Here is a 72,089-nt window from a genome sequence, read left to right on the forward strand (position 1 = left end):
AGGAGAGGAATCATAATTCCAAATGCCCCCATGTTGCCAGCTTCTCCTAGTGTGACCATGCCTATGGCTAGTCAGATGGCTCCACCAACTATTGAAAGCCCAATGATAAATCCTACCATTGTTCCAGGGAACCAATAGCCAACCCCTATTCAAGTGGTTAGGCCAATGGAATGACAAGTAGACGTTTGGAGCTATGAGTCAAGTGCCTCGAATGTTCTTGGCGAAGTTAAGGATATGATTAAGCACTATACTGATATGATTAGTAAACAATATAGAAAAATAGTCGTTGATGTTAATTTCCTTAAGAAGCAGCAGAATAGGGAGTTGACACCCAAAGAGGGTGGCCCCTCAAGATTCAGCTGTAAGTGGCGTGGTGGTCAGCATTTCCCTAGGAATTATCCAAATGTTAAATGTGACGTATGTGGAAAGTCTTGCCATTTAGCTATAGTACCTATTGGAGTAAGATTAGCTCTCTCTAGTAAGGAAGTAAACAACCAAGTCCAGTTAATCATCGAGGGCAAGGGAATAATCTCCAAGAAGACGAAGGACCGAAATAGATATTACAAACAGGGAAAGCTATGGTAGAGGAGCTACCTACTGGCAATGGAGTTAACTTTATAGAATCTATTTGCATCAATGGCTCTGAAGCTTCTAATCTACAGGTTATTACAAGATGTCAAAAGGGTAAAGAGGTCGACAAAGCCAAGGAAAAACTTGTCGAGGGAAACCCCAAACAAGATGATTAGGGATGCAAGTCCTTAATCCCAATATGGAAGGCAGACCTCTCAAGGATGTAGATGGTAAAGCTGATCCCAAGAAGGAGGAGTCACCAAAGAAGAAGGAAAAAGCTAAGAAAGAAGCACCAAAGCCGGTTCAAAGACCAAAGGAGAGAATGGTCTGGTGAGAAAAGCAAGCTCTATAGTTGATTAAGTTGTCTCCAAGAGTGCGTTAGGAATTCAAGAAGATTCTACGCACTGGATGTGTATCGTTGAGCCCTTGGGAATAATGTGAGTAGGATATGATTGGTTTGAGCATGCTGAAAAGCATTGTCCTTCGAGGGTAGCAACATATGTTGATGGAATATTAGTGGACCATGCTATTGTGGACACGGGATCCTCTGTCAACATTATGGGTTCAGAATTGATAGAGAGAATTGAATTAGAAATTAAAAAAGATGCCTCCAGGATCCTCTAAATGACTGATAACAGTTTAAGGCAACCCAAAGGTTGCATTACTAAAGTCCATGTGACCGTTGCAAATGAAAAATGCATTCCGGACTTTACGGTCAATAGGTTTCTAGGGCAACCTAGTTATCAAGTATTGCTAGGTAGGCCATGGATCTGATAAGCAGACTGTTAGGTTGATATACCCGATGTTTGATTGATTGAGGTGCTAGATGTGTAGTAGTAGATATTTATCCTGAATCCCCTCAGAGTGAGAGAGTTCATTTATCTTCATCAGAGTTTGATACGCTAGATGATCCATTTGCTAGTGAGACCTCATCAAGTGACGCATCCAATGAGAGGTCCATTATAGAGGATATCTACCAAAGCGACTTTGAATTAGCCAATAGAGGCTTCGGAGAGGATAAGGGATGCGGATGTAATTGAGCTCAATCTTGGTACAATGAATGATTCACGGCCAATTACATTAGGGTCCATGCTCAGTTCGCAAGAAAGAAAGGACTATGTGTCCTTGATTCAAGAATTTCGTGATATTTTTGCTTGGAGTTATGATGAGCTGAGAGGCATTCCTCCTAGCCTAGTTGTCCATACAATTCCTTTGAAGCAAGGTAGCTTCCATGTGCAACAAAAAGTAAGGCGTATGCCTTTTGAATTAAGGGATAGGCTATTCAAATAATTGACAAAGTTACAAAATGTTGGCCTAATATTTTTAGTTTAACACATAGAATGGTGTTCACCAATTGTTATTAGGAAGAATAATAATAATTATATTCGTAGTTTTGCATAGATTTCAGAGAGCTTAATAAGTAGATGGTTAAGGACTACTTCCCCTTGCCATTCATTGATCAAATTTTGGATCAGTTAACGAGTAGGAAAATCTATTCGTTTATGGATTGCTTTGCTAGATATAACCAGATGGTTATTGCGAAGGAAGACAAATTGAAAACAACATTTATTATTGCCTTTGGTACCTTTGTGTATCATGTGATGGCCTTTGGTCTATGCAATGTGCCTAGGTCTTGGCAACGAATAGCTAATAATAAGACCTTGGTGACATCTCCTCAGAGGAGTTAAAAGTATTTATTAATGATCTAGGGGCAACCACTGCAAGGGAGTGACACAACTAATTATTTTTTAGGAAATGTTTTGAGCATTTAGATAGTTTTGCATTGCTCTTAACCCTAGAAAATGTGTATTTGGAGTGCCCTATGGGTTGTTACTTGGCCATGTGGTTAGTTCAGCTGATATTGCCACTGATCTTGAAAAGATAAAGGTTATAATCTCTATGAGCCCACCGCATACTCCAAAAGAGGTGCACAACTTTCTGTCATCAATGGGATATTATCGAAGATTTATCAATGCACTGGTGAAAAGAGCATTGCCATTGACAAACCTCCTATCTTTTAACTGTCTATTTGAGTGGAACGAAGCCTATCAAGTATCCTTTGAGGATGTGAAGTAGGAATTAGCAAAGGTGCCAATCTTAAAAGCACCTAGAAGGGGTGAAGTTTTCTACATATTTTTAGCAGACACAATGCACAGTATCAGCTCTGTTGTTTAGCTCAAAATTGGGAGGAGAAATGGTATCATCCAATTGCCTTTGCTAGTAGGAAATTGGGGATATTTGAAGTTAATTATATGTACATGGAGAAATTGTGCCTTGGAATGGTCTTTGTGAGATGAAGAAATTTAGGCACTATATTCTCTATGAGAAGGTAGTATTCTTTATAAAGGTAGAGAGACTCAAATTGTTGCTAAACAAGTTGCAATTGGCGCTTGACCATTTGGCAAAGTGGTTAATCACTTTGCAGGAGTTCAATTATGAGATTAGGAGCAAGCCACCAAAGTTGCAAGGTATTGTAGAATGTCGTGTGGATTGGGAGCCAAAGGAAATTTTGGCTGAGGAAAGTGATATTGAAGTTCTATTTAAAATCGATACAACTTCCATCCCTTCTCCTGGTATGCAGCTATAATGCATTATTCATCTACAAGAGGATTTGGGGTTGCTTTGTCGAAGTCTAAAAAGAGAAATATCAAGCAACAAGCATTAGGGATTTCGATTATAGTGGGTGTCTTGTATCAGAGAGGAGTGGATAATATCTATTGTCATTGTGTAGTACCTGATGAGGTACCACTTATTCTTCAGGAGTGCCATGATTCATCATGTGGGGGACATTTTGTTGGTCGGCACACCAATCAAAAGGCTCTTCGTGCTAGATATTGGTAGCCGTCAATTTTCCAAAATGCTTTTAGTTATCTTAAGCATTGTGATGTCTATCAAAGACACAATACGAGGGAAAATCGTAGCCTGCGACCTCTAAATCCCATTTTGGTTGCGTTACCCTTTGAGAAATGGGGTATTGATCTTACGGGACCAATATACCCTTCATCAACTATGCAAAAATGGTATATTATTGTAGCAACATACTACTTTACAAAGTGGTCTGAAGCTTGAGCAATGATGAAGGACAATGCTAAGGAGATGGCCCGTTTCATTATGGAGTGAATTGTTTGCCATTTTAATCCACCAAGGGAGATTGTTTCTAATCAAGGGACACACTTCTTAAACAAGGTTATAGTGGCCTTGAATGAAGCTTTGAAGATTAAGCACAACAAGACTGTCCCGTATAATTCTCAAAGCGAACGGTCAGGTTGAGAATACAAATAAACAACCAGTGGGAATCTTATCCAAGATAGTATTCGAAAAGCAAGCATGACTTGGATAAGAAATTATATTTGGTAGTGTGGGCTTACAACACGAAATTCAAGAGAGCCATAGGCCACACCCTATTCAAGCTAGTGTATGGGGAGGAGTGCGTTTTTCCATTAGAAATAGAGCTCCCCATTGTGCGTTTTACCCTCAATCATTCCTTGGGAGAGGCAGAAGTGTTACAAGAATGATATACTTCTCTGGCACATCTTGATGAGATTCAATTGCATGCTTTATTACATCAAGAACTAGGGAAGAGGAGAATAAAAGCCCTTCATGATCTTCGGGATAAAAAGTACAAATTTGTGAAAGGTCAATTAGTATTGTATTATGATGCTCGAAGGTAGCTCTTTCCAAGGAAATTAGAACCTAAATGGGATGGACCATATAAGATATTACATTTAGGAAATAATGGCTCTATGGCCCTGCTAGCAGATTTGCAGGGGGTAGAGTTTAAGACTAAAGTTAACTTTAATAAGTTGAAGCCTTATTATGTGTAAGGGCTAACATTAGGCTTGGTGCCTATGTAGGTCCTTTAGGATTCAGTTTTAATGTACAATACACCAAGACGAGTGGATAGGACACATCATTCCTTATTTGGAGCATCTGTACCTTGAGCAACATTACCACCAAGGTCGAGTGATGTGGTGGAGCAAAGGGTATTAGGTTATTGAGGGGCAAAACATATCCTTTACATGGGAAATTAAGGTCTATTACCACCATTGTCAATGACTTCTGACTAGCATTCCTATCAAGTTCAGAGAAGGGGGGATTGTGCATGCTATACATCCTCTCTCTTGGCTTGATTTTGATTATCGTAAGTATGAGTGAGCTGACTATTGTGGCATGGCCTATCAATGAAGCCTAAGTTTAGACTTTGTACTTTCACGGAGCTTCCAAAGGACTTGCTAAACATGCAAGCATTGGTGTGGTCATTAAAGATCCCGACGGACGGTTCTCATGAATATGGGAGTCTATTTAGGACCCTCTTTTACTAATAATATGGCAAAAATGTAAGGCCTTGATCATGGGGCTGAATGTAGCCCGATGTGATACTATCCATAGATTATTGGTTAAAGGTGACTCGCAGTTAGTAATCAATTAGCTAAATGGGACCTATAGTTTGTGGGATCCCATCTTACAGATGTACCATCGTGCAGCCTTGGATATGTTGCATATCTTTGTCAGTTAGTTCCTCGAAAATGGAATTGCTTTGCAGATTCCTTGGCTAACTATGCATTTGTGAAAGATGTCTTTTTCAATTGTGGTCTACGAGAGCCCTTACAATTACCTCCTAACATTAGTCCTAGACTAGTGTGGGGTCTTCTTGCTGACACATCATATTTTGGCCGCGTATGGTTAGTTTAGGTTATCGATGGGCTATATATCTCTACGAGTGTACTGAGCTTACCTCCATGCCCAATCGAGTTGCCTCCTCTCCCGAGCACTCCGGTAGCTCCACGATCCAAGTGCAAGCTTCAAGAGAGCTCCATGCTCAAGCTCTATGCTCCAAGCTCCATTTCCGCGAGCAAGATAAGAGAAGAGAAGAGAAGAGAAGAAGAAATGAGAAAAAGGAGAGCTTCTCCACCACGGTCCCTCACCCTCACACTCTCACACTCCCTCTCTCAAGCACAAGCTCAAGTAAGCAAGAAGAAGAAGAAGAAGAAGAAGAGAGCTAATTTTGGCCACACACAAAAATGAGCTTCTCATTCACTTTTCAACTTTATATACAAAACCCTAAAAGTTTTACATGGCCGGCCATGGCCTAAGCCCTTTTTTGACATGGTCGGCCATGGCTTAGGCTCTTTTTCCCATTGTCCTCCTATCTTCTTATCTTCCTTCTTACTGCCCATCTACCTTTACAATTTGCACGAGTGAGAGCCCAGTGCTCTTAAAATAAACCATGGTACGCCTTGCGCTCTTTTACAAAAGTATTGACTTGCGCTTTTTCTTATGCGCCTTTCTCCTTGATTTAGGACTTTTCTACACTTCTTGTGTTTCCATATTTTTCTTGGTGCCTTCATCCTCTGTTTCACTTTTGCCTTGGCCTTGTCTTCTACTTTAGATTTTATGGATTTTCCACCTTGTTCGTCTGAGGGTTAACAATAATGCAAGGACAAGGGAACTTTTCCAATGTGTGAAATCGGGTGGCATGAATCATCACCCATCTACACATAACTTGGATTTTGTAAATTCTATATCTCTCGAAATCATTCAGTATGGCTGGTCATATGATTAGATGCACCTGAATCAAAACACCATACATCATCATGTGCCCCCTTTCCTGTAACAGCATTCATCATATGATGCATAACAAACACACGTGCATTTTTCTCTTCATTCTATCACGAAGATTATGCATAGTTTCATGTTTGCAATTTATCACTATAGATATCATCATTCTTATTAGCATAACAATGGGCTACAATATGACTTCTTTTGCCACAATAATGACAAAAAATATCAAAATTGCTAAAACCTCTATTCTACCATCCGCCTCTTCATCTAGAGCCTCTCCTACCTCTAAAGTTGCCAAGGAGTCCTGAAACCTACATATCACCAAACTGCTAATTAAACCTATTTTGCTAGTTATTAGTAGCATATCCCATACCATGGCCTCTTGAGAAGAGGACCTACTACATCTCCTTCTATAGTGGAGTAGAATGCCTGGACCTGCTCACCACTTTTTTCTAATGATTCACCTTGCATGTTGATCTCTTCAATGATCATGAGAGAGACCAACTCATCAAAATCTAGAAATGGCTTCCATATACAAAAGTGACAAATAATTTTCAAGTCTTCTCATATTAAGGCAACCCAAAGTAGATAAAATCAAATCATCATCGGGTATTGCAACAATAGCTACTAAGGCATTTGCAATGCTTCTTACCTTCAAAACATACTCATTTATAGACATTTCAAGGCATTCAACTCTTTCGTGAGTTGAATCTTTTGTGCCTTTGTACTAACTAAAAACATATTCTCAAAGATTGTCCAAGCTATGTGTAAAGTTTTGGCAATTTTGATATGTCCCAATATAGTATTATCAATGGATGTAGATAGCCAATGCATTATCTTTTTGTCTTTTATATTCCATTATTTCCATACCTTTAATTCTTTTGCAATCACAATATTACTTAGCTCTGGTTTCTTTTCTTCACCTAAAACAAACTTGAATAGACCTTTTTCAATAAGGAAGTTTATTACATGAAACTTTCATGATGGGTAGTTTTTTTTTCTAGCTTCTTACTTATGGGTTTTCCACTATTCTTTGTCATTATCACAAAGTTAATACCATACAGTAAGCAAATCTTCTGCAATCTTTCGCAACGAGTGCAAAGCAATACACTAAATAGCATTTACACTAACTACTCAATAGCACATATAATCTGCAACCTGCTTGCATATAAACCTTTTGTTTTATTTTTGGCAAACAACTCAGAACTTACAGATTTGAAATCTATAACCTGTGCACCCACTTTCAGCCGACACAACTAAAATCATAGTATACCCTAAAACCATTCTCCATAACCTTATGGGTCTAAAATGGACCTTGCAACATCCTCAAATTGGCCAAATAAGCAGTAAATAAGCCCTAAATATAGATACACGATACTCTACTTGCACACCAAATCTCACAACAATTTGAGATTTTTGCTCCTACTTCCGATGCCTCCACAAGTACTAAGGAAAAGAGAGAGAGAATGGAAAAGCTTCTTACTAATTTCTTGCTTGCTTGAATCCTTGCTTGTTCTCCATCACTTCAGCCTCTAAAACTAGCCTCTATTAGAGGTGCAACTTTGATACCATGTCATGAATCGCATGGTGGGGGAATTTGCTTGAGCTTCTATGCCAAACACACACCATACACAAAAGAGAAGCTCACTCAAGAACATAGGAAGAGTGATGGAGGCCAAAACACTTTCTTATAGTTTCTTTTTCTTCTTTCACACATTTTTTAATGTACACAAAGTATAGATAAGATACAATATAAAGAAAAGTGGTCTACTAAGTCAAACAGTGCATAACATACTATACTAATTGACTGGCACTATAACTATGCTAGTTATAAATAGGTGTAACAAATCAAATATAATAAGTGATAAGTCAATGGCCATCTAAGAGTCATGATGGCCACACTAATGTGCTAAGTGTAGATGTGCTAGCCCATCTAACCAAGCAGTCCATCATCAATGTCCACACGTATTGAGCTTGTTATCTCAGTAGGCTTTCTAAGCAATGGGTGTCTTGTTGTGTAGGTTGTGGTTTTCCTACAATGATTGGGTATAATTGGTTGATAGCCTACCTAATTGGCAATTGGTTCAACTAGCTAGTTAGGTAGATAGTGGCTAGCTCATTTTAGTTGTTTGGGTATCTAGCACTTACATTAGGAAGCTTCCTATAGTTGGCTACTACCTTAGATGGTTAACTATGTATGTAGATCATGTAAATAGTATAGAGGAAATTGAAGCAGATCAAGATTGCACAATTGAAGCAATGGGTGGCTAGCATGAAGTTGAAAAGGAGAAAGAAAAGTGCTACTATTGGTGCAAGCAAAGGTCCTAGTCTCCATCCAAGAATGGAAAAAGGGAGTCCAAGAGCATGTAGAAGAGTTGCATCCACTATGTTGCCAATGCAACCACCTTAAACTTCTCAAGGATGATTGAAGCCCTTTTAAAGTTACCCCATTGTAAAGCCAGAATGATATCTAATCAATTTTGTACAATGTGAATTTGTTTGGCCCAATATAACACAATTTATATTCTCTTGTGCTTGCACCACTCCATATAGAGAGCAACAAGCTAATGGTTATAATGTTGTAATGGTAAAGTTCAAAATGGCATCTTGTTGGTAATTTGTTTATCTATGTATGTTTCTACTTGACTCGTGCTTGTTGATGCAAGGAGCTATTTATCGCAAGCTAGCTAGAGTAATTTTTGTTCGATGATACTTCAACTCCTACAAGGGCAAAGCCAAAAAAGAAAACACCTAGAAAAAGATGTGGAGCCAACAAATGCAAAGATGGAGAAGAACAATGCGAGCTCACCCATTGTAGTTGAGGAGGAACCTTTTACCAAGGAGATTTCATGTAATTGTTTATTTGGTAAAACAATAGTCATCGTGTTTGCTCAGGAGAATCATTGATAATATTTCTTCTTGAATTCTATAGGAGTTGTAAATAGTATAGAAGAAGTTGAAGAATATCAAGATTGCACACTTAAAGTGATTGGTTATTAGGAAGTTGAAAACGACAAAGAAAACTCCTACTATTGTTGCAAGCAAAGGCCCAAGTCTCCCCAACCAACATGGTTTTGTATTATTTTCAAACATCAAAAGAGCAAGATGTTGATGTCCAAGCACTTATCTTATTTTTCACTACTAGGGATAAGAAGAATACCATCGATATTTAAGACAAAAGATACATGAGATTTTCTTTTAAATGTGAGACCCTACCACTAGAATGGGCATCGATAAAGCTTTGGTCTCTTAGCACTTATTTGAGCATTACAATCAACATCAAAACAAGTGTTGAAAAAATATATCAACTAAAATTCTAATCTTTTCAAGAAAATTGTTATAATGAATACGATGTGCATTAAAAAGAAATTGATGAAATATTGATGCATGCAAAGAAGAAAAATAGCATACATCTATCCCATTGCAAGGCCAAATCATGGCTCATGTCCATGTCTATTATCCTATCTAGGGTTAGGGATTGGGAAGTTTCCTTTCAAGGTGGATTTACATTGGCCAAGTTTGAAACCTATCCACAAAAGGATTTTTAAATCATCTATTTTTTGGAAAACTATATTATGCTATATTTTTGGTTGTGTGTAGATTATTTTACCCACCTATACTTGCATAGCAAGGGATATCCATGGGTAGGTGTCACATGGAGAGACCTACGCATGTGGTATGGAGTCCCTCATATGCACACCCTATTAGAGAAGGCCATGAAGTTGTCCAATGTCAAAGAGAATCCCATAGAAGTTTTTTGTTTTCCGAATCTTCAATGTAGCTTCAAAGTCTAAATTGCTAGAGTAATGTGTATGTGGATTTGGGATAAATTGACTCTGTGTAACCAACAAGAGGGTCTATTGCAATTATGTTGAATGAATTTGATTCAAGGGAAAGAGAGAAGGATAATTTATGTGGGGGTTTTATAAGGTGATTTGATTCTCCAGCCATTATTTCCATATTGATGAGAGTTGTTCTTGTGAAAATAAAGTGTTATATTGGGAAGGAAAGGAATTGATTTTCAATAAAGTCTAGATTGATGAATTATTTTGGGTATATTTGAAAGATTCAATCTTTTTCACTATTGATAGTGTTAAGGAATATTGTTCAGTTCGGTATATTTAGTAATAGAATGTCATTATAGTATCCATAGCAATGTGAAAACCATCTTAGAATATCCATCTTTGGTGGCTAACAAGTTTTTGGCAAAACAAAAACTCAAAAAAGAATAGATAGAGGATACACCATATTTTGTCTATATGCCTCATGCCCTATTTGGATAAATGTATGATCTATGAGCTAGTGATTGATCATGATAGTCTCTTCGAGGTTCAAAGAGAATGGTCTTCTATTTTTGGACCAAGATCCATTGCAGCAATAGGATGGGAATCCCTTGAATGATATATATCTTTTGTATATTTTGGTCAAAGGGCCATTTTATAATGGTGGAAATGATAGTCTTTAGGTCATAATCTCCATTATGAGGAATTTGCTCATAGCATTTTTTTATATCAACCGAGCATGCACTAAAGATTCCTTTAAAAATTTTGAGGATGAATTCATGAGAGGATTCAATGATCGAAAAAGTTTGAATTTTCAATCCTAATATTAAAAATATATGCTGATTGAATGTCTTACATTTTTCTTGAATGGCCTCTTTGCATGAGAGTAATAGAGATGCACAAAGGGTAGATATTTTTGAGTATATGCAACTATAGGCATTGGTAAGCCATCTAAAATCCCTTTTATGTGCTTTGGATGAATCCATAAGGAAGGGGAGTGAAGGTCAAGAAGTGGTTCATATTTTTAGTTCTATGGTAAGGGAGAAGAGTAAGTTAGGTGTGCATCTTCTTTGTTAGTAGAATCATATTCAAAATCAAGCCCTTTGATTCTTTCAAATGCTTTTTAGAAAATGATTTTTTTGCAAATCAAGGTAGCATTGTTGGGAGCTTTATCTAATGTTCAGATAAAGAAATGATTACTTAAGTTCTTAAAATATAGGCCAATTCTTCATTGCTACATAGATCCCGGCACAAAATGTGTTCAAGTTTGTTGTAGATAAAGTTTTGGAATAGTGGGATCAAGTGATTTTTGTTTATATTACAAAACTTGAGGGAGCTAATGAATGCCTCCTTTAAATATTTTCCACAAGAAAATGATTATAAGGTCTTGAAGGGATGTAATAAAGCCCTTCTTTAGAAGAGATATTCCCATTGAGTTAGAAACGATATCCAAATCATAGGGCACCACATGTTTTTCAACATTGGAGAAATAGAATTTGGAATCGTATAAGTTGCAAAAACATTGGTTTTCATTAGCATTTAAGAAACATGCTTCCAAGAGGGGACAAAAGCCCATCCAAAAGAAACAAAAAGCCAAATGTTGCTAGGTAAAGAGTTATCTTGGGAATTAAAAAACTCCTTCAACAAGGACTTAAAGTGGAATCTTTTCATAAGTGGTTGGGATACAAGGCATGGATGAAGACTTTGGGATTTTTATTCTTAAGTAGAGTTATTCTTCCATGTGGTAACTCTAAGAAATGAGCCTACATTCGTTGTAGAACAACTTCTTATTCCTACTATTGCAGTCATCTAGGGAAACACCCTTTCTTTTGGGATTGTTAGACGTAGAACTCCTAATTGAAGGATCTTGTAGCTCCATTCTATTGCCAAAAAATGTTGGCTTAGCACCATACTATCCTTTTGTACTCCCTCTTGAGGGGAATATTTATTTTGACTTCTCTCATATAATACATTGTGGAGTAGCTCCCAAGTTGTTTCTTTGTCATGGAAGGATACATTTATCAATGAGTTTTATGCCATCTCCTTTAAGATGTCTAGAAAGGCTTCCACCTTTATGTGTGAAAAACTTGTTCATAGTAGCGATGAGAACTCACTCTCTATAATATGGAAAAACCAAAGAGGCCTTGATGAAATCATGCATATCATTGATCCATTTGAAGAAAAGGATTGTGGATTCCCAAGAGAGATCTTCCCACAAAAATTTACTCGAGATTATATATAATATACCACAATGCATGGTCCAACCACAATATAGAGTTGTTCTTACATAGCTCTCTATCTAGTGGCATTGTATGCACATTACATACACAAGTTTTTTCATGTATCAAAGAGGTCAATTATGTACAATTCAAGGGACAATGATTAGAATTTAGCATGAGAGGTCTCCTAGAAGTAGGGTGTGTTGTGCACAAAGATATCATCATCCCATGTAGTGAAAGCGTTGGGAGGGATCATTGCATGTATGAGCCATTTTAGGCTTATTGGGAAAAGGGGGGAAAAAGAAGGGCAAGAAAAGCATAAGCAATGCTTTTTGGGGTTAGGGATTGGAAACTTTCCTTTCAAGATTGGTTTACACCAGTCAAGTTTGAAACATATCCACCATAAAAAGAATTTTAAAGCATCTACTTTTCGAAAAACTAAACTATGTTATATTTTTTGTTGTGTGTGTGTGCATGCGCTTGCACGCACATGCATGCATATGTGTGTGTTATAAATTGTTAAATATAATCTCAAAATAGAAAATTAGTACTACTAAAGTTAGTTCACAACTGTAATACATATGATACAAATACAATATCAATATTTCGTACATATAGATGGTGCATGCGAAGCTCGCTCTCCACGAAGGGCCGGCTATCAACGTACTCTCTCTCTCTCTCTCTCTCTCTCTCTCTCTCTCTCTCTCTCTCTCTCTCTCTCTCTCTCTCTCTCTCTCTCTCTCTCTCTCTCTCTCTCTCTCTCTCTCTCTCTCTCTCTCTCTCTCTCTCTCTCTCTCTCTCTCCACCATAGCTCTTGCTTCCACTCATGTGCTTCCACACTACTGGGCTCACTCCCTTCAACTGGTATCAGAGTTGAGATCGAGGAGCTCTTCTGCTTCAATTTGTTCCAGCCTGAGACAACAAACTTCAACTTGAAGGTTCCATGGCAATTCACCCCTCTTCTTCCTGATGTATGAATCTTGCTCCCACTTCTTTCCCGGTTGTTCCCGTCCAATGAGGCTTACTCTAGGGGTGACAAACACCTTGTTTTCCCACGAATCAGTAAGGAGTAGCAAGACCAGCAACAGTGATTAGCAAATCAATGTGATTTGCACCTGTTTTAGGCCCTTGCTCCTAATCATCCTAACCATCATCTTCATCTCTCGAGCTCTTGAGCACTCTTGGGCATTAACTTGGCATTATATGCGACACTTTTGACCTAAGTTTAGGCATCATTTGAGGCTCTTAGGATCAACCATTGTCTCACACTTTACGACAGTTTGCTATAATACAAACAAGGATAGCCATTACCTCATTGTTTGAGCTTCACTGATGCTCATACACCCATGTATTGATGTTGGGATGCTTGGTAAATTTTTTGAGATGATTTTTGGATAGGTTTGAACTTTCTATGCTAAGTTTGAAGCATGATTCTTTGGTGTATATATAGTGGACAACAAGTATTTCACTTGAGCCTCATGCATTTGAAGGCTTGCATGCTTCTCGAGTATGACATATGCTAATGTACATACTTGGCACTAATGCATGGGCTTGGACATGTCTATGGTGACATTTGAGCCTCCGTTTTGATCCACATTGGATGCTTTGGCACCTTGGTTTTATGCTTCAGTTGCTTCTATCATTGCCATTACGAGCTTGAAGAATATATTTGGGTTTTATGCTTTTGGCTTTTATGTTTCATGTACCTTAGATGCTTAGATGGCATGTACTTAATGTATTGAGCTTGCATCGCTTGTTTGGCATTTGACTTTTGTTTTAGTGGAAGCTACTACCTCACACTTGGTTGTTACATAGAGTACTTGACATTTGCACTTCAACTTGAGTATATTACAGTGAGATAGTGGAACTCGTTGTGACATGTACATACTCTCTTGATATGTATTGGATGCAGTTACCCTATCATGGGCTGATTTGATCTATTTGCTTGGATCTGGCATTACGTCTATTAGGGTGTTGTCAATGGTATTTATATGCTTTTGGGTTATGTATTAAGCTTTGCTCAGTGGATTATGCATCTGGAAATTCTCTTCATTTACTCTTGAAACCTACCTTGTGCATGATGTATATGCATATTGCATGTATACTTACTAACACACTTCAATCGTGACAGTATTCAGTCGATTATTCTTGGCTTCTTCATCTTGATTACTCACAATGGGATGTTGATCTATTACTACAATTTATTACACCAACCTATCATTTTTGATCTATGAATTCTTTATGAGGGCAATCACTTGTACTTGAGAGTTTCTTGATTACAGTTTGTGGATAGCTCATTACCTTCGCAGCCTTTCTTGTTTATAGCTTGATTTGGTAGTGATTTTGGGGCTAATTTGCAAAAAATTACGGCATCCTATTTTTCCCTTATGTGCACTTGCTTGGTCTCGTTATGACCAGCGGTTCTCATGACAGTGCTATCTGCAATATTGAAAAACTAGATGGGACCAACTATAGCTATTGGAAAACACATATATGGCAAGTAATAGTGCGGAAATTACAGGTTTTAGTGCAGAATTTGCAGGTTATACCACTCAAAAATAAGGGTACCAAACCCAAAAACATTGGGGCTGAGGATTGGCCTTAACTGGATGTACTATGCAAGTCCACAATTATTTTATCACTCTCTAAACATGTTCACTACAATGTTGTAACTGACAATCAAACTTTGGGCACATATTAAGAATCTTTATGACAAGCAGAGTCCTACATCTCAAATGTATTGGTTGAAACAATTGATGGGCCTTCGCATGAAGGAAGGAACTTCTATGTCTACACATTTGAATGAGTTTCACTCCATCACCAGCCATCTGGCTTTGCAAGAAATTGAGTCCAAGGATCCTTTATCTCTGCTTGGTACTCTACCTAAGTATATCCAGAAAATCCTTGCATCGTTTCATATGCAGGATGGTAAGCCTATTGGTTGTCCTCTACCTTCTCATGTGAAGGTTAGTCATGCTAATCGTTTATTATTTAATGATCAGCAGAAGGCCAAGATGGCCGAGATCCCTTATGCATCTGCAGTGGGCAATTTTATGTATGCCATGATAGCCACTCGTTCTAACATGGCATTTATAGTGGGAGTTGTGGCACATTATATAATTACATCTCGCATACGACATTAGGATGTCATGAAGGGTATCATGAGGTACCTAAAGGGCACATCAGATATGTAATATGTTATGGTGGCCATGATATAAGAGGGTACATTGACTCTAATTAAGTAGGACATGCAGATAGTAGGAAGTCCACCTCTGGCTATGTCTTCACCTTTGTTGGAGGTGGTGTTTCTTGGATGTCCAAGGTGTAGAAACGCATGGCCCTCTCTACTACCGAGGATGAGTATGTTGCAACCAATGAGACTTGCAATGAGGCTCTCTAGTTAGGCAGTCTAGTAGTAGACCTTGATATTATTGATGTGATCCATATGTTGCATTCACGTTCTCTGAGTGCTATTCAATTCGCCAATAATCCGGTCTTCCATGCGAAGACAAAGCACATTGAGGCACATTACCACTTTATCTGAGAGGTCATTGAGGACAAATCCATTGAGCTTATCAAGATCTCAACTGACCAAAATTCTGTAGATCTGCTCACCAAAAGTCTCTCAATAGAGTGTTTTGCCTTTCTTAGGAAGTTGATGGACATTGGATGAGATGATGTCTTTTCTTATCCTGTTGTACTTATATGTACACTTGTACTTTGTTAAATTTTTTTCTCATTCTCATCTCACCACGGGCACATTCACCTTTAAGTAGGAGGTTGTTGGGAATAAAGGGGCATGTGCCTAGCTGCCCGTATATTAGTTACACTAGCAATACTCGCACACCTGTACACTCCAAATGGCGAGTGCCCATCACTGTCACTCCATTCATTATTCTTTCAGTGACACTTGAATAAGGAAAGGCCAATCGCACATTGTCAATATTGGAGCTCTCTCTCTCTCTCTCTCTCTCTCTCTCTCTCTCTCTCTCTCTCTCTCTCTCTCTCTCTCTCTCTCTCTCTCTCTCTCTCTCTCTCTCTCTCTCTCTCTCTCTCTCTCTCTCTCTCTCTCTCTCTCTCTCTCTCTCTCTCTCTCTCTCTCTCTCTCTCTCTCTGTGTGTGTGTGTGTGTGTGTGTGTGTGTGTGTGTGCGTGCGTGCGTGTGCGCGCACGCGCACGCATGCAGCTGCATATAAAGGATATAATAGTTTGCACCAATTTCATAAGAAGATGTAAGTTAGATGTGCATGTCACGCGATGCATGGAGAAATTGGTTAGTATGATCTATTTTCCTTATTCTCTGTTTTATTTTCAAGAATCTGAAGATGTCTTTATGCACTCAAACATGTCGACATAAATCAAAGCTCCATGAATCTCTCGTGTCGAAAGGTAAGTAGATAAAGTTTTTGTCAATTCTATTTTGCTCACTTTGGTGGCACATTATGTACCCAAGCAACAAGCACATTCACAATAGCAATGTCCATGTAGCAAGCTACTTCCACACACACACACGCACACACACACATAGAGAGAGAGACTCAAGCATCCAAAGTCCTCCAATAAAGCAAAGGAAGAGTTTTACTTTGTAGAATTTTTATATATACCTTGAAAATAAATGTACAAACACAAAAAGGCCTTTTATTCAACGATAAATTATATATTGTCCCGTAACTTAAAGAATCACCCTTGAAATTTATCGTTTACATAAGAGAACCATTGAAAAATGGTGTTCTTTTTTTTTCAATTTAGACCTTGAAATTTTTTACTAAACTATTGATGTACTTATATGCACACATTGGCTTTGTATATCAATAAATCACAATATATAGAGCATGCATGCATAAAAATTGTATATTGAGTAACTTGCCTCTCGCATAAGTTTAATTAGATTTGCTATTGAATGAGAGACGTTCCTCATGCGCAATCGGTGCATATCATTTTAGATTTGTGCACTTATGTTTAGTGTATTTTGCACCTATGTGAATGTGTATGTGTCCCTCTCTTTCAATAGTATGATGTATATATCAAAACCCTACACAAGATATTAAGCAATAATTAACTCAAAGAACAATTTAAGTTTTTTACACAAAATAATACAATCACATACATTAAAATTTTCAAATGGAAAAAGATAACACTATCAACTTCATCTGTAAATGTTGTGCACTTGCTTGATTAACAAGCCTCAACATAGATAGGGTATACTTTGAATGCACAATACACTAAACAACATACGAGCCAATTTTCTAACAATATCGCTTTTTCAAGAATAATAAAATAAAAAAGTTACTACATTCCAAATTCCAAATCCAAACTCTTAAACAGTCACATAGGATTGTAAGAAGTTTATTTGCTTTGGTGGTACAAAACCTACTTGTCTAAGAAACATAATTGTAGATCAATCCACGTTTTCATGTCTATGGGTGTGCACAATGTGTAATGTCTATAAATGTGTGTAGTTAATTGGATGTGGAAGTATGGGCTATAGAGTTTATATTGGGGCATGTGTATGTAGACGCTTAAAAATATTGATATTGGAAATAATTAATGTGGCAAGTAAAGAGAATCTTCTAAGACAATAATTTGCACCCATAAGTAAACAACTTGAAACATTTAATTCTATGGAAAGCTACACAAATTATACTATACATTTTTATGCACACAAACTTATGTATTACTTGTAGACACCCATTATAAGAAAGCAATCACACACACACACACACAATTATGAGAAAGTGAGCAAGAAGAAATCTCTCTCTCTCTCTCTCTCTCTCTCTCTCTCTCTCTCTCTCTCTCCACCAATGACGTCAAACACTGCTCAGCAAGGGCCTTCTAGACCCACTCAACCACCTCGAGAAGTCACCATAAACAAAGTAGGAGAGCGGAGGAGAGCAAGACACCCACAACCCACCAAATAGGAGCCCAAGTTGAGATACCGTCAAAGAATTGAGGCAATATTGGTATGTTGCACCCACTATGAGAAAGTGAGCAACTATTCAAAATGGAAGAAATCTCTCTCTCTCTCTCTCTCTCTCTCTCTCTCTCTCTCTCACAATACCAATGACATCAAACACTATTCATCAAGGGCCTTCTAGACCCACTCAACCACCCGGAGGAGTCACCATAGACGAACTAGGAGAGCGTAGTAGAGCAAGGCACCCATAAGCCACCAAATAGGAGCCCAAGTCAAGATACCATCAAAGAATCTAGGCAATATGCTCGTATGCTTCTTTCATCGCACACAGACAAGATGTGTGCAAGGAAAAATAACAAGGTATATGCTATGGGTTTAATGTATGGTGATGTATTCCATGGAATCACAAAAATAACAAGGAATGTACTATAAGTTAAATGTATGGTGATGTGTTACATGAAATCACAAAGCATACCTTTGCAATGAATGAAAAGAGGCACTCGTTACAATAAGTGGGGTGGTACTTCATGGAATCACAAAGCACACGTTTGCAATGAATGAAAATAGGCACCCATTGCAATGATTCACAAAAGTGAGGTGCATGGTATGACAACATCAATGCCTTATGTGGTTCCTTTACCACTAACCAAGCTTGCATGGTGATGCTTCTCAAGAGTCTAGTAATGAGGTTGTTGGGATTGGTTGGGAGGTCTAGGAATTGTTGTGATATCATCGCCTCTAGATAGAGAGAGAGAGAGAGAGAGAGAGAGAGAGAGAGAGAGAGAGAGAGAGATTCGCTCATGTGAACAGCAGCCACATCACCAATAACAAAATTATCATTTGGTAGCTCAAGGCATACCCTTAACTCTTGCCTACATAGTTTCCCTTATGTCAATGCAATCAAAGGATGGGCAAGCCAAATCTATCCTATGTTATCCATGAGCTCATGACGTGGTTTAGCATGGAAAGGTAATCAATAAAGAGCAAACTATTGAAGTCGCATTCCAGTGAATCAAAGTGTCAAACCTGCGAAGGTTGGGTCAAGAAGCTGGTTCATGTAGCTTGCACAATATCAAGTTGAGATATGTGGAAGTATGTTGCAAGAAGCTACTCAAGGTAGCATTGTGTCACACACTAGACACATTGACGCACACGTCCGAAGGCTCCACAAATAGTGCTGCCTTTCATACATGCAGGGCCACCACCACATATTCACTGTTGCAAGACCAAATGTTTTCTTTGAAACTTACATGCCAAGGCAACCATGACAGCATGCAAGATAGTACAAAACTCAAAACATTTCAAAAGATCATAGAAAATTTGTAAAGGGCATTAAATCACAACTTAGGAAAACCTTAAATCTGATACTTAAGTTATTACCTTAGCTGTGGTATACTTCTACAGTATAGATGCTACCTTACATGCTTTACTTCAAAGACTAGTACAGCATTGAATACTACGCATGTCTGGCAAAATAGCATAGATGAGAGAGGAAAGGACAAATAGATGAGAGAGGAAAGGACAAATAGCATATCTGGCAAATAGCATAGCTGAGAGAGGACAAAATAACGACGGAGAAACTTACAACCAGAGACAAAACCACCACCAGGGATGACAAGTATCCCTGGCATCTACTCTCCTTTCTCCCCTTTGTCTTTCTGACCAGACTGCAGAAAAACTCAAGATAGGTCTATAAATAAAATTTCAAAGACTTAGATCATAGTTTGCTTTTAAAGGTCAACAAAGTCTCACTGGAGAATTATCATGAATCCAGATACTACAAAACATCAACAATTTCACATATAATTATACGATATACCAATGCAATTTCATTGGATGCAGAACTACAAAGTAATAAAGGACTTATGAATGCTTAGCTACTTGCAAAGTAATCCTAATTTCCTCAAATGCACGTAGTCAGGTAAATGACAATATAATTCATACTGCTCCAAAGGTGTGAATAGACGTGGTTTTGAAACGCCCCATTAATCTCATTGGGCTAATGACCAATATTCAACAACTGGAAAGCTTGCCCAGAGTAAAAATAAACGGCTTCTAGGCTACTCAAAGTGAGTTGAATAACACAGAACCCTCTATATCAGAAAATGAAGAAAACATTAGCGGTGCACAGGCATACATGTCAAGTTTTGCTTAAATACCTTAAGAGATATCTACTATGTTTCCCCAAAAAGCTTCAAATAGACCCAAAGGAAACCAGCTCCACTCAGCACTAGGAACAAACCAGGCACATGCAAATATTGAGCCACCAAACAAGTGAAAATGTACATCAAACTGAAGTGCTATGCGCATGATAAGGACGGGCCACTCATTATGCATAAATATTTGTAGGCATCATATGCAAATGTTTGTTTGTTACACGGGATTTCCCATTCCCTCACGTGTTGCCAAAGCAATCTTTCAGACATCCTCCAATACCAGTTCATGTGTTTCTCACACAGACCCAGCTTCTGTATAAATTGGGGCTCTTGCAGAGGTCATTCATCAATTGGCAACACACTCGATGCCAGTACACCAACACGTGTACACTTGACCATGGAACATAGGGGGGAGAATTCCAATTAACTCATTCAATAGTGTACCAAAAAAGTAAAGCTAGTGCTGACAATCAAAGTTCAGGTAAACAAAACATTGTGACAGAAGTGTCACTTTCCATGTGGAGAGGAATCCTTAACACGAGTTGCAATGGCAATGTAACATTGAGTCCATTCCCAATCAATCTTACAGAGCATGCGATAAGAGACCTGGCCCTGATGTAATTGCCTATATGTGCCGGCCTTGCTGGTGTGAAGCAGGACATTGTGCCAGAGTCTCATAGAGATGACAACATAGGCACTGTTGTAGATCTCAACCATTCGTTCCAAAATCGGAGATGCATTGCATCATGTTTTCGTTGTGCTACAGCCACCAAAGATTCAGGGGCTTCAACATTTACGCCACGACTCAAAAACAATCCATCTGAGCCGATTCATACATTTGCTAGGCCTCCAGAAATATTACCAGAAAATAGCAAGCCCAGCACAGACTAATGATCAGATGTAAAATATCACCACCTTTTACATGAAAAAATTTTGCTCTTGGCTAGATATTGAAAAGGACAGTAACCCCTCTGATCAGTATGGTACCACATAAGGCAGTGCATATATCTCAACTGAGGGTAGGAGCATTGCTTCTTCCCACACCAAAGATGACTTATCCTCCTGCAACTTTGGCCTTGGTTTAGACCGAGGTTGATCATCACTAACAGATAACCACTCCTGATCATCAATTGCAGACCAAACTTCTGTCCGAGGTACTAACTGAGAATCCCTTTGTTTGAGTGACTCGGTCTCAATGCGTGCAATGAGACTTTCTGACAGGGAAGCCAACTCACCAGCAGTTGTGCCATTGCTATCAACTCTGGGCACTTCAATCTTCAAGTGCAACTGACCGTCTGTTGTCCCATTATCTTCTTCTCTCTTATCATACAATGCTGGGTCATGGCTTAAACTGTCTGATATCCGTTCGCTTTTGGAACTGACTGCTTGTATGCTATCAATCCTTTGGAGTCGGTTATCCAATGGAAAAGATGAGCAAGCAGCAATCACATCCGCCACTATTTTCCCATTCTTTGAGTGAGGCACTTCGTTGGCAATCTCAGATCGATGAGACTTTTTAGAACGCTTGTCCTTGTCTGTCAGCACAGGCAAGTGGATCCAAAGCCCAATCCTTATTCCATGACATGTAAAGCACATGGAATGAATTGCATAAACACACAGAGAAACCTCTGAATTGGACCTGCACCTGCCAAAAGAATAGTGACCTGTGCTTCCTGGCTCTGGACATTCTAATAGTGACTTTGCTAACACAACATGACAGAACCTAAAGGGAATAGACAAGCAATTTCAAAGATCTTGGACGTAAGCCTAGTTTATGATGCAGGTGTGGCAGTGGACTTGCATGTAACATTTTCTAATGCATCTACTCTGTGAGCATGCCTTCATAAAAGGCATGAATGCACACACAACGCAGTAAAGAGATGAGAAGGCACTCACCATGTGAATCACCATTAGCATCACTGTCTCTTTTCCTCTTCTTTTTCTTGTCTTTGTGCTTATGCTTCTCTTTCTGCATATTGAAGTCAAACAGCCCAAAGATCATGAGTAGTATCATTAAAAGTAAAACGAATATAAGTTTTAAGAAATTTCTAGTCTATCCTATGCTCTCAAAGTTTCAGGTTTAACCAAACCAGCTTTTACTGAAATATATATAAGGCTTACCCAGATCATGCTTATGCCAGTGCAGTAAACTTACTCTTAGTTTGGTGCTTACAATCTTAGACTCCAACTTTGCACTTACATCCAAACTATTGTTCCTACTGAATAATAATGATCAAGTGAGCAATGGGAGAATGAGTTTATTACGCAGCCCCTTCCATAATTTAGTATTTGAAAATGTATGCTTGCCCTCTTACATCATTGAAACCTAAAATTCAATTACTTAGCTGAGGACGTACATAGCATAAGTGTGGCCTCACATGTGGGGTCATGGTCACCACATGTATCTCCATTGCACAGGTCAACATGTTAGCGTCTCCACTTCATCAAATGCTGTCGACAAGCTATTTTTTGGCTAATCTTCTTAATCTTGCTTCTCTCTCACCTAAAGCCTCTTATCAAATATTAAGAGCCACTTCCCGATTTTCGAACCCTTTCACATGCATTTAAACCCTATGCAAAATTCTCTTCCATTTCCTATCAATTTCAGCTCAAATTTTCAAATTGACTCCAAATTTGGGTGACAAGTTTTGTCCCTCAAATCTGCTGCCACCACCAACTGAACCATCAGCAGCTGCATGATGGTGCCACCCGCCAATGCCACCTAAAATTGTGTTTTTGGATAGCAAGCCAATACATCATTCTGATCACCCTTGTCAATCTGTTTCCAGTGCTTCCATAAACAGGTATTGCCATTTCTTTCTGTCTCCTGTGCTTTTCGGGTATTTGGGCAGCAGCAAAACACCCCCATTTTGGGCAATTTTGGCACTTAGAGCTTTGAGTTGCACTTACGTTTGCATATGCATTAGGTAATGTTGCCATGGCAAGGCTTAATGATATTTGGATGTTTGGCACAAATGACAAGGTCAATGGCACTAATTACCCCCTGTGGACATACGTGATGCACCATAATAGTTGCCAACCAACAGTGGGCTTATATCAAGGACATAGTTGAGGCATAAAGGTTCAATTCTGCACCAGAAGCAAGCATCTTCCAATGGTGGAGAATAGGTTGTTACTAGTGGTTCATCCAGCTCAATACCTGCTGCTCCTCCCACTCCCAACCAAGTGAGATGGAAAGGATGCACATGTGCATGCATTGATTACTCTATCATGCAAGAGGCAAGTCACGTTTTATATTCAATCATGTTCTGAATCATCGTACCAAGTGTGCAATGAAGCGTGTGGCGCATACTTGCATAAGTATTTAGAAACAAAACACATGATTGAGGAAGTTTCCATAGATTTATAAATCACACAAATCAAAGATCTCAAGGAGCAGCTGGCTAGCATTGATAAGAATATTGCACATATGACTCTTGTTTCCACAAACTTCAGTGGATTGCTGGATTTTTATCAAGATTTCACTCGTACTCTTTGCCTATTTGCCAAGGGCAACACCAATGCATGTACATCATCCTAGCACAAAGCATTCTATTGGAGAAAGGAAGTCTGGAAGCACTCAGTTGGTGCACGCCTACATCCTGGCACACAGCATCCTATTGGAGAAAGGAAGTCTGGAAGCACTCAGCTGAGGTATGCCTACAGCCTGTGCAGATTTGTACCCTCTCTCATGCTTTCATGTATGCATTCCATTTCCCAAGTATATTGTCTCTAAGTTCATATGTTCTTGTTCTTCTTTTATGTTGACTATCTTTTATGTTGACTATGTACATAGCAACTTCATTGTTTTACTTCTGTTGCCTTATATCTATCTCACACTTTGACAATGGTGCTTGTAAGCACATTAATTGTTACATAGGGTTGTCCATCCCTATGCAGAATGCATCCAAGAGGTCAGTTGTGCCAAAATTGCATCATATGCTGTTAAAGGCATTCGAAAGGTTCCTAGAGAGTTGTAGTTAATGGGGTAACAATGATTTGATAGATATCTAGCAAATAATAACTATTCCATAGTAATACAATGGAGAGGAGGAATGAGGTGGAAACAGTGGAAGAAAACAAAGTAAGAACTTCATATTCCCTATCTAACCTTTTGGAGTCAGTAGGAATCGATCACTTCCACTACTCCAGTCATAATTGCACTAAGTACTTTGTAACGAGCTTGGATATGATCAGACTTAATAGCAATCTACAGGAAAAAAGGGACTTCGAACAAGTGTGTCCATGCCAAAGATCAAGAATAATCCCTTATTGGTCTTGACAGTTGCATGTGGTGGTTTCTTGGTCAATTTTCACATGGATAGGTGTAAGTGTGCACAATTGCAAGCTTTAGCAATGTTGACATAATCTGTACTACTGGCACGTTTTACTATGGGCTTCATAGGTTGGATACCTAAAAAGTGGAGTGCATCCAAGGATGGCCAAGGCAATTGATGCCTCAATCATTGATGACACTAAGTTGTGGCATGCTCGGTTCAGTCATTTGAATTATAAAAGTTTGCTTTGCCTAGAAAGGCATGACATAGTGCTTGATTTGCCTTGTTGGAAGTGTCAGTCAAACACCATGTACATGAGGGCTGTGTACTTCACAGCATGCACTATACTTCATTTTTCAAGAAAGGATCTATGCAAGCTACTCCAAAATTGCAACTAGTGTGTATAGCATTGACCAACCAAAATCATGGCATTCGTTACTAGTAAATTGTGGTGCAGCCCAATTTCGCTCTTCATTGACAGCCCTAAAAAGGCTTTATTTGTATTTATGGCTTTTATTATACACTAGGATAAATGCCCAAAAATCTCCTTTATAAGGACACAATGCAGGCATTGAAACCACCTCAATCCCACTTCTTATCCAGATCACATCCTTCTATTACCTGTCACGTTTGTCATGCATTGTCATCTCCTACCTGCAAGCCTTAGTATGAGTCCAAACTGGGACATTAGGAGCTTTGACATGTCTATCATGTGTTCTAAGGAAGGAGGCAGCTCATTTTAGAGCATGCATTTCTCATTTTAGTCGGGACCTAGGTGTATTCACGTTTGCTGATTTATGTATCAGCTTGTTTGCTAGCAATCAGCCCAGATATTGCCACATCAGCATTTATTAATCAATCGCCAGCATTTAATTGCTGGTCCAATAGCATTTTTAGCACATTTTCCTACTCGTTGGCCACTTTCGGCAAATATTGGCTATATATAGCCACCTCCTATTTGATTGGTCATCATTCTGTTTTGCAGGCTCCAGCCTACTCCAACATTCGAGCATTCCTTGATCTTCCGGTGCTGCTATCGACACCTTGGGCTGCATGCAGGTACTCATCAGTCTTCCTTGTATTCAGCATTCTTCCATTGTTCAGTGCAGATTCTCATCTTCCATTCTCTTCTTTCTTTGCAGCCTGCTTCTTTCCTTCTCTCTGTGTGTTCACGTTTCCTCTTCCGTTGCGCACTCTCACATGGATCATAATCAAAGTGAGGACTTGGAGGTTCTACGAAGAGAAGACCACGCATAATTGCTGTTTGGAGCAGATCTGTCGCGAAGAACACAGATTTTTTGCATTGTTCGGGCCCTCTACGAAGTGTGCGGGACATCTAACTCCGTCTTGCAAGGTGTAGCTGATTTTCCCTCCATTCAGTCTCCCCAACACCAAAAACAAATGTTTTTGTGTGTTTTGCAGGTTTACAAATATGAATTGTTACTAGTTCAATGCTTTAGACGATTCTAAAGAGGAGCTTCTTCTCCCTTCTCCTAATTGGCAATCTTACTAGTCAGCTTGTCACGAAGATCGATGTGAAAATCACCCTTCTCCCTCTGTTAGGTCATTCTCCCTCTCCATATGTCTCATAGGCCTTGTACTGCTGGCCTAAGTATTGCCATGATGGCACCCCTATTCAAGTGCCCGTGCTATCTTCCTTACCCAAAGATCATCGCCTTAATAGGTCTAATTACTCCCTTTGGTCCTACAGGGTTTAGTGTGTTTTGCAGGTTTACAAATATGAATTGTTACTAGTTCAATGCTTTAGACGATTCTAAAGAGGAGCTTCTTCTCCCTTCTCCTAATTGGCAATCTTACTAGTCAGCTTGTCACGAAGATCGATGTGAAAATCACCCTTCTCCCTCTGTTAGGTCATTCTCCCTCTCCATATGTCTCATAGGCCTTATACTGCTGGCCTAAGTATTGCCGTGATGGCACCCCTATTCAAGTGCCCATGCTATCTTCCTTACCCAAAGATCATCGCCTTAATGGGTCTAATTACTCCCTTTGGTCCTACAAGGTGGAGTGTATATTGGACATCTTTGATGTTTGGGACTTCGTTAGCACCCTGGTTCCTTGTCCAATCCCTTCATTGGTTCATTTATGGACAAAGCCATGACTGATCTTTCCCTTTCATGAGCTTACAAGATTATGTCCTAGTGCATGTGCGCAAGTTGCAATAGGCAGCAAAAGTGTGGACAAAGCTTGCTTCTTTGTACCATCAAAAGACATTTGCCCACTAGATTACTCTTGAGCAAAAATTATGGATGCTCGCTATTGATAACTCTCGTTCCATGAAGGATTGCATCAACAAGTTGGAGGACATGACGGATGAGCTTTCTTCCCTCGCGACAAAATCATCTCTTTGGAGGATATGGCCATGATTCTTTTAACTCAGCTGCCATGTCCGAAGTACGATGTTTTCCAAACCAACCTTCTTACATAGAGGAGCCCAGAGACTCTTCTATGGGAGAAATTATCCCCACTTGTCTTGGAGCACGCATCTCAAAGAGGTTGAAGCCAATGGATCCAACTCCACGAAGGCTTTTACTATAGGTTCAAGAAGGGGAAACAAGGACAAGAACGGCCAAGAACAAGAAGAAAAAGCATGTTCATCATTTGAAGTCTTCCTCGAGCTCTAACATTGATTCGAAAAAGCCTAAATGCCCCTATTGTCAGAAGGGTACTCATCCCGAGGAGAAGTGTTGGAAAAAGTATCCTCACCTTTGTCCCAAAGCAAAGGATGGAGCTAAAACATCTGAGCCTTCCTCCACCTTTACACAAGCTATCACCCATGAGTCTGTGTTCCTTCATATCTATGTGTTGGAGGGGCCTTCTTTAGTGGTTGAATCATCTTCAGAGGGCCCTTGGCTCTGTTGGGAATAAAGGGCCATCATGCCTTTTATATGTGCACGGGTGTGAACAAACCATTAGGCACATTGTACTTTCATACATATATCTATCTAAAACCTAAAGTGGTACTCTCATCATTGTACCCAAAAAAACGTGTTCACTCTATACTTTGCTCTCTTGCACTCTCCTTGTCTCTCTCACTACGCGTAATGACTGTCTGTCTCAATCTCCGTGCCTACTCGATCCTTCAAATTGGTATCAGAGCGTAGGGTGTTGCTGACGGTCGTCAGGCTGAGCGAGAGCTCAAAGGCGAGCAGGAGAGTCACAGGTGTAAGCTACAAGCAGTGACTATGCGACAGGCATGGACCAAGCGTCACAGACGGAGAGCATGCGGGCGTCACAGACAGAGAGCACGCGAGCAAGAGAACACGCCAGCTAGGCGTCACAGACGAAGAGCACGCGAGCAAGAGGACAAGCCAGCGATCAAGCGTCACGGAAGGAGGACATGCGGCCAACGACGTGGTCACGGGACGGCGAACAGGCGCCCTGTCCAGCGGCGTACGTCAAATCACACGGCTGACGGGTCTGTTGACCCATCAGATCTTTTTTCTTTCCCAAAAATTCAACTCTTTTCTCTCTGAAAATTGCTTTCTCCTCTGACGGGGCTTCACGCGCATAAGCACAAGACCTCAGATCTGTGCAAAATTGACTCAAAACTTTGGGGCTTTTCTCGAATCTGGGGATCTCAACACAGAAGTGGACAATCTGACTCTGAAATTGCAAAGTCGGTGCACATCTGCCCGGAAATTTTGGGGTTTTTTCACATTTTTAGTGAAATTCTTTCAATTTCACTAAAATTAGTGCACGCAGGACTTGGAAAATTTGGGGATTTGTCCAGATTTCATGCGCATGCCATACTGCTATGTGTGCAAATATGCCTACTGATGGGCTGAAATTGCAAGATGTAGAGGGTGCACTCTCGAATGAAGAGGTTAACATAAAGAATATTGATGCTTCTCATAGTTATCATGCTTTGATAATTAGAGGCAATAATGGTAAGAGCGGTAATAATGCCGTGGGAGAGATACTTAGCAGTCTCGTTCTTAGTTATGTGGATAGTCTCACTGTAAGTCCTATACCAAAAGTCCACATTGGCTTTTCATTATTGTGGGAAGTAGGGTCATATTTGGCCACAATGCCATAAAATGTGTGATGACAAGTACAAGAAAAAGGGAAAGAGTGAAGTGTAGGATGCAACAGTGATATTTGTCTCAGAAATTGCAGGAATTGGTGACATTTTGTCCCCGACATTTGGGGCTTTTCATGTACATACACAAATTGGGCTGAAATTGACCCAATTTCTCAACATTGAGGCACATTGGACGCCGTGCAATTTGGGGCTTTTGCGATTTGGGCAAAATTTGTGCAGCATTTGGTCATTTTATGTACATGCGGGTTGAATTCCGCACAATTTGGATATCAACACTTGGTAAAATTTGGGGGTTTTGCTGAAATTGCTTTATTTTGGCAAAATTGGACAGTCCTATGCATGACAAAGGAAATGCAGATGTATGTTTGACGATTGTGAGCACAAAATTTTGAGGCTTTTGATCGTTCATGTCAAAATTTGCAGCTGAAATTTTGGGATTTCTCATGTAAAGTGATGAACATGCCTTTTGGAACAGCTGTAATCAGTTGGATAATGCTGTAGCACTTGGTTTGGTGCTTCTGAAAACTGAATTGCAGATCTGAAATCTGTACTTCCGCATGGTCATTTATTGCTGATTGGTACTTGTTTGTACCTTGGTCACTTGGGTGATAATTTGGGCCTGCATTTACTGTTTTCTTTTTTCACTTTTGAGCTGAAAACCATGGCTGGCAGCAATGACAGCAGTAATTTGATTCATAAACAGTGCTACAATATCCTGTTACAAAAGAAGCAGGCAAAGCCGATCAAAACTAAAGGGGCAAAGCATGTGGACATGGATCAAGACAACTGGGATGAGTTGAATGAGCTTGCACGCTCAACCGTAGAGCTATCGATTTTTGATGCCTTGCTCTTCAACATTGAAGGTTTGGATTCTGCATATGCTATATGGACTAGACTGGAAGAGTTGTATGCATAGAAGAGCACTACAAGTAAAGTGTATTGGCTGAAAAAGCTTATGGATTTGCGTATGAAAGAAGGTACAGCAATGTCTACTCACTTGAGTGAGTTTAACTCCATGTTAAGCCAGCTGGTTACCTTGAAATTTATGATTGATGAGGAATTTAAGGCTACTTTCTTGCTTTGCACCCTACCAGAGAGTTGGGATACATTCAAGACTGCTATGAGTAATTCTAATGTGATCCTTTTGTATGCTGATGTAGAGAGTGCTCTACTTATGGAAGAGATGAATCGGCAGAACAATGCATCCAGCAAGTCTTCCAGTGCTTTGCATACTAGGGGCAGATCACAGCAAAAGGGCAAATATGATGGCAAGGGACGCAGTAAATCACGTGGCAAAGATGTTGAATGCCATCATTGTGGCAAGAAGGGTCACTTTAAACGTGACGGCTACAAATGGAAGAAAGAGAAAGGAAAAGGCAAGAAGACAGATGATTGCAAGGAAGAGAAAAAGGACAGTCAGCCTAAGAAAAGCAGTGTAAAAATTGAAGAGGTGAATGTAGTCACTCATGACAGTGACAGTGGGAGTGATGTACTCTTTGTCTCTTCACATTTTGGTGCACATGCTCTACTTGCAGATACAGATGATGACATGCATACCTGGATTCTTGATTCAGGTACTTCTTTTCATGTCACCCCTCATCGTGAGTGGTTTTCCGCATATACAAGAGGTCGACATGGTGTTGTCCATCTTGGGGACAACTATGCATGTGAGATTGCAGGTATTGGCAGTGTGCAGTTACAGTTTCAGCATGGCTCTGTTTTTACACTTCAGCATGTACGGCATGTACCTCAGCTCAAGAAGAGCTTGATCAGCACAGGGCAACTAGATGATGATGATTTTCATACCACCTTTGGTGATGGAAAATGGAAGATCTGTAAGGGATCTAGGGTTATTGCCAGAGGTTGCAAGAGTGATACGTTGTATCCACTCCATGTATCTAGTGTGCGTGACCATGTTGTTGCCATGACCGAGCAGCCACGTGTTTCTTTGTGGCATGGCCGGTTGGACACATGAGTCAAACAGGAATGAAAGTGCTTTCTCGTTTGGGTTACTTGCCTTATCTTCGTTATGCTGATTTTGAGCATTGTGATCATTGTATTTATGGCAAACATGCACATACTTCTCACAAAAAGTCTCTTTCTTTGAAATCTTCTCCTCTAGAGTTAGTACACTCAGATGTATGTCAAATGCCAGATTATCTTTAGGGGGAAAGAAATATTTTGCCACCTTTGTTGATGATGCTACACGGAAAGTATGGATTTACCCTATTCGTAGCAAGGATAAAGTGCTTGACCAGTTTAAAAAATTCTTGGTATTGGCTGAAAATCAGAAAGATAAGACACTTAAGTGTCTTCGCTCTGACAATGGTGGAAAATATGTGTCTAAAGCCTTTCAGGCATTTTGTGACAGCAAAGGGATAAAGAGGGAGCTAACTACCCCTCATAATCCATCCCAAAATGGAGTTGCAGAGCGTATGAATCGGACAATCCAGGATAAGGTCCGTACAATGTTGTCTCATGCTGCATTACCCCATGGTTTTTGAGCAGAGGCTGGTATGACAGCCGTTCACTTGATTAATCGGTCACCAAACAGGTCTTTGGGGAGGAGGGAGTTCCCCAAGAAGCGTGGTCGGGCAAGCCACCCTCATATGCTCATTTGAAAGTGTTTCGCTGCGAGGCTTTTGTGCACATTCGTAAAGAAAAACGGAGCAAACTTGAGTCAAAGTCCTGTAAATGCATTTTCCTAGGATATGGTGACGAGGATGAAATGGGGTATAAATTGTGGGATCCCAAGAAAAGGAAAATAGTACGTTGTCGTGCTGCTGCGCATCCGAGGTGTGGAATCCACCAAAACGTTTGTGTGTGTGACATTTATTACTTTGTGCATACTTAGTCGTTGTGTTTGCATTTTGTTTTGCGTGGGCTGGAGATCAAACCTCACTATTTAGTAGATGATTTGATGTTCACCCAAAAGCACACCTACAAACCCATGGAGGTGGGCAGCATAATGATGAACAGGAGACAGCACATCAACATGATTTATTTCAAACGAAAGCCATTGTGACAATAAGGTTTGTAAAAGATGCCAAGGAGCATATGGATGTCCAAGGCTCCAGAGGTGATTGAAAGGCTAATTAATGATGGTAAACGTCTAGAAGCTCTTTCATTTGCTTGTACCTTCAGACATTTTGAGTGCTATCATCCTATAAACCTGCTTAAGGCACATCTAAATGAAGCTAGAGAGGCAACAACTACTATCATAAACAGGGGTGAGAAGGGTGCACAGAATGAAGCAAAAAAGCTGGACCTGGAGCCTGAAAAGATAGAGCCAAAGGAGCAAGAGGCACAGAAGCCAGAGACTGAGCCTGAGAAGGTAGAGATACAAGCAGTAGAGACGGATGAAGATTCTCTGCCTCCAGAAGTTGACGGTGTGGAGGTACCACTGCATTGGCATGCCAAGCCCTGTGTACACATTTCAAGTGTTGGAGGTGGCATGACTGAGGAGGAGCTTTTACCTCTTTTTAACAAGTATGGGCAAATAACCAGTGTGTCATTTGAAAATGAGAAGCATGATGGAGCAGTAATACACTATGAACATTATTCAGGAAACGTGGAGGAGTTTCTTTCACAAGTTTGTCAAGCCCTGAATGGTTCAAAGTTGGGCGATAGGACTCTCATTGTTGAGCTTTTTCGACCAGATTCTCTCCTTTTCATTGGAAATTTGACTCTGGATATTGATGATGATTGCTTACATAAAATGTTTGAACCACATGGGAAAGTTCAACGTGCTTTTGTGTTACGGAATACAGAGGGAAGGAGAAAATTAGCCGGCTATTTGAAAAAGCAGAAGACAATCGCACTGTGCTAACAAGTGATGAAGTATTGCAACAGGCTAATGCGGCCATGATGAGAAATATCCCACCTTACGACCTTACAGCAATCACTCCTGAAAAAGCATTTATCTTTGACAGAATTAGCAGACCAGAAAAACTGCGCAAGGGAGGAAAAGCTCCAACACCATATTACATGTAAGGAGGACGACAGGAGAAAAAGGACTGGATACAAGTGTTCTTCTGGACATGATTTCTATCTCAAAAGAAGTGGGCAAGAAGATTGAATAGAAATGTTGTCGGCACGGAGAGATGGTAGTCATTATATGGGCGTACGGGGAAAAGAAGAGTTTCTGTTTTTTTGTGGCTGCTATTGGACACACTAATCAGAGTGGCAAAGAGCTGATACAGTCCATCTTTGAGCCGAGCTTTCTCCACACGTGCTTTGATTGCCTCATCCTTGATGAAGTTTCATACCTGCACATTGTGGAAGGCATAGATTGAGCCTTGCTTTCTTGCGGATATTATCCTGTTCTCAGGATTATTAGCCACCACTGAAGAAGACAGGGAAGAAGAACGTGACATACAAGAGGAGCATCAGGCGAATGCCAAATGAGTTGTTAACCCAGTCTGCGCTGCTTTGTTTGCTTTGTTATAAAACAGATGGCTTCACACCTATGCCAAGGGTGTTACGAAAAACTTCAGAGCCCGAGTGCGATCACCTTTAGTCAACAATTTTTATGTTAGCTATATGAAGACGATAGCTCTACGGCAACACCAACTACACATGATGGTATTATATCGCAAGAAAGGGAACTGCAGATTGGTCCATCAGAGAGCAGAGGAAGAAACAAGGAGAAAGTTTCTTATTGCAAGATGTAACAATGCCTGAGTAGTGTTCGGGTGTTGCTATAATGATTGTGGTGAGTGTTTCATCCCTTATGACAAGCTGTTCCATTTACTGGAGATGAACCTTAATTAGGGCTCTGTAGTTTGGCTACCCTCAATGGCAAAAGGTGGAGAGTGACTGTAGGATGGTAAATGTATCCTAAATCAGACATGGCAGATGATACATTGGCAGTCTTAGTTGATAAGTTGGGTAGTCCTAGTAGCCAGCATGCTCAAGATATCCATCTAGGTTTTAGTATGAGGACTGGCCAAGCTGTCTGATCAACTACATCTCTGATGTTACTGTGAGCAGTCTGTTGGAAGCTGCAGTAGCACCTTCTGATGTTGCATGAGCTCTGTTTCGAGCTCTTTTGGAGTGGAAGAGCTTGAGTTGCTTTTTCAGAAAGTTCAAAATGTTGTTGTTCAAAGAAGAGGAAAGAACTCATTTTCGAATGCAGAAAAAAGGGCCTCACAAGAGCTTTCATCTTTGTCTGATCGCGTGCATCAGCTTCAGGCAACACTTGACAATATTCATCAGTGGAAGGAGGCTGTTAACTCTTGGAAAGATATCTAAATTTGAACGAAAAGTGTCATTGAGAGGAAGAAGCTTGAATTGCTTCAGCTGCTTGCACTATGGCTCAAGTGGCAACTGAACTGGATAAACAGAGTGCTGGAAGCACATCTTCAAGATTTTCAGAGTTTCTATTGGCAAGCTTATGTGATTGGAAATTGCTTTTGACCAAGTGTGGATGGGCAGAAGATGACGACGCTCCAGTGATGCAAGAAGGAGTTTCAAAGAAACATACAATCATTATAGCAAAAGGATCTACAAATGCTGCAGAATTAAATCGGGTGGCCTAAAACCAGTGGACTAATCAGATTGGAATTCATCTTGTATTTTGTAAACATCTTGGCAGTAATACAATTGTTACTTGGCATTAATTTCTCGCCTTGCTTATTCACATGATTGATCTTCTATCTTGAAATTCGTCAAGGTCCTCTGTGGACGCGACTTTGCTTTCGAAAACCCTTCGACAATGCAGCAATGGCATTATCTTCCGGGAAGATCGCATGCACAAACAACCCGAAAAGACTGAGGAGGTCCGTAGGGTTGTATTCCGGGAAGAAATACCTTTTGGACAGCAAAATGTGCCCATTGTACAGCAGCAAATACCTGCTGTAAATGAACCTGTAAATGCAGGAAATGATGCTGGAAATGATCAGCTAGCTATTGCCCATGAAAATGAGTCATTACATGTGCAGGAACAGCCAGGACAGCAAGCTGTAAATGCTGAATTGCAGGCTGAAATGCCAGGACAGCATGCTGAAAATGAAAATTTGCAGGAACAGCCAACAAACAATGACCATTGGTTAGGAGATCGTCTAGGGCTACTAGACAACCTGACAGATTTGTTCCTGGTGCAATTAATGTGGCTGAGTATGTCATGTTGACAGACTGTAGTGAACCGTTTTGCTTCAAGGAAGCAATGGACAGACATGACAGCAAGAAATGGTATAAAGCCATGCTGTCAGAGATGGAATCTCTTGAAAAAAATGGCACTTGGGACTTGGTGCAGTTGCCTAAAGGGCAGAAAAACCCTTCCATACAAATGGGTTTACAAAATGAAAGTCACTTCTGGTTCCTCACCAAAGTACAAAGCGAGATTGGTTGCAAAGGGGTACAAGCAGGAGCATGGAATTGACTTTGATGAGATTTTCTCTCCTGTAGTCAAGATGACTACATTGAGAACCATTTTGGGCTTGGTTGCAGTTGAGGATATGGAGCTCATACAGATGGATGTAAAGACTGTGTTTTTACATGGTGATCTACATGAAGACATATATATGCAGCAGCCTGAAGGGTTTGTTGAACAAGGGAGAGAACAAATAGTATGTAAACTCAAAAGGAGTTTGTATGGGCTGAAACAAGCACCAAGAGAATGGTATCATAAGTTTGATACATTCATGCAATCCCAAGGCTTTCATAGAAGTCAAGTGGATCACTGCTTGTACACCAAGAAGGCAGCAGATGGCAGCCTGATTATCTTGGTTTTGTATGTTGATGACATGCTGATTGCTGAAAGGGATACTCATGCCTTGGATTCATTGAAGCAAAGTCTTCATGGCAGCTTTGACATGAAGGATCTGGGTGATGCAAATCACATTCTTGGCATGTGAATACTCAAAGATAGATCTAAAGGTTTATTCTATCTATCTCAATAGGAGTATATCTCCAAAGTTTTGCAACGTTTCAATATGGAAGGGGGGAAAACAATTGGAGTTCCATTGCCTCCATATGTGAAACTCAGTGCAGATGACAGCCCTACATGTGATGATGAGAAGGCTGAAATGGCCAAGATACCATATGCTTCAGCTGTTGGCAGTTTGATATATGCTATGGTTGCTACACGTCCTAACATTGCTTTTGCAGTGGGAGCGGTTAGCAGATACATGGCAACCCCTGGCAAGAAGCATTGGGATGCAATGAAAGGTATTATGAGATACCTCAAAGGCACAAAGGAGTTGTGCTTCTGCTTTGGAAAGCAGAAAGCATCTATTGTTGGCTTTACAGATGCAGACTATGCTGGTCATGCGGACTGCAGGAAGTCTACTTCTGGGTACGTGTTTACTTTCACAGGAGGAGCGGTCTCTTGGATCTCCAGGCTACAAAAGTGTGTTGCATTGGCTTCTACAAAGACAGAGTATGTAGCTGCCACCGAGACATACAAGGAGATTTTATGCCTTTCACGTCTGGTGAGAGAGCTTGGAATCACTGAGTTACCTGTTCTCCATTGTGATAGTCAGAGTGCTATCATGCTAGCACGGAATCCTGTCTTTCATGCAAAGACAAAGCACATACAAGTGAAGTATCACTTCATTAGAGATGTACTTGACAGCAAGAGCATTGAGCTTGTCAAAGTGCATACAGATGATAATCCTGCAAACCTTCTCACGAAGGGTCTTCCAACAGAGCGGTTTGCTCATTGCCAACAAATGATGGGAGTTGGATAGATATATTTATTTCAGCTTTGTACATACTTAGACTTAGCTGATTCTTTTTCTCCTCTTAAGGCACATTGCCTTTAGGTGGGAGGTTGTTGGGAATAAAGGGCCATCGTGCCTTTTATATGTGCATGGGATATCTATCTAAAACCTAAAGTGGTACTCTCGTCATTGTATCCAAAAAAACGTGTTCACTCTATGCTCTGCTCTCTCGCACTCTCCTTGTCTCTCTCACTGCGCATAATGACTATCTATCTCAATCTCCATGCCCAATCGATCCTTCAGGCTCATTGACAATGGTGCTTCAAGTCATATGACCCCCACAAGGAGATTTACTACAAGATCTTCGTCCATCTGAGGATCTTAGCACTATTGGTGACATTTGTCCACTGCCTACTACCGATATTGGCACTTTGCCATTATTGACAAACCATTCCTTGTGCTCCATTTTGGCTTTCCACTCCTCTCTGTTTATGGCCTTATGAGACTTGATATTCTGCTTCTCTTCACCAAGCAAGCTGTGTTTATTGAGAATTTGTCTTTCAAAGTTATTTTAGCAACACGTTGGCAAGAGACTGGGCTCTATAGATTCCATTCCCCTTCTCTTATACAAGGTCCTTTGAGGCAGCTCTCTCTTGCTGCAACCATTCCCACTTGTGCACCATCTATCCCATCCCATCCCCCCACCATCTCCTCTAGTGGTTCCTTTGTACCTTCCATCCCTTTCAAAGAGGGACGATATTGTTGATGCGGCTATGGATTCCCCAACCCCTAATGTTTTAAATAGGTATTCCTAGGATCGTGAGGAGTTTCTTCATCAATGGACTTCTTCGACTTTGACATTCCTTCTACCTCTATTGGATCCATTCCATCTTTTTTGGTCTTCAGCCACATGCAAGATTTGAGAGGGGGTGTTAGCATTCATGCATTGTCATCTCCTGTCTATGAGCCTCGGTCCGAGTCAAACGGGGACACTAGAAGCTCTGACATGTCTTTCATCTATTTTGACAAAGGAGGCAACTCAATTTAGAGCATGTATTTTCCATTTGTCATTTATTTATCTGATATCAACTTGTTTGCCAACGATCAGCCCAAGTATTGCCACGTCAACATTTGCTTATCAATCACCGACATTGATTACTAGCACAACAGCATTTTCAGCACAATAGGAGATGGCTATATATAGCCATCTATTGGGCTGGTCATCTTTCTATTTCATAGGCTCCGGCACACTCTGATATTTGGCTGTTCATCTTCCAGCATTGCCATCGTCAACGTGATCCGATGCCCTCACTAACGCTTTGGGCTATGTGCAAGGATTGATCAACCCTCCTTATATTCAAAATTCTTCCATTGTTCAATGCAGATTTTTCTCTTCTATTCTTTTCTTTCTTTGCAGTCTTCTTCTTCCCTTCTCTCCCTATATTCGTGTTTCCTCTTCCTTGCGTCCACTCACAAATTCTCACTCCACTCCCTATCTCTCCCTCTCCATGAGCGACTACTTGGAGGACACTCTCTCAGCCTACTCTTCCCCTTTTACAGATTTGGAGCACTCTGCCAACAGCCAGCATTATTCAATGCTCTGTTTTGCATACTAGAGACCTTCTACAACTGCCTTCATCAGCATCCATTGCATTCTAGTCTCTTACAACAAGTTTCATCCTCCACCACCTTCTTTAGTAGTCATTACATTGCAGTAGGCAAATAGGGAGACAAAGGTGCCCAGCATCCATTGCATTCTAGTCTCTTACAACAAGTTTCATCCTCCACCAACTTCTTTAGTAGTCATTACATTGCAATAGGCAAATAGGGAGACAAAGGTGCCCACAATTTTAAAAAAACACACAGATGAAGCATCCAATGTGCACAAGGCCACCAAAGTGCCCCACCAAAAACGACATGTTCCCAAGTATTCCCTAGTTGGGAAACATTCCAATATTGGAACGTGGTAAGGGAAGGTGAACATGAGCATTCCCTATGCTAGGATCATGCTTTGTAAGCACCAAGATAAGTGAGAATGACAACATTTTGAACTTAACTAACTTGATCAATTCAATTCTCCTCTCAACATGGGGAATCAAGAAGGCAACTCCATAACTACAAAAACAGCAAGTATTGTTTCTATTGTTGACTTCATTCTCATTAGAAAAGGTTTACTATAATGCTAGGGGCTGAGGTCCTCTCTTCTTCCTTGAGATCTCAAGCCTTGAGCACTTTCTAGACAATTCTATCGCAAAGTTAACTTTCATACAATTAAGTCACGAGAAATTCCTTTGTTTGTGAGGGGACCAATGTAAGAAGCATGGAAACTTTGCAAGGTAGGTTTATTTTACTTGAAACATTGCTCCATGAATTTGAGCTAAAGTTGGTTGTGTTTTCTAGAGTTTAAACAAGCTAGAGTCTATGAATGGGCATTAGAACGACCCTCAATTAGTTTCAAACCAACACTGAAGGTCATAGGGTCCTTGGACACCTAGAAAGTCGTGAGGTTGATTACAATCAATCAACAAGGGAGACAAGGTCTCGGAGCATCTAAAGGTTTATTGTATTTAATGAAACTACTAGAAAACCAACCTATGTTAATTATTTTTGTTAATTATTTCAAATAAGTTCTTTGTTGCAATCCTTTTGTGTGTGTATCAAAGTCATCGAACAACCTGAATAGCAACAATTTGATGCACACTCAAGGATATCCAAAGCAAGAAAAATCATATTAGTCCACCTACTATATGGACCAGTGAGCTCAATCAATGTTTTCAAACAATGAAGCGATTGGTTACCACTACACCAATTTTGCGGATCATAGCTTTGAATAAACCTTCCATGAGGTTCATACACATTCTAGTGATTACGCTATAGATGCCGCTTTATACCAAGACAATCGACCTATTGCATTTCAAACCCATAATCTCACTGATGCCCAAACATGTTTGATCACTCAAAACAAACGAATGTAAGTAGTCATCCATGCCGTTTATATGTGGTGTCATTATTTGTATAGCGTCTGATTCATTATTTGGATTGACTACCATATGTTGAAATTCCTCTGCAATCATCCCAATCTCCATGGTTGAACGATAAGCGAAGCCTATGCAAAAGTTAAAGTTTGAGATTCATTACCGCAAGGGTGCAACCAACAAGGCTACCGTTGCCTTTAATTGAATCACAAAAGTTAATACTTTATCATTTTCAAAGATTTCAATTGATTTCTATCTTTGTCTCAAGAGTTATTGCCAAATTGACTCTCAACTTTGGCAAGACCATGCATCCAAGATGGACCTAGTAGCCCAAGAAGCTTTGACAATCTGAATACCCAAAAGCTAGCTATTGAAAGAAAGATGCTGAAAAGTATTCCATTAAAAATGAATTACTATTTACACAGTAAAATGTATGCGCTCAATGATAAGGATATCCACAAGAAAGTTTTATACGAGTGTCATGATGCGTCATGCATGCAACACCCTGGTATACACAAAACTTTAGTCTTGGTTAGTCGGTACTTTTATTGGCTGCACATGAAGAATTTGATTGAGAATCGACTTAATAAAGCCAAACCACACAAATCAATGAAGATACTACATCCTTTACAAATTACCAATAAAGAGTAAAGAAGTGTCTCCATGATTTTTTGTAATAGGATTGCAACATACAAATCGAGGTCATGATGCAAATCTTATCATGGTCAACTTGTTGGCGAAGATGGGTTGAATTCCTCCCAACAAAGACGATCATAAAATCCATGAGTTGGCTAGTCTCTTTATAGTGCATCTATATAAACTTTGCAGTTGTCTGAAGAGTCAATTATTGTGATTCTTAGTTCACTAGCTATTTTTTGCAAGTGGTCTTCTAGAGGTTGGAGACTCAATCATCCATGTCGTCCTCGAACCATCTTCAGACCAATGGATAGATCAAGAGCATATAATATAATAGACCATGGTGGATATATTGTACATATGTCTCCTATAGACAATCTGATTGGGAGCATTACCTTCCATAGATTGAGTTTGCTTACAGTAGTTCTACGCATTCAACTACCAAATATACTCTGCTTATGTTGATGTACAATTATAAGTCGATATTGTTTCATTCTACTTCAAAACAAAGAAATAGATTGCATTGAAGTGCATCCTCTTGCTTCAAAGTCATCCGGTGCAATTTCCAATGAAGTCACAAAGGGATCACACTCTTCACGCAAAAGACCTCATCATCGACAAAGGCACTAATACTCTCCACCCTTATCTCCATCTTCATCTGGATCAATTACTACATCAAGCATGTGACAAAACATGAGAAGAAGAAGACCAAGTCTCTATCTTAGCTTAAGAAAAATATCAAATTTAATACGTACGAGATTACAAAATCCAGATCTTCTTTTTAAGTTTATTCGTCAAATTCAAATATTATATGGTTGTAAAAATTATTTTTTAAAAAGATAAAAATAAGTTGACAACTCTGCATTTGACCTGACCATTGCCTACACTTGGTGGATAAGATTAGGATGTGATCATGCTGGCCCAAAATTGTGGAGACCCTTTGTTGACATGATACAAAGCCAATTCTGTGTTCATTTTCAAATGAGATGTAAAAATGGAGTGGGATCCAATCTCAGCAACAAAAAAACAAGCCATTTGATGTCTACACAAAGAGGTTTTGAAAGCCACTTTTGAAGGTCCAACATTTCAAGAAAATCGGCAGCTCTGAAAAGCCAGAAAGTTCCAAGGAAGTTTGCATTTTAGACTTCATACTAGTCATAATCATTATCATTGTTCTAGTCTCAAGAAACTCATTGATCATGTTGAGATATTGGAAATGGAGCATAGTGGTTATAAATCATTAGCAATCATCAAATAAAAAGAAGATAAAGCCCTATGCACCTCCAAATGCTCCTTAGTTCCACTCCAATCTATACCCACAAGCCAAGCAACTTTCTAAAGAAAAAGTAACACTCCATGAAAGAAGTAAAGTGTTTTAAACGCGGATGGTTAAACAAGCCACATGGCAAACCAATCTCTAAACAAAGAACAAAGCAAGGTCTCTAATAACAAGCCCAAGTCACCAATGGCAATCAATGTCATCAGTTACGTAGTGCCAAACACACATCACATTCTGAAGCTACATATTAAAAACTTGGGGACCATTGCAAGATAAGCAATCACTACTCTTGTTAGTTTGTGGTATGAATGGAAACTTCATTTTCTTACAATTCACTAAAGAGCTTAGATTTAAAAATGAAAAAATGGAGACTTCAACAACAATCCACCAAGTATTAAAGTCAATAAAGGTGACAAAGTGAAGACTATAATACCTTACATTGGCAAGCTCAACTAACAAAATACAAGACTAGCGATCAAGATACCTTATGTATTGCAAATCTTCATGGTTGTGATGTACTTCTTGGTATGCCTTGAAATCATAGAATAGACTCGACCATCTTTTCCTTAAAAAAGCAGATAGAACTCACAAACAAAGGCAAGAAGTACAAGATCCTCTGAGAGTACGTAATGAAAGAGACATGAATACAGAGAGACAGAGAGAGAGAGAGAGCATGAGAAGAAAGAAAAAAATATACACTAGCTAAAGACAAATGTTGAATACAAAAGAGTGGATTGATCAGTCCCTGCACACAATCCGAGGTGTTGATGAGGGCACCCGATCAAGTTGAAATGATGATAGTAGCACTGACGGTGATGGAGAGAGTGATAATGACGAAGACTAAGAATATCCAATCTGTTGTCCGCACCAAAGACAAAGAAGACTGCAGCAACCAATGGAGCACCTGCTATGGAAATGAGGAAGATAATTTGCCAACTAGTGGGGAATCTATAAATAGCACAAACCCCCAAAAACTAGTCGATCAACAACAAAGTGACAAAAAATCAGGCCACAACAGCTGATTATGCCAAAAATGCTGATGTGACATCAATAATGCTGACATAGCAATATGAAGCATTGCAACATGCCACGGGCGGCAGAATGACTAGGAATTGATTCTCAATGTAGACTGCCAGGGAAGAAGCTCCTCACGATTGTGGGAATCCCCCTTTGAAACACTAGGGACCAATAAATCCAACTACGTCACTCATATCACCCCCCTCTGAAAGGGATAGGGGATACAAGAGAACCACCAGAGGAGAGGGTGGGGATGGGAAAGAACCTGCGGAATAGATGGTGCATAAACAAGAACAGGTGTAGCAATAGACAACCACCTTGGAGGACCCTGCATAAGAGAAGGGGAATGGAGGTAGTAGAGCATGCTCTCCTGCCAAAACCTATCGCTAAAACAACTCCTGAGGTAGAATCCTCAATAAACACGGCCTACTCAGTGAATACAACCCGAGAACCAAGTCTAGTCATGCCATAAAAGGAGAGGAGTGGAAAGCCAAAGTCTAGAACATGTAGGGCTTCCACAATGGAGCGAGAGGAACGATCAAGCAATAACAGCAAAGTGCTAACACCACTAATAGGCACCGAACAAATGTCACCAAAAGTGACTAAATCCTCAAAAATTGACAAAGATCGTGTCGCATATCTCCTTGGGGAGTCATATGACTCAAAGCACCACTATCAATGAACCAAGGGCTCTCTAAAGTTGAGTCAACCACTAAAGAAGGCTCCTCCAACACATGGATATGAAGAAGCCCAAACTCATAGGTAACAGCTTGTATAGAGGTAGAGGAAGGCCGAATGACAAAGCTCCATTCTTCACTCTAGAATGAAGGTGAAGGTACTTCTATGAGAGCGGAACAGAAAGAGAAAAGTGAACACAATGAGGAGACAAAGAGAGAGCACATGTGAGAGAAGAAACAATATGATTGTAATGGCTACAATCAGCCTCAACATGCAACTCTGCACATCAATGTGGACGGCAAACGATAGTGAGGGGTGAGAGAATGAGGAGGGCTAGCTAAGAGTTGGAGGGCATGCCGCCTATATATAGGCAACATGGAGCCACAACTAGCAATAAACTGGCTAGGCCCAAAATACAAGAATCCAAGACAACCAAAAGTGCCCGAAAAGAAATGCACTCATCTAAAGTACCTAAAGAACATAAAATGACAAACAAAGGCAATGTCGGAGCTCCTAATGTCCTCATGTGACTCAAAGTAAGGCTCACAAGCAAGAGATCACCACAAAACACACAACTGTTAGCACTCCTTCTCAAGTCCTAGACAAGGCAAAAGAGAAAAGGAGATGCGAATCCTGAGGGTGGCAAGAAGAATACCAATGCTGATGAAGTCGACTGATGAAGGATGCTAGCCAAGGAGCAAGACCCCCTCTCCAAATAAAAATCCAATAAATTGGAAAGCCACCAAAGGCCAATGGAAACAAAGAGACCTCGAACAAATCACTCCTAAAAACTCCAATCAAGGATGGGTGAACTAAGCAAGCCTCTAATCCAATTAGGAGACAATAGCGATGAACTATCAAAGGCACCACAAGCTGCATAGAAGGGACAAAGGGCCAAGCGACAAGGGATGATGGCTTGATGACAAAGAAAAGAGGTTGCCACATAAAGGAAAAGCCCAAAGTAGATAAGAAGACCTAAAGAAACTCCTCACAATCCTGAAAGTTCCCTCTGAAAAACAAAGGGCCTAAAAATCCACAACCGCATCACCAATATCGTCCCCCTTTGAAAGAGTGGGAGATACGATGGAACCATTAGAGTAGATCGTGGGGAATGGGATGAAACCTGACTATGGATTTGGCAGTTTTATGGGATCAGTTGAATCTCAAAGCTGGCTCTTTTCTCCTTTTGAGTTGTACCATTCTATGCTCGTGCACATTAGATGTATTGCACCGCCACAAAGGTTTGGGAGAGATTGATCTCTCTGTTTAGAATCTAGGCATTTGGACATCAATTATCAGTCGAGTTGAAGCTACAACTTCTTTCTTTCGTAGATTCCCCTATGATGAGAGATCACATCCACAGGATGAAGGAGCTTCGAAATGAGCTTGCATCCCTTGGTACGGACATTTCTTTGGAGGAACCAACTGTGACACTTCTCTCACATCTTTGGTCACTGACATATGACGTGTTCTACGCTAGTTTTCTCACTTCTTGTAGTCGGGAGACTCTCACTTGGGAGGAGCTAGTCCCATTGGTGCTTGAGTAAGATGTGCGTCATAGTGAGACAAATTCTTGCGGTGCCCATGGCAGTGCACATGGCCGTGCTTATGTGGCTTTATCTCGAGCTATAGGACAAGCCAAACACATGATAGAGATTTTGTGGGGAAGCATAGAGGGTATCCCATGCGTCCTCATTGTAGGAAAACCATGCACCATGAGGAGAAGTGTTGAAGGGAATATCCTCATCTTCGTCCAAGAGTGAAGGGTGGATCTACATTCGAGCCTTCTTCTAGCTCTCCTTCGTCACCCAATATCACCACTAAGTCTGTGTTTCTACACATTTATCAAGTGGAGGAGCCTTCTTCGATTGTCTGGTCTTCTAGGCTCATTGACACTAGTGCATCAAGTCATATGGCTTCTCGAGGTGATTTCTTGCAGAATCTTTGTTCGTCAGAGGGTATCAACACTATTGGTGACCTCTTTTTAGTGCCTATTGGGTCCATCAAGCTCCATTTCTGAGGCCCTACATGTTCTAGACTTAGGCTTCCATCTTCTCTCAATTCATGCCTTTCTAGACTTGGGACCCTCGTTGCCTTCGCCGAGTTCACCGTCTTTATTAAGGATTCTTCTACAAGATACACAAGCACGTGTCAACACTTGTGTTTGACAGCTCACTGTTCTTCTTTGTCCTGGGCCGCATTCCAGCAGCCTGGGCGGCCTGTTTCTCAGGCATCTACACCAGCAACCCTGCGTTTTCCAGCCGGGTGGCACATTGCAGCCTGGGTGGCAGTTTATTACTTCTGGGTGGCTATGTCTGCAGGTTCTAACCTGCGTTTGCTGCAGATTGCCAGCCTCAGCTTTGCGATTCTGGCTTACGGGCAGCCTATTACAGGTCTGGGCAGTCTTATCTGCAGCACACGGACGGCCTTTTCCAGGCAGTCAGTCCCTCTCTCAACTGAGCGCAATCTATTGTGTGCTGGGAGGCCTGTTTACAGGCAATCAGAGTCTGTGTTTTCAGTCACAGGGTTGTCTTTGCCCGCTTGCCGACACCTCCACATGCTAGACAGTTGGACACACTCAATTTTTCTGCCGCAATTCTTACTGGGCACTCTATCTTTGCCAGGTGGCCTCTCTCTTGGCTGGGTGACAGGTTTTTGACTTGCTTTGACTGCATTTACTGCTGCCATATCTGCATTTTGCAGATCCGCCCCTTCACGTCGGCCTCATGTCGTCCCTCCTACCTCAGATACTCCCCCTCTCCGTCAGTCTCTTCTGATTTATAGGTTGATGGACCCCGTACAAATGGAGAGCCTTCCCAGTTGCAGCATCTTCTTTGTTTTCTTGGAGGTATTTCTTGAAGGACATCTATGGCCAACATGTATGCTATGGGGGATCGTGTGGTTCAAGATCATTTAGACCAACCACGATCTTATTACTCTTTCCCATTATATTCTTCCAAGGCTTCTAGTTCCCAATTGGCATTGATAGCATCTCCTGAGCAAGTGCCAGTCCTACCCCCTCTCTCCGCATCCGATAAGCTGGATGGGACAAACTACCCTCTATGGTTGACAACTATGACCTTTGGGATTTTGGTGTAGTCCCTATGACCTGACCCACTGTGGATCCTCATGCTAGTGTGACCGCAGATTCAGCAGCTTTATGGGATTGGCTGAATTGTAGAGCCCACTCTCTTCTCTTATTGAGTTGTACAGATTTTGTGCTCATGAATGTGAGACATATCTGCACTACTACAAAGATTTGGAGGAGATTGGCATCTCTCTTCCAGATCCAAACATTCAAGCATCACTTATCTCTTGAGTTGACGTTACGATAGCTTTCTGACGCGCAAATTTCCCTACGATGAGGGATCACATCCATAGGATGGAGTACATTCAAGATGAGCTTTCATTCCTTGGCACAGACATTTCTTCAAAGGACCTAGCTGTGATACTTCTCTCACGTCTTCAATCACCGACATATGATGTTTTCTACACCAATCTTCTCACTTCTCGTAGCCGCGGGACTTTCACTTCAGAGCAACTAGTTCCATTGGTTCTTGAGCAAGAAACACATCACCTTGAGACAGATTCTTGCAAAGCCTGTGCGCATGGCCGTGTTCATGCAGCTTTATCTACAGGTACAAGACAAGCCAAGCAGAAGAAAGGGACGTGGAAGGAGTTGGAGTCATCTTCCACCTAAGCATAGAGGATATCCCATGTGTCCTCATTGTGGAAAGACCTTACACCCCGAGGAGAAGTGCTGGAGGATATACTCTCACCTTCATCCGAGAGCAAAGGATGGATCTACATCAAAGCCTTTGCTGCTATTACCACCGACCAAGTCAGTGTTTCTACACCCCGAGGAGAAGTACTGGAGGATATACCCTCACCTTCATCCGAGAGCAAAGGATGGATCTACATCAAAGCCTTTGCTGCTATTACCACCGACCAAGTCAGTGTTTCTACACATTTCTCAGGTGGAAGTGCCTTATTTGACCATCTCAGATTCTCAACAACCTTGGCTCATTGCCAATGGTGCCTTGGGTCATATGACTCCCCAAGGTGACTTGTTATAGGATCTCTGTCTCTCAAAGAGTATCATCAATTCTTGTGACATTTCATCGGTGCATGTTCGTGCTGTTGGCGCCTTGCCTCTATTGTCTGACTATCCATCGAGCTCCATTTCTGCAACCATACATATTCTTAACTTGGGTTTTCCTCTCCTCTCAATTTTTGGCCTCCCTAGACTCGAGACCTTTGTTGTCTTCACCAAGCTGGCCATCTTTGAAGGTGATTCTTCTACAAGAGCCACTTTTGTGGCAAGTTTGCTAAAACGTGGGCTATCTATGCCCCATCCCCTTCCATTGTGCAAGGCCCTCCAGGGATTCTCTTGCCATACTCGTTCCCGATTGTGCACCATCTATTCCACGGGTTCCATCCCATCCCCCACCATCTCCTCTCGTGGTTCCCTCGTACCTCCCATCCCTTTCAAAGGGGAACAATATTGGTGATGTGGTTGTGGATTTCCTAGCCCTTTGTGTTTCAGCAAGGACTTCCCAGGGTCGTGAGGAGTTTCTTCAAGGTTTCCAATCTCCTTTGGGCCTTTCTTTTATGCGACCATCCCATTTCTCCGTCATCGAGCCACCATCCCCTATCGTTCGGCCCTTGGTCCCTATTGTTTCTATGCAGCTTATGGCGCATTCGATAGTTCCTCACTGATGTCTCCTAGTTGGGTTAGAGACTTGGCTCACCCATTCCCAACTGGAGTTTTCTAGCATGATCTATTTGAGGCCTATACATTTCCATTGCCCTTTGGTGGCCTTCTACTTTGATTGGATTTTTATATGGAGAGGGGGTCTTGCTCCTTGGTTGGCTTTCTTCATCAACATTGGCACTTTTTTTACCAACCTCGAATCCGCCTCCCCATTGACCTTCTGCCACATCCAAGTTATGAGAGGGGGTATTAGCAGTCATGTATCTTGTGCAATCATCTCCTACCTGTGAACCTCAGTCTGAGTCAGATGAGAACATTAGGAGCTTTGGCATTGCTTTGTCTATCAATATTATGGGTTTTAGACACTTTAGGTGAAGGCCACATTAGTACATTTCTTTCTGTGCACTTTTGACCATTATTTTAATGGTTTGACCACATTTAGGGTTTTTCCTCTTTTTCACCTATATATAGGCAACCTACCCTCCCACTTTGATTATACATCATTGATCCTTCATGAACAGCCAACCCTTCTCTTTCTCTCATCCCCCTGCTACCATCTAACGCCCACACTGACACAGAGTTGCATGTTGGGACTGACTATTGCAACCTTATACCTTCAGTCATTGTAGTCACATTGTTCCTTCTCTCTCCTACGTTCTCTTTGTCTCCTCCCCATGTTCTCTCTCCTCTTTCCATTGCACACACTCACAGTTAGGGCTGGCACCTACTCAAGAGATCCCATCAATGCCAACCAAGGACAGGAAGCCCCAAAATAATATAGCAAGAAAGAGTGATGGGATGGTGATCAGACAGAACAATCCCACAAAGTATACACGTCGGCCATAGATGTCCTTCAATAAGTACCTGCTATAAATGTAAATCTTCCTTGCTCCTAGCCTGAAAAGGAGGTCGCCCAATAGGTCTAAATGGTCACTCAAGTCAATAGAATGCTGTCCAAGGCTGTATACCTACCTCTGAGGTCAAAATGAAGGGTCCCAGCACAAAAAATAGGTCATTTGATTGAGGCATAGCCTCCCCTTTACAAAAGGCAGTAAGAGGAGGGATCAATAACCTGAAAGCAAAAGGCAGATGCAAGTGTACTACCTACATAAAAATGCAAGCAATGTAGGAGCATATTCCTACAAAAAAAGTGTCACCTTGTCTAAAGACCCAAAACACAACAAACAAGGGTTTTCCCTCCCAAAACACATGCCTAAACGGATAGTAAACGCACAACCCAGCCTAGTAGAGGCTACCTATATGCAAAGCACAGCCTATCCCTGTAAAACACAACTTGCTATGGGCTGAAAACAAGCCACCCTACACTGATTGATGCAAAATGCAAGGTATGCAGCACGCGTGGATGGCGCCCAACTAGATTTGTCATAGATAGCACACTCCTCTTCATAATCTTTGGCTCCCACAAATGGCTCTGATACAATGTAAGAGTGCACAACAGAAAGAGGAAAGCGAACCACAAGGCTACCACAATTAGCTCCAACACACAACTCTAGGTGTCAGTGTGGGTGCCAGACAATAGTGAGTGGATGAGAGAATGAGGAGGGCTGGCTGATCACGAATGATCAATGATGGATAATGAGGTGGAAAGGTAGGCCACCTATATATAGGCAAACTAGGGCCACAACTTGTAATAAAGTGACCAAGCCCAAAATATGGGCACCTAGGATAGCCAAAAGTGCCCCAAAAGAAATGCACTAGTGTGCCCTCCATTGAAAGTGCCTAAAGCACATTAAAAAACAGACAAAGACAATGTCAGAGCTCTTAATGACCTCATTTGACTCAGACTCAGGCTCACATGCAGCAAATGACCACACAAGACACACGACTGCAAACAACTTCTTCCAGCACCCCTTCTCAGGATGTATCCCCTTCCACCAATGTAGCATCAAGGCTTCTCTAAATCTGTGTCAAAGCTCTTGTGTCTCCTTCTTCAGCTTGGCCTTTGGTTTCTCCTCCTCCTTCCTCCCCCCTCCCGTACCTACAGAAAAAGCTTTCATGAAGCTAGATCCACTAGCTTCCTCTTTTTGACACTCATCATGCTCGAAGACAAGTGAGGTAAGCTCCTCCCATAAAAGAGTCTCACAAGTCCTCAATGTAAGAAGGCTGGTGTAGAAGACATTGTATTTTGCAAAGGGCAATTGAGTCAAAAGAATCATGGTCATATTCTCCGAAGAGATTTTCTTGCCAAGCAGAGAAAGCTCATCCCTCGTGTCCTCCAATCTGTTGATGTGATGTTTAATGGAAGGAGAGTCATCAATAGTGCACATTCGTAATTTCTTCTCAAGAGTAATTCGGTGGGCAAATGTCTTGTAACATTACAAAGAAGCAAGCGTTATCCACACTTGCACTACCGGCCACAATCTACACACATGCACTAGGATAGAATCCTATAAAGCGAAAAGACCAAGCTCTAGAATTGAGCCGATCCCATAGGGTTACACGATCCAACATCAATCCCACTTTGAGATCCTCCACAAGACAAAGGAATAGGATGGGTAACAAACTCCCAAAAATCAAAGGTGTCAAGAATACATTCCACCTTACGAGACCAAACCGAATAATTTGATCCGTGGAAACGGTCTTCTTTGGAAAGAGAAGGAAAAACGGGTACCTGCACTAACAGTACAATCATAGGCATCCTAGGGTCAAAAAGATGGGCCCTATGGGAGACAAAGAGAGGGGGAAAGAGATGACTTCTCCGATTTGTGTGACTATGCAAGAGAGAATTTTCATTCAAAACAAGGCTGGAACCTCCGATCTTCACAATGATCTTGCCACCTTTTAGAGAAGTGATAAGAGATCTCATCAAAGTCATCAAAGCCATTGAACCAATGAAAAGACATCTTCAACACTTGCAAACACCCACAAAAACCTGCATTTTGTTGTAAATTGTCCCAAATGGTGGAAATCAACTACAACGCCACAATAGGACTATAGATGGTCTACCTATGTCGTATCGAGCAGTAGACTAAAAATCTATGTTTTCAGCAAAGGATAGATGGCTGAAAACCAGTGTTTTCAGCCAAAGGGATCTCCTCTCAAAGGGGTGACTATTGTACTCACTTTGGCAATGATACCATGTGAGAGTACACAACAAAAGAGGAACACAAACATAGATAGAGAGAGACAACAATGGAAGAAAGAGGAAATTTGCACTCACTAAAGATGAATGTTGAATACAAGAGAGTGATCGGTCAGTCCCTGCACTCAGCCGGAGGCATCAATGAGGGCAATGGATCAAGATGAAATGATGATAGTAGCACCGACAGTGATGGAGACAATGACAATGATGGTAACAGTGACAATAACAAAGACAATGACGATGAAAGAGACAAAGAATATCCAACCTGCTCTCCACATCAAAGACGAAGAAGACTGCAGCAATCGATAGAGCACCTGCCAAGGAAATGAGCAAGATAGTCTACCAATTAGTAGGGGGCAGGGCTATAAATAGCATAAACTCCCAAAAAGTGGTCAACCAACAACAGAGTGACAAAAAATCAGCGGACTGCAATCAATAGAGCACCTGCCAAGGAAATGAGCAAAATAATCTGCCAATTCATGGGGGGGCAAGGCTATAAATAGCACAAACTCCCAAAAACTGGCCAACCAACAACAAAGAGTGACAAAAAATCAGCCGACTGCATTAAAATGCAGTCAGCAGCAATTGATCATGCCGAAAATACTGGCATGACATCAATAATATTCATGTCAGTTGGAGCACTCGCAATGTGGCAAGGGCAGCAAAAATGATTGGAAACTGACTAACAAACACACTTAAACCAACTAAAAGAAGAAATGCAAACTCTAGAATGGACTGCCTCCTCCGTCAAAGAACATGACAAACATGTTAGAGCTCCTAATGTCCCCGTCTAACTCAAAATGAGGCTCATATGCATGAGATGACAATGCATGACAAACATAACTACTAACAGATCCAAGCTAGAGTAACTGGAAACACATTAAGGATTAAGTTCAATGTTGTTAACCGAGAGCAACTTAAAATCTTTTTAAAAAACAAAGATTTTTGTTTTGAAGATTTTTATTATCAACTTTACCTCCTCTAACAAAATCACTATGAAGAATTGGTTTTCTATTTTTAAAATCGACAATATTTTGGATCATCATCAGCTGTATTGATCTCAAGAATGGTTATCACCAAATCGAGGTAATACCACAAAATGTATACAAAACTACTTTTTCTACTTCATTTGGTCTTTATAAATTCTTGATGGTTCCTTTCAAATTAACCAATAAACGAATCGCCTTCAATTAAATGATGAAATGTGTCTTTAGAGATCATCAACAGCCTATTACTACTTTCTTTAATGATATTCTTGTTTTTAGTAAAAATGCATAAGTATTATCACAAACTATTTCAACAAAATGAACTCTTAATAAATGGCAAAGAGAGTGAATTCTCCATGCATTAAATAAATTATCTTGGACATTTCATCTCTTGATTCATGAATGGCATGACCATGATGATGTACAAGAGGTGCACTCTTGGCTTATGCTCCTACTATCACCACTTTATCAAGCATTTTCCACATATGGCTTCTCCTCTTTCGAACCTATTCATATTCTTTTAGATTCAATGCAATCATTTCTAGTGGAAATGGATGCTTGCAGTGATTGTATTAGTGCAATGCTCAATCAACAAGGCCATACCATAGCCTTTGATATTCGTACTTTAACCCATATGGAGAAAATGTATGACATTTATGAAAAGCAGCTCTTCGTTGTGGTTTATACTTTGAATATGTGGAAGCATGATCTTTTAGATAATGAATTTCTCATAAAAACTAATTATTAAATCTTGAAGTATTTCAAATCTCAAAAGCATTTATAGGAGAAACATCCAAGATAAAAATATATATTATCTGTGTTTCATTTTGAAATTATGTACACTCTTGGAAGCATAGGGTTGCTACTAGTGCACTTTCTAGAGTGCCTTGGATTGCAACTATTATAATGGCTCACCATGAGAATTTCCAAGCTTACAATAAAGATGTTGATTTTGCAACAATGTGGGCCAATTCATAATAAAGAGGTTCACATCTAGATTATTCCATCAAAAACGATTACTATCTCATAAATAATCACCTTCCTATCTGAAAGAAGGTGCTTACAAGGTCATAAACCCCCTTATATAGGACATTAATAGAGGACATCCAACTTAAGTGCAATTAGGCACTTCTTTTATTGGCCAATATCACAAAGAGATATACACATTTTAACTGAGGTTTGTCTAGCATGTCGAAAATCTAAGTATAATAGGCAAAAGACTCTGAGATAGTATAATAGGCAAAAGACTTTGAGATTTCTATAATCACTTCTAATGCATAATGCTCTAATGCTCCATGGAATCTATCACAATGGATACCTTCAAAGTGTATAATACGTCTTCTGAAATCGTCTTAGATAGAGATTCCAAATTCACAAGCAATTTTAGCAAGCTTTGTTTGAAAACTTGGAAATCACTTTAAAGTTCTTTTCATCCTCAAATTGAGGACCAAAATGAAGACGATGAATCTCTTTCTTTTGGCTATATTGAAAGTTTGTATTAGTGAACATTAATCACAATAGAAAAAGTATATATTTTAACTAGAGTTTGCTTACAAGAATACAATGCACTCATCTAGAGGCAAAGCTCCAAATGGAATGATACATGCTAAAGTGATTGCTCCTCCAATCATTTGCACTAAAGATAATATTTTTGCTGCTTGATGAGTTTGCTTCAAATTTTTAAAAACAAACATGGATCAAGTTCGAGCAACCATGCACTATACTAGGAGAATGCAAGGTAATGTTAGGTATCACGACTGAAAGCCCATGATCTTTGATGTACTGCCAAATGAAGAGAGATTTGAAAAACGAACCTTATTGGACAAAACTTTTAAGAAATATGCCAAGTACAATGTTGACTATGATAGTCAACACGACAGATACACTTAGCCATTTGCCAATCTAAAAATTATTACAGCTTTCAACAAGGGTATATATGATCAATATATCTTGCTAAAATTTGATAAAAATAGACTAATACAAGGTTTTGATCCAATGCTATCGGATGGATACTTTTGTCCTTCCAAAGTTATTGACAAAATAAATAAAGATTCTTATCAACTTCAACTTCCCATTTATTGAAAAACACAATGTTTTATTTATAGGTTTGCTAAAAAGGTAAGTCTTCCATGAAACCAGAACTAGAGAAACCCATTTAACTAAAGATCTGCTAGAAGCTCAAGAAATAAATGTTGGGATAAAGGCCCTTTAATCACCTCAATGCATAGTGCACATGTATTATTCGATTGTACATGTGAATGCACCCTTTACGTGCCCTAAGTATAAATACATTTTATTCTTTGTGTACCAACATATTGTTGATAGACCAAGAATACTCTCTTTTTTTTTTCGTAAAAGGACCAAGAATACTCTCTCTCTCTCTCTCTCTCTCTCTCTCTCTCGCCTACTCACTCCAGCTGCCAACATCTCTAACAACTAGTATCAGAGCTGACGGTACAAGTCGACAGCCTCATTGCAGGGCAATCGTCATTGAAACTAACAGGTCAAACATATTGCTCACGATTAGCACTAGTCGTCAGGTTCCAGCCAGCTGACTGGTCAACGGGACAACAGGCAAACTTGACAGAGGTCCAGTGAAACCAGTGCGGGTCCTCACAATTGGGCCGCAGGTCCAAGCACAATCAACATTGAGACAGGGTAGGGTCAATCGCGACAACCAGGCGGGGGACTAGTAAGAAGATAGGCAACGGGACGAGACGGGTTTCAACGGTTGGTAAGAAGACGCGAGCTACACGATCACGACCCGACGAGACGGCAGGTCAACGGACCCCCTCTCCCCGAGTCTTTTTTTTTTCAATCAAAAATTTCCTAAATTTCTCTCATCCCCCTCCTCTGATGGGAGTTCGCACATGGAAGCACAGGTTTCAAACTTGGGAAAATTTGAGTCCGAAAATTTGGGGCTTTTCCCAGATTTAATCCTGTTTGTGCCTGGCAGTGACATTCGTGTCAAAATTTGCATATATTGTGCATGTTGACCTCAATAAAATTGGGGATTTTGTCAAGTTTATCGAAATTTTGCTCATTCTAGTAAAATTTCCTGACATTGGACTCGAAAAAATTAGGACTTTACATGTTTTGCTGAAGTTTTGCTCAGCTAGGTCAGATTGATTGACATTTATGCACTATTAGACCTGGAATTGTGACATTTGTTGCAAAATTTGGTAAATTTCTGCAGTATTTGCCCCTAGCATGGCTGGTTTATGTATAAACAACAGAGATTTATTACTGCGTAAGTTCACTACCATTAGCCTTCCAAAGCTAAAAACGATCGAGTTACATTATTTCTCAACAAGCTAACCCAAATACTTAAATTGTGCACAAGTCTGTCTCCCTTCCCCGCATGCCTACCATATGACTTTCAATGCCAGCTATGGCAATTTGCAAGATTGCACAACTAAGTACATTAAAAGCTTGCTTCTTCTTCAAAAGGAGGTTGGCACTAGTAATCGATCAAGAAATTTCTCGTGATAGCATCAAGAAACCCAACTAGAATAACATTCCTAAAAAGAATATGTATTGTAGCCAATGTTTAAAAACCTAGCCATGTACATGAGGAGTGTCATAATAAAGTCAAGGGTAAACATCCCTCTCAAGCCTCTACCCTCGCGGGACCACACTTCAAAATCAAAATTAAGGTGCCTATAGCAACCAATGGCGTACACCCACTTGTGATGCATCTTCTAGTTAACCCTCTCACTCAATACCCATAACATCAAAATTCACCTAATTTACATGCAAGAATTACATTCAATAATGACTATTAACATGGTTTACAAGACTAAACCAAATATCAAGAGCACTCATGCATAGTTCAAGCATTGGGAACAATAAGATTTGAGGGGTCAAAATACATCCAAACATCTACATACCAACACTACATCCAAGCTCATGTTTGAGTTTAATGAACACAATGAGTGAAATTCAATTTCATGATGACTATAATTGGATAAACTTCTCACTCATGTGGTCAATATAAAACATGGGAAAAACTAACATTACTCCCAATCAAAGCACGTGTGGTTGCAAGTCAATTCTGCAATGATGAACTTGAAAAGCCCCACAATCTTGACCTATGGTTCAACTAATACAATAGATAGATCTATCCAAAAGATGTACCAAACTTTATGGTACATAAAAGTTGTTTAAATTGCCTACTTTGCCCTCAGAATTTGTTTGAAATTAAACAAGAGAAAATATAATCATTATTGACTTCGAAGGATGCATCCAAACACAACTTGACCAAGATTCTTGGCAGCCATCACAAAAGGTGCTCACAATGAGGCCACTCCTAAATGGATCTAGCTGAAGTGCAAGGCCTATTTAGTGAATTCGAGTTATCTTCTAGAACCACAACTAGGCCTTGGCCTTGATATGAAATGGAAAGCTTTGCCTATTAGAAGGTACCTTGTGCAACAATCTCCCTCTGGCTGAATGTAAGGCACATGGGGAGACCAAAGGAACAAAACAAACAAGCTCTATGAGTGTGAGTAATAGCAATCTCCCCAATACTCACACCACACTACAAAGGAGAATCATAAATGGTGGCAAAGTACAAATGCATGGTATCCACTACATGGCACAATGACAGCAAGATGTGTGGACCTAAGCAATAAACGAGTCAACTTAACATGAGAGAGTCACGTTAGGGGGATGACATGAGGACAAGAGCAAGTCATATAGCAGGAATATATATATATGGGGTTCTCCATGGTTCAACAAGTTGCACATCTCAAGCCTTAAAGTTACTTACACCAAAAATCATCACATCTCAGCCTTACAAAAATCTTGTTGTGGTTGTTGCTCCATGGACTTGTTGGTGTCACTGTTGTTATTTAAAGAAAATGCCAAACCATCATGTTCTCCATGTTCTAGGGGAACATTAAAGAAAGATCCTGACTCGAGGAACTCTAGGGTCTGATAGAAATTGTTCTTAGAATTAGAACCACTAACACATTGGCAATACTAGGTAATAACCTCAATGGGCAAAGTACAACCACCCCAGGGGCTTGGGCTACAAGCTCACTCTATGGTCTCCAGAAAGAGATTACAAAGCTGCTACCCTCCTGCACCAACTGTGATGCTGTCTGGACTGAAGCAATATCCCAAAGATACATATTGGGATGCCATACTATGTGGCACCCCACTCTTGTAACCATTGACTTCAGGCTCCAAAAAGTTACTTATTATGCTATTTCAAATGCTAGACCTCTATTCCCTCATGCTGCAGATATACTACTACAGCTGCACACACAACATTGAGGAAAAAGGGTTCACAGAGTTAGTAATTGCTGCTGTAAGCAAAACTTGGCCTGCCCAAAGGACAGGTCACTGGTTATCAGTTTGACCATAACCAGGAGACAGGCTGTGGTCAAATCACCTTGATATGAATCATTGGCCAAAGCAATGAAGCTGCAGGAGAGCTGCAGCCAAGGCAATGATCTGAACTGAACCGAGGCATGTTGGAATCAATGGCTGACTTTTCATGCTAACAGCTTAGACCACGGCATTGTGACTTGCAACCATACAGATGTGGTGTGCTAGCAGGCCAAACATGGCATAACAATGCTGACATTGCAGTCCTGCTGCTATTGTGGTCACACAGAATAGGTAATGCTGGCGGCAACAGAAAAGCCCCAAAACACTTAAGGAGCGCTAAAAGAAGTAGCCTGCTTAAGTTGAGCTAAATGGAACTGCAATTGTCTTAGCTGGCTGCTGGAGTGGCAAAGTGAAATGTGTAGGTTAAGGCCTTCAAGAAAGTAACAATAGTTGCTGCCATATATAGCTAGCCACTATTATACTGACAAGTGATAGAGCCTGGTGATCACTAAATGCTGGCAACCCTCGGGCCTTGCAAGTTGTTTCTGGATCTGTACAGTTAGAATGCAGAAGTCAGAGTAGCCCATGTTAGGCATACCTGCAACAGCACATTTATTTTTAAATTTGACATGCAACTGCCATTTCTCGTCCAGTTTCTACTTTAACTTTCTTTGCTTATATCTAACACTTTTCAGTCCAGCTTCCCTGGCCTCATAAGTAGCGAAATCCATATTCTAACTAAAGGCTTAACAAGATTGGAAACAAAAGTGCCAAAGATGCATAACCTACTCTGTTGGTGATTATTTACAAGATGTGCACATTCGTTCCTCTAAGAATTATCTCCCGTATTAAACAGAGTTAGGTCCTGTAAGGCTTCAATATTCAAATTCCACATCAAGCATATAGAGTTTCAGGCTCTCAAAAAGGCCCAAAAAGCCATGCTACACAAACAAGTAAAAGCTTAAAATATTCAAGCGCCAAGATCCCATGCATGATGCTACACAAATGAGTAAAGCCTTAGAATGTTAAAGAAAGCATACCCCCAATCTGGATGCAGAACATATGAAAGCAGATTTAGAAACACTAACTTACCTTCTGTGTTAACCCCAATTCAGCTTGGGCCTTTTTCTCATAGCCTGGAGGAGGATATGGATAACACCGAGACATGAAGAAAAGCCTGGAAAGCAATGGGTAAGAATTGTTCCGGTTCCTTCCCCACACAATGCCGATGATAGTGATCACCAGTTCTCCACAATGCCTCAAATCCCTCACCATATCAATGCATCCAAAGCCAAGTCTGATGATAAAGGATAACACAGGCAGAAGCAAAATCGGTCTGTACAAGATTTGAAGTCCTTATTCTCTCCACTACCATGGCCAAAGCTACAACAGCTTCCTGTTTTTCCAGGACAAGGGAAAAGCATATAAACAAGCTCATGTAAAAAACCATGATAACAGCACTGAAAAAATGCATCAAGTGAGAAGCATTTTAGCACCTTCTAGCTACAAACAGCTTGCTCTGTTCCCTGTGCGCTTATCCAAGATAATCTTGTGGAGGTGTGGCAGGTTGATCACGGCATGAACTGATGAGCAGATTGGACAGCCTTGTGCCACAAGCAGATAATGATGTTCACGCCTATAGTTTAATCCAAGGTAGATGATGTCCAAGAGTCCTTGATTTCGACACATGTAAGGTATATTTGGCTGTTTTAAAATCTTTTAGCCAAAGTGTAGCTTATTTGAGAGCTTGAAACTACTATGACGCTTTCAAGCATCTAGCAGAAGCTAGTGTGCATCTTTAATACAGAGCCAAACCCTAATGACGATGGTGTGGCGGTTATCTCTATGGAACACGGGAATGGATTAACTTTTAATCTTGTAATCCAAAAAACTTCCAGTCAGTTCGATGATCTGCTGAAAAACGGAAGCCAACCAAGCTACCTGTGAGCATGAAGCGTCATAGCCGCGATGCAAAATAGGGCATGACGATGGGGGGGGAGGGGGAGTTGGAGAGACCAAAAATTGTGCACAGATGCAAACGACGGGGGGAGGCGAAACCCTTATCAAGTGAGCAGGGAAGGGACATTCAGCAGGGAATGTGAGGATTGGCAGCGAGCCACAAGAAGCTCAGGCGAGGCGCAAGGTGACAGTTACTGAGATGTCTTCCTCTTCTTTGATGCTTGCGGCACAGCGGCTGCAGGGCGGCTGGAGATGCTGTGGGTGGGAGGAGGGTGCCATGCCCCGGGGGGGAAACCAGAGCTCGCTTGGGCGTCTCAGCGATGGCGATGGAGGCCGAGGGATCGACAGAAAAAAGGGCAAAAACCCTTCCCCTACTGCGCTCCACCCAAACAGAAAAACTACGCACAAGTGGCCCTATTTATAGGTGCAGTTTCTTTTTCTCCTTCCTTCCCTAATCCGTTGTTTAAGACCCCAATAACTCCACTTGAAGGAAAAAAACGCACATTTGCCAAACCAAACAAACCTGTCTTCACAAAACAAAGAAATACCAGGGTTTGTTGTAAATTTTCATTATTAAAAATAATTTGTCAAGTTCTGGCACCAAGAGCATTCTCATCAAAGTGGTGGATGAATATCAAACAAACTACATTGAGATGATGGATTTAGACTTGTGGGCTTATTAAATTGCCTTTAAAGTGGCTATGGGGGTTTCTAGTTGGTGTATGGATTGGAATTTGGAGGCTTATTCATATAGAATGTGTTGCTCTTAGCCTTTTTTAATGTTATCTCGGCCCAACTATCTAAAAATGATATTTGGAACACTAGATCTAGAATTTGGATCTCTTGGAATAAGAGAGAGATTATGGTTGATGGATTTGCAAATGTGATTTAGTAGCTCTGAAAAAAGAGGGTTGATTGGCATTCCAAGTTCCAATTCTTAAGCCCACCCTTGCCATGACCTGTCTCGAAACATCTTAGTATAACTAGTACCCCAATCTTGGCATATCACATATACCCCATATGCTTTTGTAGCACCTTCTTAAATTTAAGAAATGCACTATAATGCTCCTCCCAAAAGCACTCTATTAAGGCCTTAATTTCATTAGTGAGTCTTACACTTGCCCTAGGTGCACACCTCCTAAATGCTCACAATTTACCAGTCTCATTGATATCCAAGTGAAAGGTTGAGCCTAAATGGAAGAATAGAAGCAGAAGTAAGAGCAAAGCAAGAGCTATGGTGGATAGAGCAAGAGAGCAAGAGAGAGAGACACAAGATGTTGGAACTCCAACAGTCACAATGTGTGACTAGCCTTCCCTTATTTAATAGTTATGAAAAATAATAATGAATAAAGTAAAAGTGATAAGTGATTGCTACCTATAGTGTACATGTGTATGAGCACAGTGTATGTAGTATATACAAGGCTACATAGGCACAAGTGCCTTTACCCCCAACAACTTTCCACTTAAAGGTAAAAGTGCCTCAAGTAAGAAGAGAATAAGAAAAAAGTGACAAAGTACAAATGTACATAAAGTACAATAGGATGAGGAATAGACATCATCTCATCCTACGTTCATCATCTTTCTAAGAAAGGCAAAACATTATGTTGAGAAACTTTTAGTGAGCAAATTTGCATGATTCTCGTCAGTCGAGATTTTAACAAGCTCACTAAACTTATCCTCTACCACCTCCCTAATGAAGTGATAACACACCTCAATGTGCTTTGTCTTCACATGGAAGACCCGATTCGTAGCCAACTAAATAGCACTCATAGAATCCAAATGTAGTGTAGGAGTAATAGTAATACCAAGGTCTACCACCAAATAACCTAACCATACAGGCTCCTTGCAAGCTTCAATAGTAGCTACAATATACTCTACATTTGCAATAGATAAAGCTGTGTATTTCTGCACCCTAAACATCCAAGAAACAACACCTCCAGCAAAAGTAAAGACATGTCCAAAGGTGGACTTCCTATTATTTCCATGTTCTGCATAGTTGGAGCTCAGTTGGAGTCAATGTAACCCACGAATGTAGTATCATAGCCACCATAGCAAATATTGGGAGTAAAGGTGTCTGTGCCTATGCTACCCATATATTACTACACTGATAGTATCGGCACACTTATACACTACAAGTGGCGAATCACTGTCACTTCATTCTTTATTCGTTTAGTAATATTTGAATAAAGGAAGGCTCGGTCACACATTGCGGCAATTGGAGTTCCCACATCTTAAGTCTATTTCTCTTACTCCCTTGCTCCATTTGCATAGCTCACTTCTACATTGCTTTCGCTTAATTGTGCTCTCACTCAAGCTTCGATGATCTCTTGGCAACCTTGGTTAGACTCAACATTACTCCCGTAAATGATCTTATGGCATTGAGCATTAATCTTGAGTATCTAAGCTTCAACCATTCTCTATATGAATAGGGTAGCATGTTGTAATGCACACAAGGACAGCATACACCTCATTGTTTGGAGCTCTATTGATGCTTGTATGCCCACATATTCATGCCAGATCATTGGGGTGTTGGGGTAAAAGGCCTCTGGGCCTACCCATGTATATTGTGACCGCCCATTCTTTATTCATATATAATATGATAGTGCAATAAGGCTGTCAGTTCAGTTGGATAGCACCTACATTGTGTGTGCTCTTCTCTCCCACATCTTCCTCTTCTCCTTCTCCACTGCCATTGCATCCCCTTCAATCGGTATCAGAGCGGGTCTTCAAGAGCTCATCCCAGCCTTCCACACGAGGTATGAGATCTTCATTCTCACTCAGTTTTCAGCTCAACAGGGTTTTCACAGGTTGTGGGCAGCCATAACTCACACCTCTTGGAGCTTCCTTCACTTGGATCTTGCTTCCAGCCTATCAAGGCTTGGTGTAGGCCTTCTTTGGCCACCATTTGTGCCCCCTTTGGACCCCATTTTTGACACGTGGGACAGCAGACCCCCCCAGCTAGGTCACATTTTTTTGCGCTTGTTTCAGAATCCGGCCCAAAAAATCACTCTTTTTGTCATATCTCAGGCATTCAGAACCCGATTCAAGCAAGGTAAGAGTCTAAGTTGGGGTTTTGACACGCTTTGGACGCAATGGTGATGTCAAATTTGCCAAATTCTGATGACAAAATATTCTACAACAAATTTCAGGTCTGAGACAGCATGTATTTGTATGCATATGGCTTATGTGATGCTTCTACTGATGTCTATTGATATCGGATCACTTGTGGATATTATGCCTCTTATGTGAGACGCATTCGGAGCTGATTTAGCTCAGCCATTGACTATTTTGAACAATCCCAGATCTGTCCAAAACAGGGCAGCCACCTATTACTTCAATTTTATGCTTACAGGTCTTGGCATTTGATGCCCGATTATGCCCGGTTGGTGCCTATACATACAGGAATGTATGCCTATGGATTTGAGCTTGGATTGAGCACTAATTTGCTCAGTTTACAGAGGTTATATGCTGCTGGAAACTTCAGGGCTGAAGCTATTTATGATACTATTGGGTTATGCTTATTGGTCACAGGGTGCTCCCAGCTACTTGGTATGATGTCATGATGTATTTGGACTATGCCACATGTCTTGTTTATGCTCCGGAATGCTTTTGAGCTGAGATTAGAGCTTGATTTGGGTTTGACTATCTTCAGTTTGTTAAAGATTCAAATTCTCTGACAGGTTTATGCCTAGGCTACCCAGTACGAGTTATGATATCTTGGTGAATGCTTTATGCTTTGGCTGTGGATGGCATTTGTTTGAGCTCGTCTCAACATTCATTTGAGTATTCCCTTGAGCAGTTGGACATTGAATTGGTTTTTTCCGTTACAACTTGGCTTTTTCGTTACGACCTTGGATGCTATATGGGATTTGATGCTTCGATTATGGATCTTGGCTATTACTTGAATGCACTTACAGGTATTGAGCATTGAACTGCTCCCTTGTTTTGGCAGTTGCCTATTGAGCTGTGATTGCTCATTTGCATTTGATATGCGGGATACTTACTGATCAGTGGACTTGGATAGTGCTTGGGATTTACAGTTATGGCTTTCTTGCTCCTCTGTTGTCTAGCTTCTATGCTAGTTGGGCTCCTGTTGCTCGTCCATGTTAGAGAGCAGATGCTATGTATGCTTACCTGTCTATGCACATGGTCTACTAACCTTACAGAGCCACTTATTTAGATGTTGTTGTATAGATGTTTGGGCTTCACCTGGAGCTTGACTCTTGCAGGATTCTTTGCCACTTGTCGGTCTTTGCTTGACTTGGATGTTCCTTGGTGGCATGATGTACTGTAGAGCTATGCGTATGCATATGGTTATGGGCTGATTTCATGGCTGAATATCATATGCTCTTATGAGAGATGTCTTATGCTTTATTGTACTGTGGTTGGTTATGTCATGCAGTTGGCTACGACTCTTCTTCATGTGGGAGCTTTTGCATCCTTGATTGATGCCTTTATGTCCTCCCATCCATTAAGGTTTCATGAGCATTTGCAGCATGCTTCTACCACTGATGTACTAGCAGATGATTGCCTTTATGAGCAGGTTTCCTATGTTGGGACAACCCTCGACTGCTTGAGCTCCATGGATGCTATGGATAGCCCTATTCATGATGACTTGGATTCATTGTCATCTTCGATACGTTCTTCTACTTCAGATGTTGTTTGCTTCCATTGTGGGAAGCTTGGGCATGTTCAAAGAAAATGCTTTAGACAAATTAGAGAGCAACAGAGACAGAGACGAACTCGACATGAGCAGAGAGTCAGTGATGCAGCAAGTATTACCACTCTTTCGAGTGGTGAGGTACATGCAGTTACCCATGATGATGCAGTTGAGCATGTCCTCCTGTCATCTAGTTTCCCTACATCTTACTTGCTCAATGATCAGGCCCATGCCTTTGATTGGCTTTTCGACTCTATGGCATCTTGTCATGTTACCCCTCTTAAAGCATGGTTCTCTTCTTATAGGGAGGTTGATGGATGTATTGATTTGGGCCTTGAGCAGACTTATGCTATTGTTGGTACAGGGAACATATACCTAGCTTTGCCTAATGGGACTTCTCTTATGCTCAAGGATGTTCTACATGTTCCCATGCTTAGTAAGAGCCTGATTTCTGTCACTCAGTTGTTGCATGATGTAGGTTACTCCGTTTCTCTTCAGGATAGGTCAAGGAAGACTGTCATGGTTGCTTGGTTTTGGCTAGAGGTTCTCGAGTTGGTTCTCATTACCTAGTGCATGTCTCTCATGTGGGAGATTCTATGGTTGTAGTTATCTGGATAACACATGCATTGTTATGGCATTATCGCCTAGGCCATATGCACCACAAAGAGATGGAGATCTTGTCTTGTTCAGACTCATTGTTGCCTCCTATGTCACTTACAGATCTTGATGCTTGCCTTGATTGTACTCTTGGTCCTTGCAGAGCACACTTGGCTTATGGTGATCGTACGAGGCATGCTCCTCTAGATCTTGTCGATTGTGCAGTATATGGACCTATGCCTTCCTAGTCACTTGGTGGAGTGTCATACTTTGTGACCTTTGTTGATCATGCTACCCATCGTGTTTGGGCTTTTCCCTTGGTGCAAATTGAGGATGTTGCAGTTATGCTTGACATGTTTATGGATTCTGCTGGTAGCGGGCCTAGGTGCTTCCAGATGGATTATGAGAGTCATGCTCTCTCTCCCAGCTTTCAGACCTCTTGTCAGCACAGTATGACATTGATTTCTTGTGCCCACGGTATTACGGGATTGCTCATGGCATGTGTCTGACCTTACAAGCAAAGGTTGCTGCTATGCTTACCACAACTGGGTTGTCTTATGGCTTTTGAGCTGAGGCCCTTATGACAACAATCTATTTGGTTAACAGGACGTCGTGCTTGACCTTGGATGATATTACACCCCATGAGGCATGGAGTGGCATGCAACCCTCCTATGATTACTTGAGGATGTTTGGTTGTCTAGCATCTGTACGTATGCCACATGAGCCTATGTCACGTAGATGTATCCTCCTTAGTTATGGAGATGGTGACTTTAAGGCCTACAGGTTATGGGATTTGGATGCCCAGCAGGTCATATGCAGCCGTCATGCTGTCTTCTATGAGACGCAAACATCTCTTAGCCCTCTTAATGAGCGTTCAGTACTCTTTATAGCTGATTTTACAACAGCTATAGTGCCATTACAATAAGCTGTTTATGCTGAAAATGAGGCACTTATTGGCCCAGATGACGTAGCTATGCATAGCAATCAGGGTCGAGATGTTGGTGGTCAGTTGCTAGACCCCTTGTAGGCTCATGAGAGCCATTTTCTTGTAGTTTTGCAAGCTAGACAGCCAGCCATATGTCAGTCTTCCGCTTCGCTGAGGCCACACGTAGTCTTGAGACCCCGTTGGACGAGTGTTCGGGATGTTAGCCCTCCTTCAATGATTGACTCTGGAGAGTTTGATTGCTCTCCGCTGTCTTATATGCACCACGCCGATGCTATGCGCGACTTTGATGCTTTATAGCCGTGCACTAATGAGTTGTGCTTGCTTCATGAGAAGCATTCTTGGATTGCTCCACTATATGGAGCTGCGGGATCGCTTATCTCCTGGATGTCATGGACTCGAGGATGCTTGACTCTTCTTCTGCAGAGGTTCCCGACACTTCTTGCACAACTTGCTTTCCGATTGGGCGTTGGGTGAGATGTTATGATTCCTCACCTTGTCTTTTTTTTTTAATTTTCTTTATTTTCACTCCCTAGCCACATTAGCCTTTTAGTGGGAGGTTGTTGGGGTAAAAGGCCTCTGGGCCTACCCGTGTATACTGTGACCGCCCATTCTTTATTCATATATAATATGATAGTGCAATAAGGATGTCAGTTCAATTGGATAGCACCTACATTGTGTGTGCTCTTCTCTCCCGCATCTTCCTCTTCTCCTCCACTGCCATTGCATCCCCTTCATGGGGAATGTTATGTTGATGTTTTGCAATTCTTTTGGGACTGATTTGAGCTTAAATAGCTCAAATTTCACTATTATTTAACAAGGTAGCAAGCTTTTACATAGAAGACAGTGCCTCTTGCCATTCAATGTTATTCAAGTACTCTAGTAGATGTATCGATCAATGACATTGATGTCGGATATACTTATGGAATGTCTTGAGCTTTGCATTTGAGCTTGGTTACATATATTGGAGCTTTGACCGATTACTACTGTTAACATGACAAACTTGAAGATTCCATTTGGTTTTATGCTCCCAGCTCTACGCTTTATGTATCTAGGATTTCAGATGGCCATGTACTTAATGTTTTGAGCTTGTATTGCTCATTTGGCATTTGATTTTGTTTGAGTGGGAATCATTTGAGCTACTTTGACATTTTGCATTTGAGTAGACCTTTGCGTTTATGGAGTTGAGCTTACTTCAATGAGATCGTGGGACTCGATTGAGTTATGTAAATGCTCTCCAAATGTTATTTGGATACAGTTGTTGCCTAATGGGCTAATTTGATTCATGCTTTGAGCTGGCACCTATCTCGGTCAAGTTGTTGTTAGTGATGTATTCATCCTGCCTAGCTATGTATTGCACCTCTTTAGACTTGTTCAATTAGTTGTGTATCTAGCAGTTCTCTCTGTTATCTTTGAGATCTACTATATACATGATACTTATGCCTCTTGGATGTATCTCTCTCTCTGACACACATTGAGTTTTACAATTCTCGATACCAATTGCATGCTCCTTGGACTACTAGTGCTTCATAGATATTCCACTTCTTATAAGATATACATGGTAGTTACAAATTGGATTCTATCAGCTGATTGCCCACACTTGGTTTTAGATTTATTGTTGTCATTATTTTCAACTTGCTATAATTGTAGGTTTATGCATCATTTATGAGGGTAGATGCTTTGACTTGACCATCACTCTTTAGTAGCTAGTGGATAGCTCTACCATTTGCAATTCTTCCTCTATTAGACATTGTCTTGAATGTGATTTTGGATTGTTTTGATGTCATTTACAACAGCTTGTTTATCTTGGATCGTGCTTTTATTTGTTGCATTATGGCTGGTGCGTTGAATGACAATGCTATCTTCAACATTGACAAGTTGGATGACACAAATTACATCTATTGGAAGGCACAAATCTAGTAGGTTCTATTGAAGAAATTAAGCCATTGAGGCATGAGGGTGTAAAGCCCGAACACTTTGATGCAAAGGATTGGGTTGAACTAGATGAGTTATGTAAATCTACGATCATTTTATCACTCTCTAAGCAAGTTTTCTATAATGTTATCTCTAAAAAGGACAGACTACTTAATAATTATGGAAAAAGATTCATGATATTTATGACAAGCAAAGTCTCACTCCACAAATGTATTGGCTAAAGCAACTCATGGACCTTTGTACGAAGGAGGGAATTTCCATGTCCACCCACTTGAATTAGTTTCATTCTATTTTCAGTCACTTGTCTTCTTAGGGGATTGGCTTTAAGTGAGATTCTCCCTTGTTCCTATTGGTTACATTGCCTGAGTCATGGGACACATTCCATACTGCTATGTGTGCAAATATGCCTACTGATGGGCTGAAATTGCAGGATGTAGAGGGTGCACTCTCGAATGAAGAGGTTAACATAAAGAATATTGATGCTTCTCATAGTTATCATGCTTTGATAATTAGAGGCAATAATGGTAAGAGCGATAATAATGCCGTGGGAGTAGCAGTCTCATTCTTAGTTATGTGGATAGTCTCATTGTAAGTCCCATGACCAAAAGTCCACATTGGCTTTTCATTATTGTGGGAAGTAGGGTCATATTTGGCCACAATGCCATAAAATGTGTGATGACAAGTACAAGAAAAAGGGAAAGAGCGAAGTGTAGGAAAAAATGAAGATTGCAGCATCGTCCCTAGCAAGTCGAGCACCAAGATTGAAGATATTAATGTCATGCAGAGATTGATTTTGATGATGATTACATACATCTTCTTCTCTTGATGCTTCACAGTTGATTGATGCCTCATCCACGTATGCTCAATCTTGGCTCATTGGTTTAGGGGCCTCATTTCATGCCAATCCTCATCGAGAGTGATTCCACTCCTATCGCAACACAATAAGATCTACCAAATTGGGTAATGACTTGGCATTTGATATTGTTGGTATTGAAGATGTCTAGCTGTAGTTTTCTTTAGGCAGTATGTCTACATTACATGATATATGACATGTTTCTGCTTTGACTAAAAGCCTACTTTCTACTAGACAATTAGATGATGCAAGTTGTGTTGTCTCTTTTGGTGATTTCTCATGGAAAATTATATATGGGAATCTTATATTAGCACGAGGTGCCAAGTTTGGCATTTTTTATCCTTTACTTGCATCTTGGTCTATCAACCATATTTTGGCAATGGTTGCAGTACCACATGTATTGTTATGGCATCGTCGCCTTGGACACATGTTAGTAAAGGGAATGAAAATGCTTACCCATTTTGTAGCATCTTTCACCCCTTGATTATAAGTGATTTGATTATTGTGGTCATTGTCTTTATTGGCATTGTGCGCATGGGTGAGCCTCTAGCTCTTGTTTATTCCGATATTTGTGGATCTATGCCCTACAAGTCGTTAGGTGGCGCAAAGTATTTTGTTACTTTTATTGATGATTACTTACATAAGATTTGGACATATCCCATAAAGCAGAACACAGAAGTCTTGGCTATGTTTCAGCATTGGCTTGCTCTTGTTGAGAACTAGGTTGGCTAAAATGTTGATAATCTGACAATGGGGGTGAGTATGTATCTAAAGCCTTTAAGTAGTTTTGTGATGAGATGGGTATTAAAGTGTCAGTTGATTGTCTTGTACATTCCACCCCATAATGGTATAGCTAAGTGGATGAATAAGACAATTTAGGAACAAGACCAGGAGGATGCTTAGCCAAGCAAGCTTACTGTAGCATTTTTTTTACTAAGACAATTACTACTATCGTACACTTGATTAATCTTTGTCTATGCTCTACTCTCGACTATTAGGTTGCTGAGGAGGTATGGTTTGGAAAATCTCCGATATGCTCATTTGAGTGTCTTTGATTGTAAGGCTTTCTACCATGCTCCCACAAGGACAAGCGCAATAAGCTGGATCCTAAGTCTATGAAATGCATCTTTCTTAGTTATGGGGATGTACGTGAGATGGACTATCGCCTATGGGATCAGCAGGCTCAAAAAGTTATATGCAGCCATGATATTTTTTCCATAAAAAGAAAATGCACAAGTAGCCTAAGCAAGTTGTTGAGGTACACATGGTGATATTTTAGAAGGAGCCTCTTGTTATTTTACAAGCAGCTAGACAACTTGTAGCAGTTGATGCTCCAGCAACCTAGGACCATGATGTTAGACAATATGTACAAGTCCCCCAGCCTATTTTGAGTCTCCTAGGAATAAACATTAGCTTGATCGGTTTAAACCCTTTATGGATTATGTTATGGTGATACATTCAGAGTATGACTCTCTGCAAATATATATATATGTATATATATATATATATATATATATATATATGTATATGGGACTTGGTTCCTTTGCCAAGCGAAAAGTGCGCTTTGCTATGTAAGTGGGTGTACAAGTTGAAGAGTACCCCTGGACGCCCCTCGCTAGCCTATAAGGCTAGATTGGTTGCTAAGTGTTTTAGGTAGGAGTATGGTGTTGACTTTGATTAAGTCTTCTCTATTGTGGTCAATATGACTACCCTATGCTTGTTATTGGCTTGGGTTGTGTAGTTAGATATTGACCTCTATCAAATGGATGTCAATATAACTCTCTTACATGGGGACTTACATAATGATATTTATATGCATTAACCTAAGGTTTTTAAGAAAAAAAGATAGAGACCACTTGGTGTTAAGTTGAGAAAGAGCCTTTATGGCCTTAAGCAAACACCTAGGGAATGGTACCACAAGTTTGATACTTTCATGCATTCATAGAGATATACTCGTAGTGATACGGATCCATGTTTATACGTGAAGAAGACCCATAATGGCAACCTTATGGTTTTGGTACTATATGGATACTATATTTATTATTGGGAGTGCTCGTGATGAGTTGGATACTTGGAAAAGTCAGCTCAATAAAATCTTTGAGATGAAGGATATGGGACATGCCTCACATATTCTTGGGATGTAAATTATGCACGATTGCTCTAAGGGACTCCTTTAATTGTTGCTGAAGGAGTACATCTAAAAGATCCTTGAGCGTTTTCATATGCAAGATGTAAGCCTATTGGTTGTTCTTTATCTTCTCATGTGAAGGTTAGTCAGGTTGATTATTTGTAGTCTAATGGGGAGAAGGCCGGGATGGCCAAGTTCCCTTAAGCATTCATAGTGGGGAATTTGATGTATGCCATGATAGCCACTTATCTTGACATAACATTTGTAGTGGGAGTTGTTGTGGCACACTATATGGCTACACTTGGTAGGTGGCATTGGGATGTTGTGGAGTGTATCATGAGGTACCTTAATGGCACTACAAATATGTGCATCTATTATGTAGCCATGATATCGGAGTCATAGGGTACAATGACTCTGATTATATAAGACCTGCAGAGATAGTGGGAAGTCCCCTCTAGCTATGCTTTCACCTTTGCAAGAGGTGCTATTTCTTATATGTCTAGGATGCAAAAATACATGGCTCTATCCACTACAAAGACAAAGTATGTTGTAGCCATTGAGGCTTGCAAAGGAGGCTCTCTGGTTAGAGGCTGTTTGGTCGTAAACCTTACTATTGTTGATGTGGTCTCTACACTGCATTTGGATTTTATGATTGCTATTCAGTTGGCCAAGAATATGATCTTTTATACAAAGACAAAGCACATTGAGGTGTGTTACTACTTTATTAGAGAGGTCATTGAGGACAAGTCTATCGAGCCTGTCAAGATCTCAACTAGCTAAAATATTGTAGATTAGTTCACTAAAATACTCTCAACAGAGTGTTTTGCCTTCCTTAGGAAGCTGATGGGCATTGGATGAGATGATGTCTTTCCTAATCTAATTTTACTTTATGTATATTTGTACTTTGTCACTTTTTTCTTATTCTCTCCTCTAGGGGACACATTTGCCTTGAAGTGGGAGGTTGTCGGGGTTAAAGGTGCTTGTGCCTACACCACTAGTGTATTACTACACTGACAGTACTTGCACACTTGTATATTGTAGGTGGTGAGTGCCCATCATTGCCACTTCGTTCTTTATTTTTTCAATGATATTTGAATAAGGGAAGGCCAGTCACACACTGTGACGGTTGGAGTTCCCAAATCTTGAGTCTCTCTCTCTTGCTCTATCTGCCATAGCTCACACTTGCATCTCCATAACCAAGAAAGATGCATTTCACTGACTTAGGACCTAGCTTATTGCATTTGTCCTTGGGTACATAGCAAAAAAACTCACATCCAAAGACTCTAAGATGCATATGTGAGGGAGGTTTCCCAAACCATAACTCCTCTACAACTTGACAACCTATAGTAGTGCATGGGGATCTATTTATCAAATGTATAGTAGTAGTACCTATCTCAGCCCCCCCAAAATGCTATGCTAAGCTTGCCTAACTAAGCGTACTATGGACTCATTCTTAAATGGTCTTGTTTATGTGATTCGCAATACCATTTTGGAGTTGGGTATATAAGGCGGTCAACTAACGCTTATTAATACCCCTCTCATCACAAAACTACTCAAATGCTTTAGAAATATACTCACCTTCATTATTAGACCTTAGGCATTTCAGCCTATACCCAACCCGGTTCTCAAGAAGAGCAAGCGAATACTGAAAGGTAGATAAGACATTTGATTTTTGCTTAATAGGATATGCCCAAACTTCATGTGAATAATCATCCAACAGGACGTGGGACCACATACAACATCAGAATGCATAGGAGCTAGAGTGTCAGCCATAAGTATAATGCCAAACTTCTTACGAATATGTGTGTTTGCCTACCATAAAGATAATGTTCACAAGAATTAAAAAATTTGTAATCAAGAGGTGAAGGTATTACAAACAAGTAAGCATTTTCATTCCCTTTAAGAACATGTGCCCAAGGTAGTGATGCCATAAAGATACATGTGGTCATTGAGGACAAGTCTATCGAGCCTGTCAAGATCTCAACTAGCTAAAATCTTGTAGATTAGTTCACTAAAATACTCTCAACAGAGTGTTTTGCCTTCCTTAGGAAGCTGATGGGCATTGGATGAGATGATGTCTTTC

The 72,089-nt window shown here is 40.5% G+C and overlaps 1 protein-coding gene across 1 annotated transcript; it reads right to left on the reverse strand.

The window, feature by feature from the left end:
* Window positions 1–20,335: 20,335 nt before the first annotated feature.
* Window positions 20,336–59,284, reverse strand: LOC148025749 (uncharacterized). The gene is made up of 4 exons (XM_087692983.1): window positions 58,428–59,284; window positions 58,024–58,327; window positions 22,099–22,171; window positions 20,336–21,737 (listed from the first exon to the last, which is right to left on the reverse strand). The coding sequence occupies exons 2-4, from the start codon at window positions 58,204–58,206 to the stop codon at window positions 21,178–21,180; spliced, it is 816 nt and encodes a 271-aa protein (XP_087549109.1). The 5' UTR covers window positions 58,207–58,327; window positions 58,428–59,284; the 3' UTR covers window positions 20,336–21,177.
* Window positions 59,285–72,089: the final 12,805 nt, after the last annotated feature.

Source organism: Lygodium microphyllum, chromosome 14, assembly GCF_053477565.2.
Source record: "Lygodium microphyllum isolate KBCC chromosome 14, Lygodium_microphyllum_v1.1.10, whole genome shotgun sequence".
Lineage (NCBI taxonomy): Eukaryota > Viridiplantae > Streptophyta > Polypodiopsida > Schizaeales > Lygodiaceae > Lygodium > Lygodium microphyllum.

Bases quoted from the DNA above. Each gene is read 5' to 3' on its own strand.
- LOC148025749 (XM_087692983.1), bottom strand. From the start codon at position 58,206: ATGGTGAGGGATTTGAGGCATTGTGGAGAACTGGTGATCACTATCATC. The intron at 22,172-58,023 runs GTAAGTTAGTGT...TTCAATATGCAG, and splicing joins AATTGGGGTTAACACAGAAG to AAAGAGAAGCATAAGCACAA. The intron at 21,738-22,098 runs GTGAGTGCCTTC...CTGTGCTGACAG, and splicing joins TGCTAATGGTGATTCACATG to ACAAGGACAAGCGTTCTAAA.